Raw genomic sequence first — 72,089 nt, 5'->3', positions numbered from 1 at the left:
GTCAGCTCACCATCCGAAATCCAGGATTATATGGAGAATGAATTTGTGAGTTACACTCCTGGTAATTACCTGAGCTGGAGATCGTTGGATTACTCCATAAATGGACATGTGCTGGTTGAGGACATTAGTACATTAAATTCATGGAATTAGAGACAGTGTGCACAATAGGGCCGCACAATTATCGTAATCGCAATATGAATCTACACAACTATCTAATCTCAAAATCTACAAATAATCATCTTAGTCTCACAGTTCGTTTAGTCACATTTCTGACTTTTTTATTCATTTCGTTCTCCTTGACTGTGCCACTTCTAAATACTGATTGGTGAGCTTCACAGTCAGTCGGGGGTGCTTTGCTTCTTGTGCCCCGGGCATGCTCACTATCAGGAGATTAGAGAGACATATTGCGATATTGAATCAATTCATTGACATTGACAAATATCATAGAAAATCGCTTTCACAATATCTGTCAGACAAATTGCAATTAGATATTTTCCCCACATCGTGCAGCCCTAGTGTAGTTCACGCTGAGCAGCTGCTTCATGTTTCTCAGCATCAGTCTGTGGCTTAGTGCTCTATTTCTTTTATTTTAGTGGCCTACACTGTTCTCTTAAGTTGTTTCGTTTGTTTCTCAAATCTCATTATTCTCATATATAGTCAACAGGCAGGCACTACACTGTAAACTCAAACAGTCAAACTAACTCATAATATTTCAGTAACAGTAACTGTAAGCACTTATTTAACATACATTTTAACACACATTTAACTGCATCTATCCATCTGCCCATGACAAAGTTCACTACACAATACTTGTCACAACAATGCATCAGTATTTTAGAGCAGACTATACTGCAACATCCTGATAAAAATGTTGGATTATGTCAATGATCTTGCCAAATGATCATGTGAGCAAATTACTTCATCCTGTTGGCTGAAATCTGTAATTTATGTTGTGTGTGTTTAACAGATCTTGCAGAATTGTGTTTTAAATACAGTCATAGTTGTTGGGCATTCCAAGACACTGCTATACAACAACTATGCCAATAAAGCTCATTCGAATTGAACTGAATTGAATGGAATGGAATTGAGAAAGGCTGAGAGTGCAAATAGACAGAGTATCTTATTCACAACAATCAACAACTAGCTGTTTCAAAGTGAAGACAACACAGCGTTCATTTTTATGCCACATTGCCTTTTGGCATGATAATACGTGAGGTGATGTAGTGTGATCTTGGGCTCCCCTCGCCTCCTCTCCCCTCTGGACTCTCCTCGTCACCTGAGGCAGTGCTGCCGCTCCCATCACGCGCACCTCACACCATGCGTCAGGCGCCACGTTCCAGAGGAGGCACCACAATTGTGCCAATAAAGAGGAATAACATTACTGCAAATTGCTTTTCACTTCCTTTTTGTGGGGGAAAATTGTTCTGCCAGTCTGGCCTTTCACCATTCACCATATCCACATGGCGGTCATTGTAAACTGAAACGAGGCACACAAACCACAGGATTGGTGTTCTGTGCATTCGCCAGTAGGTGGCAAAAATACACAAATTAAATAGTCAGTGAATCTCATAGCTTCCCCTTTTTAAACTGTCGCAGGGACAAAAAAGTCTGAAATGCAGACGTTTTCCTGAACCTTTTGTCCTCTGCCTTCGAGTGGAAATTGTGATCTCCAGTAGCCTATGCGAAAGCGGCACACTTTGATTGTTGCCACCCCAGAGCTAACTTGGTAACTAACTTATTGGCAAGTTCTCTGGGGTAGCAAAAGTGAGGAAAGTGTGCCACCTTCACGTACCGGAGATCTCAAGATACCGAATCTCCTTATATGGTCAAAGATGTTTTTTGTTTTTTTTGTAGGCGTATGTCAGAGGTGGACGCCACGTGAACAAGGCAAATTGTTGTTGATGTTACCACAAATTGTTGTTGATGTTACCACAACCATGTGACCCTACAGACCCTATCTACTGTTATCACTTCCCACTTTTGCTGTTAGATCTCCCATGATAATTGTACATTGCTGGGGAAGATGACATGTTGTAGCTGGTCGTACCACTCAGCTTTGTCCTCTTTTTCTGCATCATTGTACTTCTGAGCCCTATCAGTCACGTACTGTAGGCTATGGGTTCCCACTCCATGAGGGATCTACTGTAGTTGCACCAAGTCCTAATTGGATCGAGGACGAGCGCCTGTCTAGTACAGTCTACACTGAATCCATTAAATCTGTCTCTTTCTGTTTCTGCTCTGCTATTTAGAATGAGAACAAAAGGTTGTGGAGGGAACATCATTTACTCAGTGAGAGGACCTTATCTCCATTGGCAGCACCATCATCCCCAGAAATCAACCCCACCGGTGTTGTATCATCCACAAATGTATATATATTTTAACAGAGTTAGTGTGTGACATGCAGTCATTTGTGTACAGCGAATATAAAACTCATCCCTGGGGGGCACTAGTGGTGATGTGCTTGACCTTGATCTTGATATTGATTTTGACCTTGATCTTGATATTGATTTTGACCAGTTATGTTCTCTGCCTTAAAGCAACACTTCACCGTTTTACGAGTTACACGAGTAGTCACACGACCAAGTATGGTGAGACAAAATAAAACGTTGTGCATTTCTAAGCAGGTAAGAGGGATAACTATATTGTGGGGCGGAATAACATTGGGAGCACTTAGACTCAGCGCAGTAATATCCTCACTCAAAGTGAAACTGAAAGTGCAAGAGTGAGGATATTAATGCGCCACACAATATAGTTATCCCTCTTACCTGCTTAGAAATGCACCACGTTTTATTTTGTCTCACCATACTTGGTCGTGTGACCACAGTAATTTCCCACATATAAGCCGCATTGTGTATAAGCCGCAGGACAGTGTTTTATGCAAGTTAAAAGAAACAAAAGCATATTAACACCATATTAACTGCCCCCATGTATTAACCTCATAGCTGAAGAAATTTAGCAAAATCAATGTATAAGCCGCGTAGTCAGGAAATTACGGTACTCGCGTAACTGTATTTTAATAGGGAAAACATGGAAGTGTTTGGTTGCTTCTAACTTCATCTCTGTTTGGATCCTAATGAATGCATTGGGCTAGCTAAGTGCTATCACCGTAGCGCCACGCAACAGAGCCAGTGAGTGAACGCATTGAAACGTAGGTATCAACTCGTCTTAGTTAAGTTAAGGGAATAACATCGCTCAAATATTTTCATCATTACAGATGTTAGGGCTGCAGGTCTGTAATCATTCAGGCAACTAATGTGTTTCTTGGACACAGCAATTATGACAGTGGACTTAAATCATGCAGGGACTCAAAGACCAGTTCAATATGTCTGTGACAACTGAGGCCAGTTCATCTGCACACTACTTAATAGTAGTGGAGGATACAAGGTCAGGACCTGCAGCTTTCCTGCAGTTCTGCTTTTGTAATAGGGGCCTAACCCATCCTCCTCACAAAAGGAAGGCTTGATGCTTATCGGATGTGTGATGGCGCCGACATAGTTCCCATCAAAGCAAAAGCAAGACGCATTGAGACGGTCAGGCAGCGTTGGATGGGCACTGACCACTGAAGCCTGTGGTTCATGCTGGTGTCGTTGGCCATGTGACCCAGGCCCTCCCATAACTCTCTGCTATCATTCGCCTCATCTCCAGCCTGCATGCAGTCAGCTTTGGCATTGTGTTTGTTTGGTTTATCTCTCTGCTAAGCCATGGCTTGTTATTACTTTACACAATCACAGACTTACTGTGTAGGCACACCCACATTTTCAGACATGATTCTTTAAAAATAGACCAGTCTGTATTGTCTGTATACAGTCCTTGCACAAATTGTTTGAAGCACTCAAAAACACATTTTAACATTTTTGACATCATGTTGCTTATATTTTTGCTAGATATATTTTTTAATTTTTGTTTTTATATGAAATACTGTACCATGGCTCTTTGGTATAATTTATTTGATGATGTAGTGAATTATGTATTGCTGTTTTTTTTTTTTTTTTGGGGGGGGGGCATTTTATCGTCAAGTACCAGAAATTTCACCAACGTATTTGGTGTGTATCCACTGCTGCTGACTTCCCCAGCAGTTGATGGGACACTTACAGTGAAAATCAGCCCCATAGCAGAATTCCAATTGGAGCCATATTAACTTAAGCACAAACAGATAATTGACCATGCAAGACATAGGCACACACCAAAAATGTCCTTTGTAGAATGAAGTCTGATACAACTCTGACTAAATAGGCTACATAACACCTCAACTCTTCTTGATTAAACCTCATGACAAAGCCTGGTTGGTACTGTGTACAACACTGACATCTCACTTACATCCGTAGGCCTCAGTTGTTTTTCAATCTCAAAGCTGTATCAGAGAGGGTTAAAGCGGAGTATCTTTGGATGTATCAGAGAGGGTTAAAGCAGAGGATCTTTGTATCCTGTTTTCTCGTTTCCCTCAATCCTATTCCATAAAAGAAGACTGTTTCTCTGAAACAGCCCATCAGTCGCTCAACCAATAAAAGTGAAAGAATCTCACACAATGTCCAGCTGGTGGAAGCTGTCGTGTTGGTTTCACTCTTACAACTGGCACTGTGACAGTGTGGAGAGGAAGTGCATGTTAATAAAAATGGCCATTGGCCACAGAAAACAGCAGCGCTCTTTGTTTCTGAGGGCTGGACCTATAGGTTTCTATTCTTGCTGCCTCGAGAACTTTTGTTCTGTCTCAATATCTAATGACTTTTTCCCTCTCCTCTCAGGGTGGCCACCGGTGAATGCAGGTTATTGTGACTTGCAGCAACAGAACATTTAAACTACAGGGCTACTAAGAATAGGATGTAACCCACGTCTACCTCATGCATTAAGTGAAATAAGGTTTTGCTATTAACTTACAAAGAATTTCCTTGTTAGTTTTTTGGCCTTTGCACAAAATCTTCAAGAGTGGAATGTGCATTTTGCATCTTTGCTGCTCTCGAGCGTGCCATGAACGAAGTTCAACCATGTTGACCTTTGACTGCGGCATGCTGTAAATCATAAACATTTTGCCTTGAGCACAAGCACAGTAAAACTCTTTGGGACATTACCTCAACCGAGAGCAACTAGCAGTGAGTGCGGTGCATGTCGCTAGTAATGTGAAGTCCCCTTAACTGGCTGAGGTTCAAAAGTGATGGTGGTGACATACTGGTGGAAGGCCATTGAAACAATGCTGGCCTACAGCTTGTGTGTCAAGACATGGCTCCCACTGTGCTGTGACCTGTATTATGAGCTCAAGCACCCTGTGCTGCTGGCCAAGTGCAGAATGAGAGCGTCCCTTTCACCAACCGGCCACAAGATCTGACTGATGCTCTGTAGTGACTGCTGTTGGCACACACACAGTAATTGTGTCCGTACTTCCCACTCAGTTTCCGTATCTCAATTGGAAATGAGTCGTTTGTGTCCTCCAATGTTTGCTCTGTATTGTTCATTGAATACACAAACATCCACTGAGATACCTCCAAACTCTATAGAAATGTGTGAATGTCTGTGCTGATGTCTCGATTGTGGGGAATCTTCGGCTCCCCTGCGGAAATGCCAGCGTTCCAGCCAGGACAACCTGGACCAGGACGGACCCGCTGAGGTGAACTCTGTTGAGGTGAGCAGGGTCATGTTCCACACACACCACTCCAAGCACTTCATTTTCTGCCCCTTATTTCATCAGATACATCCATAGGGATGGATCTACACACACACACACACACACACACACACACACACACCGTTCCAAGCACTTCATTTTCTGCCCCTTATTTCATCAGATACATCCATAGGGATGGATCTACACACACACACACACACACACACACACACCGTTCCAAGCACATAATTTTCTGCCCATTATTTCATTAGGTCCATCCATACACACACACACACACACACACACACACACACACACACACACACACACACACACACACACACACACACACACACACACACACACACACACACACACACACACACACACACACACACACACACACACCATATACATAAACTGACGTTCAAATGTTTAGAGTGGTTTAGAAATGTGCTTGTTTTCATCATTAATGTTGTAAATGAATGTTGTAGAAAGAAATGGCTAATATTTAATGCAATACATAAATATACTGGTACCCATTATCAGCAACCATTCATCCAATGTTCAAAAAGCACATTCTGTTTACTAACCTGATATCATTTTAAAAGGCTAACTGAGAAAACATTGGGGAATCCTTTTGCAACATAAGCACAGAATGTCTAAAACTGCTGCCCTGATTAGAGAAGCAATGCAACTGATCTCAGCTGGTAATCTGTCTATAATGGAGTGGAATGGAAATGTCTAAACGAGCTGGTACAACAGCAGTGTATGTACACAGACTCTAAGTCCAGATAAAACAGAAAACCCAACACATGAAATAAAGACTGCATACAAAGACATACAGTACATATACTTTTAAATGACTATCCACAGTGATTAAAACACACAGAGATGTTTATTACAATTCAATTCAAGATGGCCATTGCAATGTTATTCTAATGTTGTTCCTTGTCAGCACATGAATCTGTATCTGAGTCATAATCATAATGCTCCTATAGCACAGCATGACAGGAGCATCAACAAATCTAATGACTATTCTCCCTGGCAATGACACAGTGAATGCAATTGATCGATAAAGTTCAGGTTTTGATGATGCGGTTGCCACATTTGATTTGTGAAAATCCGGGATATTGGTCTCTTATTGCCCTGATGCACTCTGTGACTAACCTGACTTTCGCCAGATCCTTTAGTTCGCTGTCTGCTTCACACAAGGATCTGGGACTTCTCGATAGGAGATGTATTTCTGAAGGCGGGTCCTTGTAAAACATCCTCGCATGTGATTCGATAAACCACTTGCCTGTTATCTTGAATGACGTGCTAGGCTTCTTCAAGCTCTTGCCAAACCCGGTCGGAAGAAGAGTAAAAACATCCTTGCCACCAATAAATGTCTTCAAAACTATTCTCTGTTAATCTTTTAAAGAATGAATACTCGATAGATTCGACAAAACGGTTGAAATAGCAGAATCATTGTCAGCACAAGACTCCTCGCTGCGTGCCGCCATTGTTATTTGAATCAAACACTCGCTTCGGCGCTCCTGATTGGTTGCTTATTTTTTGATCACTGGCCCAGGGGTTTGGATTGCCCTCGCGTCCAGACCCTTGTGTGGAGCTCAGCGAAACGCCTCTGGTGGAGCATGGCGGAACTACAAGGGTCTGGCGAGAGTCAGGCTACTCTGTGACTCACTTCCACTCACTTTGGACTCCTTTTCAACACCATCCTGTCTGAATTCCTAAATCAGAAGCTCACTCAGCCTGCCTACCTGTCAGTGGATCATCAGTTTTCTGTTTGTCAGGCAGCAGCTTGTTAGACTGGGGAGTACCATATAAAAACCCGGTCCATCAGTAGAGATGCCCCACAGGGGTGTGTCCTTTCCCCGCTGCTCTTCTCCCTCTACACTAATGACTGCACCTCAGAGTCCATCTGTAAAACCGCTGAAGTTTGCGGATGACACCACCGTCATTGGTTTGATCCAGGATGGTGATGAGTCTGCTTACAGACAGGAAGTGTAGCAGCTGGTCCAGTGGTGCGGTCAGAAGCACCTGGAGCTTAACCCCAAGAAGACCGTGCAGATGGCAGTGGACTTTGGGAAAAGTCCCCCACCACTCCCCCCTCTGGCCATTTAGAACGACACAGTCCAATGTGGATTCCTTTAGGTTCCTGGCAGGGGCGTTTCTAGACTGTAAGGACAACCTGGGCTTAGCCCCTAGTGTCAATGCGCGCGCGCAGCGCGCGCCGAAAATTTTTTGAAGGGGGACATTAAGGGGTGCGCGAAATGAAGAAGGCAATGGAGGATTTACAGTAGCCTATTACAGTAAAATATAATGTTATACTCCTACATTGTATCTTTTACAAGGAACACAAGATAGCCTATAGGAAGAGCACTATTGAGAGAAAAATTAGGCTTATCTGACTATAGCTGTTACAACTACCCATAAGCTTACACTATCCAGAGACACACTACAGTGTACTACCAGTGGATGACAAGGAGTCTGAGTAGATATAACATAGCCTATTGTAGGTCTAAATCAAAACATACAATTTTCCTTTTCGAAGTTGAACTTTTAAGCCTAGCCTACTCATCTGCTCCTCTCAGAATGTGTGTAGACAAACACATAGCCTAGTCCTACCAACGATTCATATCAAGCATCTGCCATGGCTATATGACAAACAGGGGTCTGAATACAACTTCTGATATGAAAAATAAATTATTTTGAAGTGGGGGAAATGGGGATGTATGAAAAAATGCAGAAATTTGATGTGATTTCAAAAAAGGATTTCTCGTGATTACCGCTAATTATACAGATACATTCTACACGCCATTGGAATCAGTATGTGTAACCGGTGGATTTTGCTCTCTGCGTTGTGATTGGTTGAGCATAGATGATAAAAGAACGTGACGCCAACACACAGCTGTTTCGTTCAGAAGCGGGCGGTTTACTGCAAAACAGTCACAAACAGCGTACAGCTGGGGTTCAGGTTCCTTCCCAACTCCTCTTCCCAGGGTAACAGAAAACAGGGCAGGTAACCCAACATATACATATTACAATTAGAATGCCCAATAAAACCCCAACAAATATATGTCAAGTTCCTTAAACAATTCGCTAGGAATTCAGGCTTAATTCGACACAAAACACTGCCTAGCTTCCCATTCTAACAGTGAGCTAGTTAGCTAGCTAGCTAGCGGGAGCTAGCATAACGGACAAAATAGCTAACTCGTTCACAGTTTTAACATCAAAACACATCAAATTAATCCACAACAATGACACACCTGCAAAACAGTCACAAACAGCGTACAGCTGGGGTTCAGGTTCCTTCCCAACTCCTACAAAAAGCAATAAACGAAAAAGCTAAGTAATAGCGATTCATGCTAACTAGCCGTTAACAGTCTGTGGGTAATACAGTATTACAGTAGCTAGTTAGCTACAGGGCTGTAATGCAGTAATAACAAGCTAGTTAGCCACAGGCTTATGTTACACATGTGGCTCTATTACAATACAAAATACATTAAAATAGTGAAAGTCACCACTTCAATACATGAAGGGAAATGTACCCAAAGAAATAATATGCAATATTATAGTTTCAAAAGTGGTGGATGACAATATAGAAAGGGGATAGAGATTAGATTTAGAAGAATGAATTAGACATGAAGCATACCTCTTCCCAGGGTAACAGAAAACAGGGAAGAGGTGAAGGGGGCAGGGACATAAAAATATGGAAAAAGGAAATATTAGAGGGGGATAGGGATAGGGGGCAGGAAGCTGAATAGCACCCAGAAGAAGAAGAAGAAGACTATGTACATATTCGGTGTGTCAAAATAAAACCATCTTTGTGTAATTATAACCAATAGAGGAATACAATTGTACTCTGTTACACTCACCCCCCTAGAATTATACAAAGATAAAAAAACAATTTCAAACACAACAGCACCCATCAATTCCCTCCAACAGCCATTACAAATACCAGCGTGGCAGCTACCTAGAAAGGTCAGGCGTGAACCGGGGTGATCAGGACCCGGGACACTAACTGGGTACGCGAGGTGCCATACACACCTCAGCAGTAAGGCTATAACTAAGCACAGTCTATGACGGGTGAGCAATAACTCTGTAATGTCACACAGAAAGAACAGTTCACACACTTAGAGAAAAAGGCTCCACAACCCATGGATGACAGCAAAAAGCTGAAAGACAACTAAATACCAACCCACATGTGCCTACTACACGTGAATGACATGGCCTAAGGCCTCATCCCCACCTAGGATAGTCTGTAACTGAGTCATAGACTCTATCAGTCTACACACAGGTCTAATAACTCTACCAAACCTAGATATGGGAGGGGGAGGTAAGGGGTCAGTGTAGTCAGTATCAGTGTTGTGAGGGGGGTTGGGCGGGGCAATGGGCGTGACATGTACCGCAACATCACCAGGGCCCACCACATCACCAGTAAAGGCATCCAAGGCGCCATCAGGAGACACATCTGAATTGGGGGATCCCAGGCCATCCACATCAGATCCAAGAACGTCATCCTGCACTGCAGACTGCTCAGCAACCCATGAGGAAGTACGGTCTGCAACGGGGCCATCCTGGCATGACAGATCAGTGGCAGTAGGGGGTAGGGCATCATCAGAGGAGAGGTCTGACAAATGAGCTTCGGACAGGGACGCACTCACACTGACACATTCGGCTGCCTCGCTTGGAGTGACTTCAGAAGTTACACTGAGTGGCAGAAAGTTCACTGGCAACAGGAGGTTTCTGTGCAGCACTCTTCGTTTACCATCACTGCCCTCAACTCTGTAGATGTGGAGACTGGGCTTTGAGGCTATCACAGTGTACACATCCGGTTCCCATTTGTCAGCGAGCTTGCGCTTCCCTCTGCAACCTTTGTTGGCAACAAGGACACGGTCACCGATGGAAAGTGCCAAACCTTTGACTCTCCTGTCGTACTGCTCAGCCTGATGTCTCTGTTCGAGCCTGGAGTTCCTCTGAGCAGTTTGCATGGCGGACTGGAGATCGCTGGCCAGAGCCTTCACATAAGAACCATAGTCTGCAATCTTCTCGTCACAGCTCACGTTCCTGAACATCAGGTCGACAGGCAGCCTCGGGACCCTGCCAAACATCAAATAAAACGGTGCGAACCCAGTCGTCTCATGGACTGTGCAATTATACACAAATGTCATGGTTTGAATCAACTGGGGCCACTTCTGTTTGGACTGTGGAGGCAAGGACCGCAGCATGTTTCCCAGCGTCCGGTTAAACCTCTCTGTACCACCGTTGCCCATCGGATGGTAGGGAGAGGTGTGAGACTTCAGCACGCCAGCCAGCTCCATAAGCTCCGCGATCAACTCACTCTCAAACGAAGCTCCCTGGTCTGAGTGCAAGCGGATGGGAAAGCCATACACACAGAAATAGTTGTCCCAGAGCTTCTTCGCCACCCGCCTAGCCGTCTGGTCTTGACAGGGGAACGCGTGGGCCAGCTTAGTGAAGTGGTCAGTGACGACCAAGACGTCCACGGACTTGTTGTTCTTATCCTCTGCAGACCAGAAATCAATGCAGACGAGCTCCAGAGCAGCAGATGTTTTGATGCTCTGCAGGGGAGCTCTGGCTGCTGGCTCAGGGGTTTTGCTGAGGACACATCTCACACAGTTTCTGACATGACTCCTAACGTCCTTCTCCATGTCGTACCAGAAAAACCTCTGACGAGCAAGGGAGAGTGTTCGAGGTTGACCTTGATGACCAGCCAAGTCATGCACGCCAGCCAATGCATCAGCTTTCAGAGAGTCTGGCACAACGTACTGAAACCTCCTTGTGTTGGTGAGGGGGTCTTTGGAAACTCGGTAGAGAATTCCATCTCTAAGCTGGAACTTTTCCCATTGACGCAGCATTTTCAAGGCCAGATGATTCTCTTGAGCACGTTCACGCCTTGACGGTCTCAGTTTCCGGTCAACGTAGAAAATCACTCTGGAAACGGCCACATCCTGTAGCTGGCGGGCTTTCAGCTCTTCCGTCGACCATGTATGGAGTGTGTCCTGACCACAATTCCCCAGGCTTGTCAGGTGGTCACCAAGGGAAATGGCTCGCTGCTGAGCCCCATGTTCCCAAGCATCCTGCGTATCCAAGGCAGCTGACACATCATCACCTGACATGGAAAGAGGCTGATCGACACTGAGGGAAGAGTCAGTCATGGTCTGAGGATTACAGGTGAGGCGGAACATGTCCTGAACACAGCCGTTGTCCACTTCAGAAGCTCGTTGCAGCAGACCCAAGTAGGACTCAGACAAGAGCCGTTGGCTGACAAGCTTCACAAAGGGGTCACGACTCAGCGCATCAGCAACCACGTTCTTTGTCCCAGGGACATGTCTGATGTCAAAAGTGTATGGCGCCAGCTTTGAGACCCACCGCTGCTCACATGCATCTAACTTGGGCTTTGTCAGAATGTACGTGAGAGGGTTGTTGTCTGTCCAGACGGTGAAGGTGTGACCTTTGAGCCAGTGACTAAACTTATCACACACAGCCCACTTCAAAGCCAAAAACTCAAGCCGATGTGCTGGATAGTTGGCCTGGCTCCGACTAAGAGACTTGCTGGCGAACGCTATAGGCCTGGCTCTGTCCTCACCCTCTGGAACCTGAGACAAAACGGCCCCCAAGCCATCAAGGGAAGCGTCAGTGCACAGGATGAACGGTTGGCTGAAGTTCGGATGGGCTAGAACTACACTAGTCATCAGTGCCCCCTTGAGGTCCTCAAAAGCTTTAACACAGGCTGGAGTCCAATCACCCGGAGTCAGCTCACGGTAAGTACCAGGCCTCTGGAGCTTCCGGTCATGCCTACCCCTACGTTTCTGTCCAGCAGTCAGGGCAAACAGTGGTTTAGCGATAGAGGAACAGCCAGGGATGAAATGTTGGTAATACATCACCATTCCCAGGAAGGAGCGAACTCTCTTCTGGGAAGGCGTGCACCCATCCGCCATCATGAGATCCTGTGTGGTGAAGCTTGAGATGACGTCAACCTTCTCTTGATCGACAGACACACCACCCACATTCACAACATGCCCTAAGAACCTAACAGACTTGCGCAAAAAGTGGCACTTCTTCTGGGAGAGCTTCAGATTGTGTGCCCTCAACCTGGTGAATGTAACCTCAAGACGCCACAGGGCCTCAGCCTCAGATGGAGCAAAGACTAAGAGATCGTCCAAGTAGCATAAAAGGGTAGAAAAGTTGAGGTCACCAAAAATGCTCATCATCATGCGCATGAATGAAGCTGGACTGTTACACAGACCTTGGGGGAGTCTATTATACTCATACAAGCCAAGTGGTGTTGTAAAGGCTGTGTACTTCTTGTCAGACTCATGGAGGGGAATGTTATAAAACCCAGATGTCAAATCCATGGTGCTGAACAGTGCATTCCCACCAAGGGCAGCGAGACAGTCTGACTGGTGTGGCAAGGGATGTGCATCCTTCACAGTTTTGGCATTAAGCCAGCGAAAGTCTGTGCATAACCTGAGATCTCCGTTCTTCTTCCAGACCATCACTAAAGGCGAAGCATATTCACTGATGGACTTTCTGATGATATTCTTCTCCTCCATGTCACTCAGGACTTCTCTCAGCTTGTGATAGTGAGCAGGTGGAATACGGCGGTAAGGAAGCCGGAACGGGCGATCATCAGTGAGGTGGATGCGGTGTACAAAATCTCTCGCCTCCCCACAGTCAAGCTTGTCCTTGGAAAAGACGTCGTGAAACCTGGTAAGTAGCTCAGCCAGCCTGGACTTCCACTCATCCGACACCTCACACGCGTCAATGTCGACATCTCCAAGGCCACAGGCATCTAGACACTGCTTTGGAGAGTGTAGCGGCGGTGGCGTGTTTGTCTGAGTATGGACAGCACTGTTACAGGTGATACCCTGAGTCAAAGGCAGATCTTCCACAGCCAGGCACGGCGACACATCAGCTAGCTTTGTGTTGCGGCGCAGTCTTACAGGAGACTCAGTCGGATTCAGAACTCTCATGGGAATCCAGTGGTCTCCCCACATCGGTGTGATAACTTTCCCCACTAGAATGTTCCTAGGACCAGAACGAGCTGCGGTGGGCTCCACTATCACTGTGCTACCAGGTGACACATTAACATGGCTCGGTAACTTGCCCCACACCAGGTACTCTTGCTTGGGCAACAGAGTGATGGCTCGCCTCAGCTTAACCGTGCCAATTGGACCCACTGACTCTGGACCTGCCCAGCGTGAAACACAACAAGTGAGGAGCTCCAGAACCCGCTCACACTCAGGGCTGGAGCTAGCAGAGGTGACCACGTCCCAGTACTTCTTCTCAGACTTCAGACGATTGAGGAGGGGCTTTAAGACGTTGGTTCCAATGATAAACTCATCACGCTGGCCAGATATCACAAAAGTAGGCACCAGAAACTTGGATCCAGAAACCTCAATCTCCAGCTCATATATGCACTTAGGGCGTGTGGATAAACCGCCACATCCAATAAGAACAATGTTACTGGGGACTGGCTGTGGACACGGTAGAACGCCTGATGCTTTCAGTCTCATTTCACCCTCTTCGCTCAGCGAACATGACATGGAGCCCGAATCCAGCATGCCCTCCAACGAAACAAGGCCACTGACTACAACTGGGGTGTAGAACAAGTCACTCGCACCCCCGACCCGCTGGGAATTGAGATAGATAGCCGTAGTATTGGCTGGCAAGAGAGTGCAACTATTTACATACACAGATTCAAAGTCATTATCACCGAGGGTTTCGGCAGAAGAGCCCATGGTACCCCTCGCACTACATGGGCTATCTAGTTTAACTGTGTGGCCGGGGCATGGCCAGCACCAACCTGAGTCTGGCGTGCTGTAGGACATCCACTCTTGACGTGCCCAGGCTTCAGACAGTGATGGCAAAGCCGGTCCATTTTGCAGTGGCTGAATGTGGAGTGCTGCAGTGTGCCACATACTCTGCATGGCAGGCGTGCCTCGCTGTGGCGAACCTGGCTCCGCTGAGTTGGCATTGGGCGTGGGGACACAGAGGCAGTGCACACTGAAAGTACTTTGTCCAACATGCTCACCACATGAGACAGGCTTGGTTCAGCTGCTGGGGAGCTGGGTGGCTGTGCAGACTCAGGCGTGACGGGGCTGCAGGACTGGAACATCCAAGGGGCCATAGCCGAGAGTTGTGATTCGCTATGCTGGACAGTGGACTGAACTAGCGGACGCACAACGTCTGTGGACACTGGTAAAGGAGGCTGACGACCCACTCCCCCACTTCTCTTCAATTCACACTGACGCGCATCCAACCTCTCTTGGATCTCTGACGGCGTCCACTGCTCAGCTGGCTTGAATGTGAGAGAAACAGCAAGTTTGGGGTCTGGACAGTGAGATACGAACATAGCCACTACCTCTGCTCCAGTATCTCCTACAGCCTTCTGCTGCTGACGCAGACACTCCTCTGCCACACCAATAGCCTTATTGAGACGAATCCAATACTCCATAGCAGACTCACTGCGGCGTGGAACAGTGTTGTAAAAGTCTCTCATCGGCATGTTGGAATACGTCAGCTCACTAAAGTTCCTCTTTAGGATTTCAAACACGACAGATAAGCTGCCACTGGAGGCCAGTCCAGAACTGCACCTAAGGGAGACCCTCACCATATCCCTGGCCTTGCCTAGGAGACGACTCATGACAAAGTCAACCTTCTCACGCTCTGTGCGGTCCAAGTGACAGAGATGGCTCATCACCACATCCTCCCACTCATCAACAGAAAACTTGTCTGTGTGGTCACCTCTGAAAAAGGGAGGGAGTTTGGAGTCCGACTGCACAGTCACACTAACCTTAGAAGCATCTGCCGCTGCCAGGGGTGATGAAGAGTGGCTGGTGTGTGGCTGACTACTGGCCTGATGCAGTGTGTGCATACTGGCAGTGATGTTATCACTGATCTGCCTAGCTAAATCAGACATGATAATGCCCAGTGTATCTGCACTAATCACTTGTGTGTTGGGCATAGGGGCTGCACATGTAAGAGGTGATGATGCAGGGGCTGCATGTGCTGCTAGTGTAGATGTAGGGGCTGCCTGTGCTGCTAGTGTAAACATAGGGGCTGCATGTGCTGCTGGAATGGTTTGACTTGTGCGGGGCATGTAGACAGTATCTCTCAGAGGGGTGGAAGTAGCCACTGGGCCTCTAACCAAGTCATCTAGGCCCACACTACTAACTGACCTCCCCCCACCAACACTGTGTACCCCCAAAGGGCAAACTCTCCCAAAACCACCTGGACACAGCCTGTTTCTAAGCATACATGGATCATCCACTGAGTCCCTATCTGGGCTATTATTTCGTCCCGCCATCTTACAGCAATAACAGACTTAAAATTAAATGCAATAATAATGCTAGCCCAGAACCAGAAGTGAAAAACCAGACAGTAACTATCCTGGCTCAGTAGCTTATAAACTACACACTGCTGAGCTTATAGTTTTAAACTTAAAATGTCACTAGAATTAAATATACAGACCCAAAATGACCAATATTATTTAGTCACATTGACAGCAATAACATTAAATGAGAAAAATAAACATATACATTAATACAGAGGCTCTAGTCACCACTCTGCATAACAGAAGATATCCTATGCACTTTACTGAGTACCTCTCTTTCACACACACATAAGACGGCACCCTGCGTGAAGATGGAGGAGGAGGGGGGCGCAGTTATCCCGGCGATCAAGCAGGCGTTGATCTAGCTGTCACGGAGTCACGGCACCAAGTGTAACCGGTGGATTTTGCTCTCTGCGTTGTGATTGGTTGAGCATAGATGATAAAAGAACGTGACGCCAACACACAGCTGTTTCGTTCAGAAGCGGGCGGTTTACTGCAAAACAGTCACAAACAGCGTACAGCTGGGGTTCAGGTTCCTTCCCAACTCCTCTTCCCAGGGTAACAGAAAACAGGGCAGGTAACCCAACATATACATATTACAATTAGAATGCCCAATAAAACCCCAACAAATATATGTCAAGTTCCTTAAACAATTCGCTAGGAATTCAGGCTTAATTCGACACAAAACACTGCCTAGCTTCCCATTCTAACAGTGAGCTAGTTAGCTAGCTAGCTAGCGGGAGCTAGCATAACGGACAAAATAGCTAACTCGTTCACAGTTTTAACATCAAAACACATCAAATTAATCCACAACAATGACACACCTGCAAAACAGTCACAAACAGCGTACAGCTGGGGTTCAGGTTCCTTCCCAACTCCTACAAAAAGCAATAAACGAAAAAGCTAAGTAATAGCGATTCATGCTAACTAGCCGTTAACAGTCTGTGGGTAATACAGTATTACAGTAGCTAGTTAGCTACAGGGCTGTAATGCAGTAATAACAAGCTAGTTAGCCACAGGCTTATGTTACACATGTGGCTCTATTACAATACAAAATACATTAAAATAGTGAAAGTCACCACTTCAATACATGAAGGGAAATGTACCCAAAGAAATAATATGCAATATTATAGTTTCAAAAGTGGTGGATGACAATATAGAAAGGGGATAGAGATTAGATTTAGAAGAATGAATTAGACATGAAGCATACCTCTTCCCAGGGTAACAGAAAACAGGGAAGAGGTGAAGGGGGCAGGGACATAAAAATATGGAAAAAGGAAATATTAGAGGGGGATAGGGATAGGGGGCAGGAAGCTGAATAGCACCCAGAAGAAGAAGAAGAAGACTATGTACATATTCGGTGTGTCAAAATAAAACCATCTTTGTGTAATTATAACCAATAGAGGAATACAATTGTACTCTGTTACATATGATCTCCTGTTTATTTTGATATGCAGTTTGCCATAGGGCAGTAACGAAATCATGAGATATTTCACAGAGAAGAATGGGTATGACGCAGAACTGCATGTGACATTCATTTTTGTATGTACAGTAACTGTAATTTTCAACGCTAAGTATCTCGCGAACCGTTCATCATAGAAACTAGTGGCTAGTGCCACTGTAAAGGCCAGGTTACGTAGTTTCATATGATATGCCTGTTATTTCTATGCGAAAATATCTCGCAGCAATATGACTGAAAAGAATGGGTGCGGCCGCGGCCGCATCTCTCGGAGAAGGCAGAGAGGCCGGCGGCCCGATGGTAATAATTTTCTCGCGGCCCGGTAGCCTAGACCTACCCATAGATTGAGAAACAAACACTGGGCTAGCCCATGTAGAAACGTGAAGTTGTATTGTGATGCCAATCGATAGCTTGCTTAGCCTACTACTGGTGGTGCTCAACATTTAGCACCAGGCAAATGCTGGTTGATTTTGAAACTGGCTGATAGATTCAAGCATTACAAAAATTTACCCCGGGCTCGGCTCAAATTACCCCGGGCTGAAGCCCCGGTAAAATCGGCTGGTGACGCCACTGGTTCCTGGGATCAACCATCTTACACAGGACCTATAGTCAGAGGCGGACATTCCTAGTTCCAAAGAGTAAAAATCCTGCCATATATTCTTTCTGTGCACTTAACACAGTTGATATGACTAATGATCTGATCTACCTGGCAGCTAATAAGATGAGCTGGTTTACTAAATGGTTGCATCAAATACTTGGCAGGACTTTATCTCTGAACCTGGGATGTCCGCCTCTGAAAATGGTCTCCCCATTGACACTAAAGGCCCAGCAGAGGTTGTACTTCCTAAGATAGCAAAGGAAGTTTAATCTGCCTAAGGAGCCGCTCACCACTTTCTACTCAGCGATCATTCAGTCTGTCATCTGCACCTCCATCACTGTCTGGTTTGGGTCAGCCAGAGGATTATTGGAGCTGACCTTCCTTCCATCCAGGACCTTTACCAGTCCAGGGTCAGGAAAAGGGCAGCAAAAATCTCTACAGACCCCTCACATCCTGGTGACAAATTGTTCACCTTCCCTATAGGAGATGATACAGGGCACTGTTTCCAAACAGGTCAAGAGCCTTGGTGTGAGTGCAGAAGTCCTAGTCAATGTGTATGTGACTTCCCACTTTGACTACTGTAATTCAATATTGTCTGAAATCCCAAATAAGCTACAGTACTCCACCGGCTCCAACTCATGCAGAATTCTGCAGCGAGGATTATAACATGCTCCAAATCCACCAACCATATAACACCATTGCTTATGCAGCTGCATTGGCTTCCAGTTGCCTACAGAATCAATTTCAAGGTCCTGCTCCTGGCATACAAGTCCCTACACAACACTGCCCCTATCACTGACCTCCTGGAAGTGTACACTCCTGCCCGCCCTCTGAAATCCTCCTCAGCAGGTCTGCTACGTGTCCCTGATGATGTGAACCTCAGCACCCTGGGAGAGAGGGCTTTCAGCTACATTGCATCCAAGCTGTGATAGTCACTGCCAGACTACATCAGACACTCTTTTACAACCTTGTAAAGTGACCTTGGGTGTCATGACAGGCGCTTTAAATAAAATGTATTATTATTATTATTATTATTATTATTATTACTGTTTTATTAAAACCAGACAACACAAAGACAGCTTCTTCTCCCAAGCTGTCACTCTGTTGAACACTCAGAAATAGCACCCACCCTTACAACAAACAAGTCAATCAACCTGTTCTGCTCATCTACCTCATATCATGCTCTTCAATATTAATAATAATGTTATTATTAATACATTATCATTGCACTGAACTGCCTTGCACTATATTTATTTAATCTTAATCCTCAGTCTATACTGATACTGTAATATTTCCACCCTCTTGCAATTGTATATTGCATCCTGTGTCTTGCCTGTGACTGTTGGGGTGTCCATGACCATGGCGACCTTGACAGGGACAACAGGGCTGCACCCCCCCTCCGGACAATTGCATTACCCTATCCCACTCATAGCATCTATTTATTTGTAAATGTACATACTGTATTCTTGTACTTTACTGCCCTTATTCTATTCTTACTGTTTTTTATGTTATTGTTGAGTGAGCAAAGTTTAACCCAGAGTCAAATTCCTTGTTTGTTTACGCAAAGGCCAATACATCTGATTCTTTCCCTGCTGTTGTCCCTTTCTACATTACAGAGCAAGGAGGTTAGACAGGCGTGTGTTTACTGTACAAGGTGGGTCTGGGGTCATAGATGTGGTTGTGCGGCAGTTGCTAGGTAATAAAGTAAACCATCTGCTGTCTGTCAACAAAAAGCATGACTTTTATGTCTGTGTACACAGGATTTGATGTCCGATTAACACAATCAAGAAGAGAACCGAATAGCCATTTAATTTGAAAGCAGAAATTATTATAATCAGAAGTTCATTTTCAACAAAACCGGGACAATATTATGTAAAATATATAGAAATTAAATATAATATATGCAGGAAAGTCACTCAAAAAATAGAACAATCCTGGATAAATCCGGGACGTGTGACAACTTAAGTGATGCTAGATAATAATTTACAAAGAACTGTCTTGTTACAGTGTTATACAAGAGTGCAATGTGGGCGTTCATATTGTCAATATTTCTATTCATTTCATCTGAATAGATTGAGCAAGCTAGATTTTTCAGAAAGACACATGATTGTGAAAAAGTGATGATGATGATATTTTGTGCACAGATATGGAATTGTTACAGAATCGGACTTCCTCTTCCCTCAGAGGAGCCGAGCTGAGGGAGGAGACAGCCCCGCGGGGGGCAAGCCCAGCCTCACCCTGGGTCACCACTGAGTGCCATTCCACTGGTTACAGAAATGCCTCTGTTTTCTGTTTTATTTGCTCTGTTGTTTTTGTAATGTGTAGAAAAAGAAGCAGCAAAATGGACCATGATGAAAGTAAATCTTTCATAAATGCTCAAAAATAGACTGCTTGAAAATGTTTGCTGAAACAATGAATATACTGCAGTGTCTGTGTGTTGGACTCATGTTGTCAATGTCAGTGTGTGTGAATGTGTGATGTACTTGTGTTTATCATGTTGCGTGTTAGCAAGTGTAGTCTTTCTTTGGTTCTCCCTGTGTGATGTACAGTATGTGGCCCTTTTTTGTATTGTGTGTGTGGTAATTAAGGCACATACAGTAAAAGCATGCACAAAAGTTGCAAGAGTAAGGGGATAGAGTAGGAGATGGAGACAAATTGACAAGCGTGATTTATTTTTCGTGAAATATGTACAGTACAGGACTGAGCAGCGGTCATATTATGTACCGCTATGCAGTACATGTAGTTATTGTAGAAATACACTATATTGGCAAAAGTATTTTGCTCACCTGTCTTGACTCACATATACATAGACTGGCTCTCAGTCTCCGCTCTAATTCATCCTAAGGTTTTCTATTGGGTTGAGGTCAGGACCCTGTCTTTATGGACCTTGCTTTGTGCACTGGTGCACAGTCATGTTGGAACAGCACGAAGAGGCCATCTCCGAGCTGGGCTTGGTCCCTTAGTTCCAGCGAAAGGAACTCTGAATGCTTCAGCATTAACCAAGAGATTTTGGACAATTCCATGCTCCCAACTTTGTGGGAACAATTTGGGGATGCTTCCTCCCGGTTCCAACACCTATAATTTTCAGGCCAATTATGGCAGGATTCGGGATTTGGGACAAGTGTTTGGATTTCAGGATGTCTGGAATTTTTCGGGATGTCTGGTGTGGTCACCCTATATACACACAATAATCATGGTGTATACCAATGTAGGGACAGGAAATACTATTTCAAAACTTCTATGAAGTAGCCTAGATCTGGTAATCATAGGCTAAAATAAATGAATCAGCGTCCCAAGTCAATGTTTGAAATCATTGAACTGACAACAAACAGGCTTTGCAACAGTGGAATCAACTGTAGGCTAATCAACACGGTTAAAACAGTATTTATTGCCTAGATCTGACCGGATCAGACGGCGCTCAGGTAAATCCGGTTGTAGCCTTCATGCACGAATTCACACGCCGTCTAGAAACAGCGAATGGAACGAATATGACGGGTAATTCCAGAGACGCGTCTCTCAGAGTATGATTGGTCCGCCCCTGACTCATATCGAAACCGAAAGTGTGAATCTAATTCAGCTACCGACAGAAGGCAGTTCAAACTGCAGACTGAAGAGCTTTTAGAAGGTAGGTGATCACTATTTGTACTTGTCCATTTGTCAAACGGAGTTTGCTGTAGCCAGAGCCTAAAGATGGTGCATTTAGCTAATGTTTTGCGCTTAAGGAAAGGAGCTCAGCTGGATATGTTTATTAGCGTTTGATCATACCAATGGGCTGGTCGACTTTGAAGCCGTTTAAGACAACATTATGTCGTTAACACAGCCTGCCTACAGTACCTGCGTTAACTGTCCGTTTTTATTTCCTGGTCCATGGTCCTTGTGGAGATGATCGATTTCGTCCAAAGCGATAGGCTTACAACACAATACAGTTATCCGCGAAGGGTCAGGATGGGGATTTATTTAAATGAATAGCTTACTTTTTTCATTGTCTCGCAATGCTTTCATTCCCTCGCAATAATTTCGCTTACCCTCGCAATAATCTAAAGTTCGTGTTCGCTCATTTACCTATGGACATCGAGTTGGCTATCCTACGGCTATACGGGTCTACTTTGAAAATAGGTCTACTTTGAAACCGACTGTATCTTAACCATAGTAAATTATTAGGCTATTAGGCATAGTAAATTATTAGTAGTAGGCTATCCATTCCAAATCTTTTTAAATCTCATTATCTCCCAACCCACTGTGGCACAGGAGGCGAAATATTGTTAGATTATAATGTTGAAGTTCCACATTGGTTGTTGTACTTTTTCTGAGGTGTAGGCTAGGCTTTTGCCCTAGTCTAGACTTCCTTTTAGTTAAGATAATTTGGGCAGGTATGCTATTATATTGTCACAATGCTGCTAATTTGCTTTTAGAGGTGCAGTAAAGTCAAATGTTTGAAATGAAACAGAAATGAAATGTGTGTGAGTGTTAATAGGATTATTTAGTTGTTCATTTATTTTAAGAATATTTGCAGCTGCTTTGGATGATATGGTCATTGTTTGGCATGCTTGACATAATTTGACCCTTGGGCCAAACTGTCCTGGGACCCCTCTTCTAGATGATCCAATACACATCCTGATTCAGGAAATTGCTGTAAGAACTATTTTATTCCATCAGCTATTAGTAAATAATAGCAGTTTTATGACTTATTATTTATTTACCATATTTATTGGATTTACATGCTGCACACTTAATGCACTTAATGCACACTTTGACTTGCAACTGCTGTAGATGTTTGTGTTGCCGTTGACTATAGGGAAATGAAGTAAAGTAGGATATGTAGGATTGGATTGATGTAAAGTAGGCCTACATGTATGATTTATGTTGTGTGTGATGTTGAGTTATATCTTAAGTTATGTGATGCAGAGGCTGGGGCCCAAGACGAATTTGGGGACAATAAAGTGTACTCTCACCTTAACCTTTAACAATCCTAAAACTATCACTGGAATAAAGACTAGGATATTAGGTAAATCATTCCACCAACCTCACAGACAAAAACAATCTTGACTGTGATCTCTCAGGATACACTCAGTGAAAATTTTCCAGCAGTGGTGCTGTTACTCATAGGACTAACCCTCCTCCCCCCAACAAAAAAATACATTCTTGAAGAATTACTCCTTGAATGATGAATGATGAATTTTGGATTTTGTCGAAAGAAATTGACAGATTGAGAGTTACAGATATACTGTAACCTCCAACACATTCAAGGCATCTGCTGTGAAAAAAGATGGCATTTACATGATTGTTGTAGTACTTGAATTGGTCACATTATAGACAGGATTATGTCTACTGTATGTCTTTCAACCTTTTCATTTACCTTATTATTAATTATTACTTACATTATTACTAGAAATTGAAATGAAACAAAAGTGAAATTGCACAACACAGAAAATTATTACTTATCTTTCATGTCATTATGCTGTATTGGCGCTGTACAAGTCGAATTGAGTGCCTGTCACTTTAAGGCCGTGACGGCCTGTGAGGCTTCCTTGAGTTTTAAGGAACTTAGTGGTATTGCGCATTGTGTATTGTGCATAGTGGATGACATTCATCATGTTTTCCATGTCATTTCTTAAAATGGATGCTCAAAAGATGAACAACTTGAAGAAAATCTATCTTGGATTAAAGGAGATATTATTGTTCTGATCATTTCTATGATTTTGGTGAGCTTTACAGTAATGACAAGGAACTATCTCCAGATTGCGTATCCTATTACTCTAATTCTATAAAACTCAACAGTAGGCTAGACCTTAATTTCCCAGCCTAGGTATGTTAGCAACGCAGGGTTTGAGAGCATTGCCTAGAACAACAAACAAACAAAACAAAACAAAAACAAATTATAGGAGTGGTGTTGCGCCGCTGCGGATAATACATAGTAGGGAAACACTGTCCACCATTCCATTTTCACTTGAATCTGAAATACATCTGTTGTCGATGCAACTTTAGTGTGTCTGGTGCATTCATCCACGTGGCCCTCACACTAAATTCACACTTAGTGGGCTTCACCATGTTTGTGAATGTTGCTTATTGCACACTCGACTTCCACTACTAGACTGTCAGTGGTGCAATATGGAAAGCGAAATACAAGTTTAAGTGGTCTTGCTTTCTTTGGTAGCATCAGATTACCTGCCCACTCAGCGAAGAGGGATGCATTCTAGTTTCGAAATCGAAAGTGACTGTGCTAGGGGAGCGCTGTGGCGCAGCAGGCTACAGCGCTCATACCAAATATGGGTCCGAGTGCCCACGGGGACCCAGGTTCGAGTCCGGCTTGCGGTCATTTCCCAGTCCCACCCCATCTCTCTCTCCCACTTACTTCCTGTCTCACCCTTCACTGTCCTATGCAAAAAAAGCCCCAAAAAATATTTTATACTTTAAAAAAAGAAAGTGACTGTGCTGCCCACTCAGCAAAGAGGGATGCATTCTAGTTTCGAAATCGAAAGTGACTGTGCTAAACAGCAACCGCAACGCCTGCAAACATCAAACATTGCAGTCAATATTGTTTCCTGACTGCCAGTGCTGTTGATTATCAGTTGTACAGTTTAGGCGAAGGTTAGGCTGGACCAGTGATTTCAAAGTCTACGCCTGTCGTGATGTGAGTGTTGGACAGATTTTAGGCTCTATTCACTTCGTCACTAAATAAATGAACTCAATGCTACTATAGTAGAATAACATTACTTTTGTTTTTTATTATTGCACATTTGCATATACAATTTGCGTACACGGCTGCATGTGCGTGTACATGAGCATGGAGGGGAGGAGGACTAGAGAATGGAGCACTGCCAGTGATGGGGAAATGGAGTTAAATTAGCGTTACAAGAGTTGTCCCACACATTACTACTCAGGAAGGATGGCTCATGCAGAAATGAAACTTCTGGAATGTGCTCGGAGTGGGAGGGGAGTGGGACAAAAGACTTTTGCACTACCAACCAAATTCATTGACTACCCGATCATTACTAAGAGAGGCAACAGGATAGTGTTGATGACAGAATGTGAATAAGGCCAATGAAGATTGGATGAGATTGGATTTGAAATTAACAATAGGCTGTTAGGCTGCAAAAATAATTTCCCCCAAACCTACATGATGTCAAATGTAACTTGATATGGATCTGCCTGCATTATGGGAGATAGAGAACACTTTGCATATGGTCGTAAAAAAACAAAAGGGAAGTGAAATATTGCTCACTAATTAACATATCTGATCTTGACACCAGTGATTGCATGATGAAGTATACCTATATATATAGTAGAGCTTTGTAATATCATGTTGCTTCAGAAATATATTTTTGCATTTTTAAATACAAAATAGTTTGTACCATTTATTTTATGATGTTGTTATGTAGTGATTACTGTATTTTGCATTTCATTTTGTGTCCATGTTGGCTAATAGGCTATGCCATTTCTGTTCACAAAAAGCTTAGGCTCTACTCCCCCTCCACAGTGTCAAAGTTTAATATCATAATATCACAGTGTCCCTTATCAGAGGGAATCAACACTTGGCATTGTAGCAGGACATTGTGTGCCATTCGTGTGTGTGCACTTTCACTTTTGTTAGTTGAGGGACTAGAGTGTTTCAGAGAAACGACCCCCTTTAATGGAATAGGATTGAGGGAGAATAGCATGCAGGATATGCCAGTGCACTGAGATTTGTTTGAGTGGCTGAATTTCCCTGTATTTTGTACAAGTGAAAAGAATACTTGAAGCATACAGATGTAAGTGAGATTTCAGTGTTGTACTGCACACTGAGCCAACCAGGCTTCATGTCATGGGTTTTAAGCCAGAAGAGTTGAGGTGTTATCTAGCCAGAATCAGACTGTATCAGACTTCAGTCTACAAGGGAAATGTTTCAGTGTGTGCCAGATCATGTCTCGCATGGTCCACCTCTTATTTCATCATCTACGTCTTTATCTGTTTGTCCGTAGGTTAACATGGCTTCAGTGATTTGCATTCTGCTAGTATCAGTTATCACTGCAACGGTCCCATCAGCTGCTGGTGAGTTTTAAAGACAAAATTAATATGGTCATAGTCATAACAAGTCACCAGCAGTGGTTACAAACCAAAAATGTTGGTCTTGTTGACAATACAAATTTCTTTTGTGTTTCATTTCTGGCTCTTTTTTCTTCCCATCTCAGATTTTGTGACTATGAAGTGTCAGAGCAGCACTGGTCACTCTGGCCAGTCCTCAACGCTGGGGTGTGTGGTGAAAGCACTGCAGGAGGGACTGGACATAAAGATAATGAAGGTGTTCTGGAAGAAAGATGGTAACATTTTGCTGAAATTGGATGGTGACAATCGAACAGGGGATGAACGATTTCAGTTGGCAGACATCAACTGGAGGAACAGCTATGATGTATCTTTACTTGTGAAAGATACGAAAATCTCAGATGCGGGTGACTATTCATGCACTGTGGTCACTAACAGGGGAATTCTTAAAGGGACGGCTGGATTCGATGTCAAAGGTAAGCCTTTTTTCTTTTGACACCTGTAAGAGTAAAGCATTTGTAATTTCATACTTACATACGCTGACCTTTTATGCAACACTATTTTAATCTGGCTGGTGAATATGGCTACTGCAGTTCTGTCTGTATTTGACATAAAACCCCAGTACCCCCTGGGGAGAAGTCCGAGATTCTCTTTGTTTCTGAAGGCTGGACCTGGCTATGGCCCCTACTTCCTCATTTGGTCTCTGTTTGTGTTAGTTTAGGACTTGGCAGTCTCTGAATGCAGGAAATTGAGGGCCAGGCTGCTCATGTTGGTTGAATACTTTGCAAGAGTAAACTCTAAAATGTGTTAAGAATTTAGAGAAATCAACTATGTTTATATACTATCTATATCTATCTATCTATCTATTTATCTATCTATCTATCTATCTATATCTATATAGAATATAGAATATACAATACACAATACAATACAATACATCATTTAAGATATGTACTGGAAAATCATTGACACAACGTTTATTCACAATACAGTGTGAAAGGGAGGGGACACACTGTAGGCTGTTTGTCTGGCTGGAAGGTCACGTAGTGTTGAAACACGTCAGAGGGGATTGACCTGGATAAACACCTGGGAGGGCGGTCACCAAATTACAGGTGGCGGCTGTTCTAAAGACAAAACCACAGTGCAGTTGTTCCATGATCACATTAGTATAGTTATCAAAAGATGACGGGATATGTTTGTACAAACTAAGGAGGAGAGTTGTATTGTTCTGTGTTTTGCACATTCAGCGGAGTGGCCCTGAGAAAATGTAGGTCATCACGATCAAAATTAGAAGGCGGGAGTGGAGAATGGATAGATGTATGAGTTTGTCACCCACACTCTACAAAGGATTCTTTGTGATCGAATTTTGCCTTTAGAAATTGACATTTCAATTTGACCGTTGAAAATAAAGGTCATTTACTACTAACGGTCATAACTCAAATGTCAAGGATAGAACATGCCAGTGGTGACCGCACATGTTTGGCCTAAAGGCCCTCAGTCTGTAATTTCCCCAGGGAAGTCCCAAACCCTTCTGACATACGCTTTCCAATAGAGAGTTTTGTTCCACAAATTCTATAGAACAAATAAAAACACTTAAGTCTCATTTATTCACAGCAAAGTACTCTGAGCCGGACTTGACATTCAAGCCTGACAAGGACATAAAAGATGACGACTCGGTGGAAATTACCTGCGTTGCATCTGGTGGCTACCCCAGAGGTGCTGTCCACTGGTTTGATAATTTGAATTCGAATTGGACCCGGAGTGCAAGAACCACGGTCACCCAGATGGAAGACAAGAGCTTCAGACTGCAAAGCACGTTTATCACAAAGAACCCCTCACATGGACCTTACACATGTGTTGTGTATAACAGTGAATGGAAGAAAGAGGGCAATAACACATTCTCTTTCGGTGAGTAAGACCGTCATGATTCTCAAAAACCTTTCCTTGTACACAACGTAGGAGGTTGAGAAACCAGGTCTACAAGGAGAGTGCTCAGGTGAATGCATGTTTAGGCCCTTGGATTCTCCTCTAACTTTATATCAACAAAGTCATTAAAGTAGGACTTTGTCCTGCAGTTATCACTGTAGATCAGTTTTATAAGAATCTTATGGCCTTCGCAGACTACACATTTTCAGGTGATTTTGCCACTTTGTGTCATGGCCAATTTCCAGTGTCGTGTCCGAATACAAAGTCAGGAACGATGCCCGAAGGAGGAAGCGTCTTGTAATGTGACATATTCAATGACCCACGATTTATTGTCTGCGGCATTCCACAACGTTACGGCCAAAAGTCTAGCATGTCAGAATTTTGTGAGAATCTCCTACAACCCCCGTGTTGACGCTGACAATGTGACGACACGCAACGAGAAGGCTGCGATAGATAGAATTTGCCCAGTCTTACGACCAAGACGCGGCAAGATGTTGTGATTCTCTAGTCTGACATGGTCAATTGTAAAAGGTCATTGTGGAAGACAAAAGGCGCAGGCCTTTAGAGAGACTCAGCCTGATGTCACCATAGTTAAAATTCTGCTCAGAATTAGGATCTGGAATTGAAGCTTTGGGGTGTAATATATCAGTTTAACAACAAGTGTGTAATGCAATGCCCTTATGCAGTGTGTGTATTGAAGGAGTCGAATCATCTCTCTCATTCAGTTTTTTTGTGTTTATATAGACAATCACAATACTAGCAGATCGACAGATGGTGGTCAGACCAAGAACATAGCAGCTGGCGTGGTGGTCATTGGATCTCTTATCGTTGGCCTGTTAGTGACATTGCTGTTATGTAGAAGACGCTCTCGACGTGAGTATATCTCAGCTGTGACCTACACCTCACTAACCTCATCAAACATTCCTCATAGGGGTCCTGTGAGCAGTGACTTAAAATCCACAGGCCGAACATGAAATGTATTCTGCTCAATTCAGTTTATACCTGAGCTACCAAGGAGATGTGTCAGTCTGTGTTGGGAAGCAGACCTGAACAAATAAACACATCTGTCACAGACACAGAGATTATTAGGTGTCACTCTGAGTGAGATTTAAGGTAGTAAAACCTGTGTGTCAAGTATGTCACACCTGATGCAACGCAGAACTTTGTATGAGAAACTGTTCTGTTTACTTTGGCCATCGGCCAGCTGGCTCAGCCTGGTGGGGAATTACACCTTAGAACTATTCAAGGTGCTGAAACACGTGACTGACTGAAAACCCAGAATGGAAGATTTGCTTTTGCCCACACTCACATGAATGTAAAATTACTTGTACAACCTGTTTGACACTAACAATATGTCAACAAGACAAGATTTAATGTTGTTGACAGTAGAAGAATACTGTTCAGTATTTTCATATTTTTATATTTTTACCATTTAATCAACAGGTGCCCTTCGAAGGCCCTCTACCCAACCAATGCTGAGTATGTGTCTTAGGTCATGTTCTTGTCATGGGGTTTTGCTTCCTTCCTTTGGGTCTGAGCTAGACTTACCCTTCCTATTCCTAACATTGGTTGTTCACTAATCTCTACAGTAGTTAAAAAGGAATCCAGTGTAGAGGAATCACACTAACCGACCTTTGCTCACGTCCAGCATTTTTCCATTCAGTCATTACTGGCATAGTACAGTATGTGGGAATTTGGATTGGGCATCGTTCCAAGTGAAAGCTGTTGCGTGAGAGCAAAGGCATTTTAACATGAGGAACAAAGCAGTGGGGGAAAGTACACACTTCCTCCTCCTGATTTTCAGAAGTCAGTATCAGCCAGAGTGAAACATCTTTTATATGTGACCAAAACCAGGCCACCATCCGGTGATCTTGTGGGGACATGTCTGGAGAGAACTGAGCCTTTCTACCTCCTTTCTCACTTCCAGCTGACTGCACACTCCTTGCTCTGCTGAATGCACTCTGGGTAGATGGGAATAGAGCCAAGAAGGTGCTGAGAATGATAAGCGGCTTAAACAGCCATGTTCTTTTGTTGTTTCAGGTCCTGAACAGCATGAAGACTATGATGTCGAAGCCGAAGCTGAAGCCGAAGGTACAGTAGTCGGAGTAAAAACACAAGATGAGATGCAAATGAGGATCGGTGCATCCATGTTTGCATTTCACCTCCCATATGCATGAGAGTGTTTATATCTATTTTATCTTCCGTTAATGCAACCTTTCCAAAGGTGCCTTAATCAGCCATCAGTTTCTAGTACCACTCATTCAGACATTTAAGGTGTAGAGCATCCTAACTCAAAGAACACTTTTCAATTGGCTGGCATTGCTGTGCTCACATTGCACATTCTGACTGTTCACACTGCAAGACCGCAGAAAACCTGACCTGCCAGAAATTCAACCCTATTGGCTCAGAGCTGGGACACTGGGACTGTAGCGTCTTCTAATCAGAACAATATGAGTGCCTGCTCAAACTGCATGACAAATGAGGACGATGGGATTTTACCGTGAAACATTTCAGTGTGTGCCGGGATTTGATGATAGTCACGGTGTCGACACAAACACCACTAATGAGAGTATGACCATCTGATCTTGTGTTCAAGTCTTTTTTGTGTTTGTCTTTCCAGAACTCCACCCATGCAGCCCACCATCGCACAGCTCACCACCAACGTATGAAGAGGCACTTAAAGAGGACTCCAGGAGTCATTAACATCCTAATAAGAGACTAAAATGGCAGTTCAAACAGGAACAGTGGGAGCAGATACCTGCCTTGTCTCTACCACATTTGTGGTAAAGAATGTGGACAAGAGTTGAATAGTTGTACACTCTGGGCTATGTGCAGTATGCAGCTACCACGTGCCTTAGTGGTGGTGGTTCTACTGTAAGTAGATTGTTTGTCCAACTACTACTACTACTAGCCTACTTCATTGAAATGAGCTTTTAGATGTCCTGTCAGCTTTTCATACTTGTGTAATAGAACTTAACATGAACCATCTGTATGTTTTGGCAGCAGAGTAGAAATCACAGGAGTTTACTTGGGGAATAGGGAGGCCTCGAATCTTGCGTCCACTGGGTTCAAAACACTTTAGGCACATGGCTTGATTCAGACAGATGGCCTCTGGAATGGACTCCATTTCCTGTCTTACGTCACTAGTACTGCTTAGATCATGGGAGGCTTTTTCTACTGCCTTGCCTTGTTTTTTCTGTCATTGTGTATAGCTGTACAATGTACATACAAAGTTTTTATAACAAATTGTGGAATTTTATGAAATTCATGGGTTTCATCAGGTCCCTTTCCACAGTGTATAAAATAAAGCACTTGGATTATGAATGCAGACTCTGGAAAGGGACCTGATGAAACCCATAAAAACTGAAAGACCACAGCCTTCTGAACTCGAGCCAATGCCATCTTATTTTTATGCTTTTATGACAAAATGCACTATCAGATTTTTCTATCTTTTTTCAGTTTTTCTTTTGTTTTTAAAATAAAAATGTTCTGTATTGTGATTAAGTTTACTCACCTGCTTTATGTGTGAACAGATGAAAAGGTCATTTTCAACACCTGAAAATTAAAAGCCATGAACTCAGGATGACATCTAAAATCTAACCCTGAAGGAGGTTTGGGTTTTGCTGCACAATTGTTGGAAATCCATGTTTATATAAGCCTTTGGAATGCATGCTGACCAGCCTGTGGGAAACCTTTGATTATTTTTAGATGGAAAGCTCATCAGAACCAGATTTAATTTCCGTTTCATTTGTTCTTTGCTTATTTAATCAGGCATTTGTATAATTCCTTATGCAAAAACTGTTTAACTTTCGAGCTGGTCAACTTCTGACCAGGTCTGACAGGTTTAATAGCTCAATCTGTGCCCCAACCAAATAACAAGGTTGTTTTGGGAGTTGAGAGACAGAGATAAGGCAATATTGAGATGTTTAAGATTACTGTAGAAACGGAGGATGAATTGGAAAACTCCACTGGAAGAATTTGAGGATAAAGAAATTGGCCCTTTCAAAGTGTTCAAAGATGTCATCTGGTGACCTAGAGGCGGCTGATAATCATTTCATTCATGTATGAATTCAATGACATTTCCTTCTCATTTGAAATGGTGCTTGATAAGTAATTAAAAAAAAAGAAAAGAAATAACATATAACCCCGACTTATCCAATTGCACATCAACTATCTGGCATGATGTTTTCACCTCAAAACACCAACTTTCGTGTGGTAAAATTGGTGACGTCGTTGCTGGAGAATGATGTTCTTGCCTGCCAGCCATTTTACTTGTGACATCACGCGCAAAGTATAAGTTGTGGAATGAAGACCGTTTACTGCTGTTTGCCCCTGGGGCAAGGTGGTTATACTGACCCAGATACAAAACTGATAATATGACCTTGTATCTTTTCAGTCTGTGTTTCCAGGACACCATATTGGGAGATCACAGTTATCTTTTCTAATTTATGTACTTATGTTGTGTTTCATTATACTCTTGGGAGGACATGAGGCAAGCTTAACACACGGAGGGGTGTGTCTTTACTCAATGGTGCAAAATGAAACACAGTATTTAGATGTCATGTTTTATGAAGGGTGGCACAAACGAAAACAAGAGAGCAGCAAAATCAGCAAAGCAAGAGTTTTAGTCATTGGCTGGGTGAACCAATTTGGATTTCGCCCTGCAGCTCAGGCTGGAAACCTGCACATCTGTCTCTCCTGCTTCCAGTCCACGTTGAGTGGGTCCAATCAGAAACTGGCTTATCCACCAGGCGTATACCTGGATCGTTGGTCTGATTGGTTGGAGGACTATCCAAGCACACAAAGTTATTTGATCTAAACACATTAATCACAACATTTGCTGATACAAAATCCGTTTAACACACCTAGGCTTCCGTCAATATTCAGATTTATTCGAGACATGTACTGTTGGCTATACACCTTAAACAGCGAGATTCTGACCGCCAGGAAAGCCCTGTGATGTGACCCACTCAGCAACACCAGCTCAACCCAGAGCCGTAGAGAGAGAGAGCTCTGGCTGAACCGTATGGAGAGACTGACCAGAGCACCCGCCACAGAGTCGTCAAGGCCAACGGCGAGCACACTGGGCTGACATGGACACAGCTGGGGAGGGGAGCCCAGGACTGCCCAGTGCTGTTGTCAATGGCCTCCGCCCCATGAGCGTAAGTAAGTCGTGGTTTGGTTGTCTGGCAGAAGCATGTTTCAGTACACACCACTATGGCAAATGACCGAGTTGATGTACAGTAATTTGGCCTTTGCACATGGAATCTCACCTTGCCGTGACATTAAGTGTGATTTAAAATATTTTTGCAAGGGACTAAACAAGATCTGAATCTGATTATGACTGGTTTACAGTATGTGGAACTCCCCTAGTCTACCTGTGCCAATCTACCTGCATGGAACAGCCCACATTCATTGGTTTATGGATTTATACACCCACACAATAGTTTCTCTGCTGAGATCACATGCCTGCTGACCTCTAAACCACGCCACAGTAACATTTCGCTTTTTCAATTCCACAATCTAGAGGCTGTGGAAAAACAGGCTACGTGCTGCGGTTGTGTCCACTTTAAAGAAAACAAACAAGAGGCAGACATGTTCATGCTCATCACAATGGGGCTTAACTCACTCCTATACTGTCGAAACATGTCTCTCTTGGTATACACTAATAATTCAACATTTATTTTTCATCATATGTTCAGTATAGGGAATCTGATTAATCATTAAACTGTATATATCTCCTGGGATCTCAGAGCAGGGAGGAATGTACTGTAAACACAATGCAAAAACTGTAATATGTACTGTAAACACTGTAATATAATATAAGTAGATATCAGATACAGATATCAGCAGTTCCAAATAACCTTTGCCCTACTCCTTTCATAAAGGCAAAGGGTATCAAGTTCTCTTACGTAACTCTTGGCTTCAGAGATAAAAACTGGAGAAGGATAAGGAAGTAGACAGAGATTGAAATGGGGTATATCATGATCTGTTGGATCTGAAGAAAATATTTTATGTAGCCTAGTCTTTGTAGTAAAATAACTTATTGTCAACAAGAGCTAATAACCAAGTTTTTTAACAGTAACTCTGCTCTTAAGTCATTGCTCTGCCAGTTCCCCTCATATGACACACCACATGATCATATATGCCCTGCTCTCAGTAACAGCATGACTAGGCATATCCTGCTCTCAGTATGAATGGCACGACCACAGGCATACCTGCTCTCAGTATGAACAGTAAGATTACAGACATAGCTGCTCTCAGGAGCAGCAACAGACATACAGTATGAACAGCATGATTACATACCTTACAGACATACCCTGCTCTCAATGAACAGCACGATTACAGACATACCCTGCTCTCAGTAACAGCACGATTACAGACATACCCTGCTCTCAGTAACAGCACGATTACAGACATACCCTGCTCTCAGTAGCAGCACGATTACAGACATACCCTGCTCTCAATGAACAGCACGATTACAGACATACCCTGCTCTCAGTATGAACAGATGGCAATCTCTGCATGCATGTCTCATGAAAAGAATCCTATACGGGGAACGGGTGGGCCTCATATATCAAGTTTCACAAAAACATGTGCAGATTTATGTTCCCAACACATGTGATTAGTTATAGGCCTACACAGTCATTTTAAACCTTGTGAGAAGGAACCAACAAGAATGAGGAAAACAAATGTGTCAAATTTCAGATGTGTTGCCATGAGCTGCAGGGTGCCATGCCAACACCAGTACTGAGCTGCTCATATGCTGGTATATCTTGGATCATCCATGACATACCTGTTGTGCATTTAACATTGTTATCACAGAGAGAATAGCATGAGGGTAGATGGATTCACAGGTCAATATGATTACAAAATCAGGAAGACTAATGAAAGATCTACCAGCAAAACCACACCATTAATAAACAAAAACGCAGACGGCTCCTGAGATGAAGGCATTTGATATCATACTGTGTTACGCGACTCTTGACTTCAGAAATTTAAGTAGATTGGAAATGAAAAAAGACATGCTTGTGTTACAGTACATCTGTTGGGGACATCTCATTTGAATTTTCTGCACCATAACCAACAGTTCCGTTTCTGTCTCTCCAGTCTCCTGTGAAACTATATGTGCTAAGTCATGTAATTAATATCTTCCTCTGATAGCCTAAATGAAGTATTCTGGTATACTGTGTTGTATCTAAAAATACACTATATTGCCAAAAGTATTGGGTCACCTGCCTTGACTCGCATACAAACATAAGTGACATCTCATTCTGTAATCTATAATTGGTGTACTGTATTTGTCAGGTCACACACTGATGTTGGACGAGGAGACTACTGGCTCTCAGTGTCTGCTCTCATTCATCCCAAAGGTGTTCTTCTGGGTTGAGGTCAGGACTCTGTGTATCAGTCAAGTTCATCCACACCAAACTCTGAATGGTCGGCCTACATTGATGTCACTCCACTGACTAAAGATTTCAGAGCAGCCGCCAAGCATTCTAGAATCTTTTTCCTTTTTAAAAAAATGAACAAATGGACATTAAAAAACAAAGTAGGCCAGTGCTGTGTGAAAATATATTGTATTGTATTTTGGACATACATTTTTTTCATACAAAATACATTTTTAACTGCAACAACATTCTCTGATATTCCTTGACTTTGACCCAAAAATGACTTCCCATGTCCCATGTTCCCATAAAATTCCATGATATTCCAGAAATTCCATTAACCGTGGAAACTATGTAATTGCATTGTATTGTCCGCCGTTCATCTGAAAGTAAGTCCCAACAGGTCCCTGATACAGAGCTTATTATGTCTACTTAACAAAAAGGGTAAAGAATCTTCATACAATGTGTCTTTTTGAATCAGATTTGTTACGGTGAAAATTGATGAAAAGGGGAATTCCTATATCCCTAATTTAAATGGCATAAAAATGAAACGGACAATGATGCTTTTCATTCATGCAGTTGCATTATGGAGTTTCAGTTCAAAAGTGAAAGTCTTATTAACAGAATACCTAAATTCCTAAATCCCTAATTTAAATGGCATAAAAATTAAACGAACAATGATGCTTTTCATTCATGCAGTTGCATTATGGAGTTTCAGTTCAAAAGTGAAAGTCTTATTAACAGAATACCATCCAACTGTTTCTTCTCTGGTTCTTGCGCAATTTGGAGCTGCACTTTTTTGTTTGTTTTATTTAGTAATAATAGTAATGATAATAATAATAATAATAATAATAATAATAATAATAATAATAATAATAATAATAATAATAATGTAAGTAATAAAAAAAACATTCAAACAATCTGGTGCTTGACCTTAGTTTCTAGGGAAGAGTTTTCCTTTACCGGGCCTAGGCTTGGGCTAAACCTGAAACTTAAACCCTATAAGACAAGCCCTGCTCAGAGCCGTGTAAATCCTTTCAAGGAATTAACATGTGTTCTGCTGTTTTACTGATATGACATCTAGCTGTTCCTAGAAGCTTTCCGATTTTAATGCTCAAAATGAATGCTGATACATTGAAAAAGGTTCTAGCCCTGCTGCTTACACATCACAATGAATGCGGTTATGAGGTAACTTCGGGTGACTACACATGTGAGGATGTTGTCTTTATGGATGAATTTATGGATGACAGGTGGTTACATGGCCCATGGTAAACACAGCAGGAACTCTAGCCTTGGTATCTGTAGCCTAAGCCAAAGTCCCTGGATTAACCTTTCTGGGCTAATGGCCAACAGTATTAAAGAGGCTAATGAGTGCTTACCAGCAGGAAATAATAATAATAATACAAACTCTGCAGTAAGAAAGCATGCCATTTTATACCAATAGCCTAAGGAACACCACAGACAGTGGCATTGGATGTCAGTCCAAATCGTTACATACTGTAACTCTTGGCTGTAGACCTAAGAGAAGTATTCAACAGCCAAACACCAAAACACAGAACTGTGGAGCACTGCACACAAAGAAAGAGAAGTAGATTTATTTGCAATTGGAACAAGGGTCAATCACATCAACAGGAAAACAGTCTTGCTTAGACTGTGTTTCTTAGGGAGTCTATAGTCTCTTATCATATATGCTCATGACTGAATAGTATGTAGTATGGGACAGGAAATACCCACTTTTATAGAGATGCACTGGTCGAGGGCCAACACTGTCACAAGAGCTGAACTGTCAGCATTCCTGCCGCCTGCAGAATTTCAACACCGAAACACAGAACCGCAGAGCACTACACAAAGAATAGCGTGAGATACTGCTCAGTGCTCAATGCTGCATAACTTTCTGACAACTGGATGTCAAGTATAAAAAGTAACTAGGATATGAATTAGGATATAGTTTTAAATCTATTTGTTTTAATTCATTTTTAGTAAGCAACCTATTTAGCCTTTAGAAATTGGCTATATTGCAGAAAAAAATGTTTACAATACAAACACTGGTAAAGCTTCCTGTTACTCTCTACTGGCTCCCTAGTGGCCAGAATTAAATTCAAATCTCTTAGTTTAGCTTATAGGACACTGACTGGATCTGCTCCCTCCTATTTGAATTCAATGATCAAGGTTTATATTCCCAACTGCCCACTACGGTCTTCTGACGAGTGTGTGTTGTGTCGACCAGCTATAAACACTGGGGCAAATTCAGGATTTTTCTCATCAGTGGTTCCATGTTGGAGGATTGGGTTGCCCAGTGCTCTTCATTATCTGAGTAATCTGAAGGCATATTTATTCGCTCTCCTCTGCACACACACACACACACACACACACACACACACACACACACACACACACACACACACATAAACGTTCTTATGATTAAGGTTTGTATAGTGTTGTTTTGTTACCATTAGGTCATTGATTAAATTGACATTGTTTTTATTATTGCTTATTATTCCATAGTTATTGTTATTATATAATTGATCGAATGACTTTATTGTTTAATTACTATTCTCCTGTTTAGTCATTGTTTTATTTTTCATTGGCTTTGCTTATATTGACACTATTTATTGTTTAAGTAGCTATTCTCTTTAGTCGACACTATAGTCTGTTTTGTTTGTATGTCGCTTTGGACAAAAGCGTCACCATAACTGTACTGTAAGGCCTATGTGTAACCTTTTAAAACAGTGAGATGGTGATGATTTCCAGAAGGTTTAAGCAGGCTGCTATAGAGGGTCAAATTCAAATTGGCTATAGGCCTATAGCCTACAATGGCTTGCAAATGTATTCAACCCCCTATTTTCTTTATGCATAATCATTGTAGAGGGTCTCTCAAAAACGGGTGATGTTGATGTTTTCTTCATGTTGTGCTTTACTACCATCTACTGGATATTAAGATGCTTTGAATAATAATAATGTTTGAAGTTTTCGTCTGGTCTTCATATATCAGGCCCTTCTGAAAAGACTTATAATTAAATGGAGAATTTATAACTGCATGGTCATTCCACAATAAACAAAGAATGCTTTTGCACATTCATTCCTGCATTTCATAAACAAAAACAGCCTAGTCAACAGCCAGCTAGTCAGGTAGAACTTTGTGGAATTTGGGCATAAGTGTGACATAAGGTACTAATGCAATTTTTTTGCATAAATTGATAGTTTAGGGGGTGTCCTTTCAGAATCTGATGGGTGCCGCTCCGGCACCCTTGAGCATTTTCTTTAAAATGACATCATCTGCCACACCCCTTTTTTATCATAGAAAGTCGTCTGAATATACATTAACATATAAACCCATCATGTATGGTATCAAATTAAAGCTCTTCTCATGCAGGAATCAGCTTTGACCATCAAAAAGATGAAAAAAAATAGTTCAGGTCCCTTCAGAGAACAAAATACCATTTGCAAAGTGACCTTTAAAGTCAGATTACGTTCCTTTTTGCCGCATAATAGCTAACTCTAAATCATGTCATATTTTGGTATTAAATTGAATAAATGATGGAACTGCCATTTAGCCTAATACAGTGATTCTTAACCACAGGGCCGCGGCCCAGACTTACGGTGATTCTTAACCAGAGGGCCGCAATAAATTTTCAGTGTTGCACCTGTTGGCCGCAAGGGCTACGGTACTGGGTAGATTATCAAATGAAGACATCAGAGATATGTAATGCATGAGACTTAATTCCATTCACCAGAGATGGAAAAGTCCAGCTTCAGAAAGTAAAAGTCCTACCACATATCTGTGCCAACCACTCACTCAAACCAGCTGATTCTATTTAACACAACTCTTCAGCCAGGTCAAGCAGCTAATTGATGAGATCACCTGTTAAGTGCCAATACATGATTGGACTTTTACTTTCTGAAGCTGGAGTTTTCCACCTCTGCCATTCACCTTGTGGGTATATCCGTATCGAGGATATGTACTGCAAATGCTGCTAGCTACGTTAGCACATTGTCGTTATACCTATGCACTCACAAGAATCCTTACAAAACTGCTGGGATTCTGACACTACACATTTCACTAAAGGGGAGACTTGCCCAACGTGTTAGAATGAATGGATGGCCAGAAGTTCATCGCCAGAAAGCTACCATTAAGTGAATCCAGCCATGTCTAAAAACAAATACCGTTAACGTAACGTAATGAAATTGCACTTGTGAAATGTCTACCAATAAATACAAAAACGTGCGCTTTTTGGATGTGAATGATGAATATTAAATGGGCCCCGGGCATTATATGTCATCCAGATGGGTGTCTCTCAGTATGAAGATGCACCGCCACTAAAGAGTGGTTCCAAAACACTCAACATCTGCTTCAAGACAACCAAGGACCGGCATGTTCAGTCCATAGGCTCCACCCAATGGGTGGACTTTAGCTGTTCCTCCCCAAAGTGTTCTCTAAAGTGAGACTCTTTGATGGTGGTGACCTCAAACCCAGTGTCCCAAAGGCAGCTTGTCTTCACTCCAGAGATCATCAGGTCAACCGTCCAGCAGTGACCAAGTGCATTTTGTTTCAGGAACTGGTCGACTTCAGTGTCAACACAGTCTGCCAGCCCACTCCTGATCATTGATTAACCAGGGGGCCTCGGTTTGCTCTCTGGTGGAGTATTCTGTGCACTGTCTGCCTCTCCTGGAGCATGTCTTTGCCGGGTGACTTGGCCATGACTGTTGACTGGTGTGACCGGACTCTCCACATGTGTAGCAGATGTACTGCCCTTCCTGGTCTCTTAATGGCTCTCTATTTGGGTCACAAGGTGGTCGTCTGCTTCAGGGATCCATTGCAAAGGTGATGAGCAGTGTGCAAATAAAAATTCAACTTTCAGTGGAGGATACTGATGACAGCGAGGGAGAAATGTCTGATTGAATGAATGTTCTTTGGAGGAGACATTTGATGTTTGTGATGTGTACAAGGCCAGCCTGGCAACATGTTCTTGATATAGTTGCTTTCAGAAATCTGTGATAAAGTACTACTTTGTTGTCTGTTTGATTAATTGGTGAGGGTTGATACAATTTGTTGCTCAGCCTACCATTTCAGAGGTGTGACCGTACCAGATTTTACAGTTATTATGTTCTCTGGAGGGATAATTTTTAGCATTTTTTAAATTGACATCATTGATTTGTGTTTGAGAAGAGCTTTCATTTGATACCATACATGATGGGTTTTATACAGTAATGTGAGTCTAGTTCTTTTTTTATGGTCAACAAAATTATTATGTCATTAAAAACTTTTTTTTTTTCATCTTTTTGATGGTCAAAGCTGATTCCTGCATGAGAAGAGCTTTAATTTGATACCATACATGATGGGTTTATATGTTAATGTATATTTAGACGACTTTCTATGATCAAAAAGGGGTGTGGCAGATGATGTAATTTTAAGGAAAATGCTCAAGGGTGCCGGAGCGGCACCCGTCAGATTCTGAGTCTACACCCCCTAAACTATCAGATTATGCAAAAATATTGCATTAGTACCTTATGTCACACCTATCCTGGGGTTCTACCTGACTATAGGCTAGATCTAAGCTTCTATTAAATTCTCTGGTTGTTCAGCGCTCCCTAGGGGCAATGATGGGCAATGACGGACAAGCACTACATAACGGACTTCTTTCCAGACACATAAATCCACATTTAATTTACAGAAAACTTTACAGACATCCTGGCGATAATCAATGACCCCAGGCTTATACGTCATAAGCATTTTTTTCTATTGCCATGGTTACGGTTGTAGAATGTTTGATAGAACAATAGTTGTAGAATGTTTGATAGAACAATCAAAGTAGGCTAGAAAGAACGACTCAGAATGAAATCACCACTTCAGCGAGTCTATTTTCACGAACGGCAATACAAGTATTTTCTCAAAGCATTTTTTAATATTCGCACTTTATATCAGCCAGCCAGTTTGTCTGGCTACCAAATACAAACAGGCTATGGAAAACACATCTGAGGTAGGCCTAAATCGAATAATTGTCACCTATCATGTAGGTCTGTTTACTTCGTAAAAGGTTGTCGAAGTATAGGCTACTTGAGAGTTTATCAATGCTCAGTTTTACTGTCTCAAACCCGTAGCATAGGCTAGGCTACATCAGAGAATAGCCTATGTGACAAAGATATTTTTCCCCCTGTAGTGTTTACCATATTGTTTCTGCACCAAGAAGACACCTAGCTTCTGTCTTGACAGGGCAGCTTTCGAAGAAAAAGTAAGTTGGTGTTGTTTTGCTTGGCTATTCATCAGGCGTCAATGCTCTTTCAATATTTTAATTCGAAACATTATGTTGAAAACTCATTGATGGTTTCATGTCTTCATCACTGTCCAACAGAAAACACTCCTGGTGCTGTTTTCGACACTTCAGAAGCAGGGCTCAGTGAGCTCCTGTGTGACAATGGAAGATGTGATGGACTGTTTTTTCCGACTAGATAGGACATCCATCAAGCGGTGGTTAGTAATCCATCAGGTCTTCAGGATTAGATAAACATTTGAATTAAAACCAAAGTTAGGGAGATGATATCTTTCTGCTCTTTGTATAGGTTATCTGGGATGAAGCAAGCAGGAGCTGATCGAGCCTATCTGGTAAGCTACAAAACATGTAGGCTAATGATGAATTCATTGTGAAAGTAAGCAAGGCTATCTATCACAAGTAGCCTAGGTAAACTGCATGTCCTGAGTGTATTCATCATTAATTGTCAGTAACAGTGAATCCAGTCAGAGAGATCGATTCAATTGATGTTTCAACTGGCTATGAATTCTTATGCAAATCAAGGTATCATTTGTTTTAAATGTGTGTTGCTGTTTAAGGTTTGGGAGGTAACTGCTCATCTCAGGATGCAAGACATTGAGCTTGAGGTGAAGAGAGAGCTGCTAGCCAGACATTTGTCTGGTGTCACTCATGAGGCCGGTGAGCTGAAGGACCTTGGACAGCGTATCTCCTCAGCTCTGTCTGATCCGTGAGTTATGGATGAATGACTGAATGCTTCAATTTAGAAATACTACGCATAGTTTGTTCAGCTGTTTTGTGTATCATTGATCACTGTTAATAAATCTAATTGTATTCTTCTCCAACAGCAAGTCATCTGTCGGCGCAGTTGAGGACATTCAGAAAAGCCCAGATGACTTCAAAATACCCCTCATCAAAAGGATCGTCAGGGACCTTGAGCTGGAGCTTCAACACCATCAGTGCCCTCGTCTGCACTCCCGGTTGGAGATAGTAGCAGACGTCGTCACCAGTCTTCTGTTCATCATGAAAATGGACCTCAGAGGCACTCCCTACAATGGGCCCTCCATGGACCTGACAAAACTGGCCGTGGCTATTGTCCGCCCGGTGCTCATGCGCTTATCCGCTCACTTGATGAGCACAAACACGCACGCCCGTTACTCTCGTCCTGCTGCCACAAGGATGACCCGCTCCATCCATCAGGAACTCCTCAAGTCCTCGTACACCCCAGATGACATGAAGCAGTTCCTGAGCACACGGAATGGGACTCTTATGGCTGCCATCACTGAGCATGTGTCAGTGGAAGTTGGCCAGCTTTTTCAGCCCTTGTGTCAGCCTTCTCAGCCACCTGCTGAATTTGTGACCTCAGTTCCTTCACCTGCAGTGCGACCACCGCCTGGATTCTCTGCTGCAGCTGTCTCACCTGCAGTGCGACCACCTCCTGGATTCTTCCTCCCAGGTAATCCACATGCAGTACGGACGCCTCCTGGATTTCCCACTCCAGCTGTCTCATCTGCAGTGCCATCACCTCCTGGGCTTTCTCAGCGTGGTGCAACACCTGCAGTGAAGCCGGCCTCTGGGTTCACTGTACCTGGTGCAACACCTGCAGTGCGACCACCTCCTGGGTTCACTGTACCAGGTGCAACACCTGCAGTGCGACCACCTCCTGGGTTCACTGTACCAGGTGCAACACCTGCAGTGCGACCACCTCCTGGGTTCACTGTACCAGGTGCAACACCTGCAGTGCGACCTCCCCCTGGGTTCACTGTACCTGGTGCAACACCTGCAGTGCGACCTCCCCCTGGGTTTACTGTACCTGGTGCAACACCTGTAGTGCGACCTCCCCCTGGGTTTACTGTACCAGGTGCAACACCTGCAGTGCAACCACCTCCTGGGTTCGTTGTACCTGCAGTGAAGCCACTCCCTGGTTTTGTCCTCCCAGATTCTTTGCCTGCAGTGCAACCACCTCCTTGGCTTTCTCAACTGCAGTACGAACAGCTCCTGGCATTTCTGTCCCAGATGCTTCACCTGCAGTGTGACCAGCTCCTGGGGTTTCTGTCCCAGATGTTCCATCAGCAGGGCTTTCAGTTTGATGCCACGTCTGCAGTGAGACCACCTCTTGGAAGTTCTACCCAAAACGCCTCAACAGCAGTGCAGCCACCTCCTGGGCTTTGTCAGCCTAATGGTATACGTGCAGTTTGGCCACCTCCTCCTGGATTCTCTACAGCAGCAGCCTCATCTGCACTGCAAGCACCTCAAGTCTGTTCCATCTTAGACTGTTCAGCTTCAGTGCGAACACCTGCTGGGTTTCCCATCCCAGGTAATCCACCTGCAGTGCGAACACCTGCTGGGTTTTCTTACCCAGATGGATCACGGTCAGTGAGACCACCTCCTCATCTCTCTCCGCTGACGCTGAGTCCGCCTGCTGAGGTTTCCGTCTCTGACGTCTCAGATGGTCTGCAGCCCCCCTCACGTCCTCTTCCTGAGTGTGAAGCACGCTCACAAGCTCCAGGAGGGGAAGTGGTAGATGAGGCTGAAGCCTGTGACAGAGTCAGCCACATTGTAAGTTCTAATTACAGAAGATCTTTGGCATTTTCATGCAGTACTGTTGCACTGTTACAGTAGATTTGTCTTTCTTAAGCAATTAAGAAGTTTAATGTTATTTTTTGCTCTTAGTGTGACCACAACAAATCACAGACAGTCACATCTAATGATCCAAAGGATGTGCAGAAAGAAGCACATCCACTATCTGGTAAGCTGTTGACATTACGACACAATTTTACCCTACCTTCTATGTGGAGATCAGTGATTTAACCTTTCTACCTTTTTTTCCAGAGAGAGTCAAGACCAGCAGAAAAAGGGGGCTGAAAGGTTTTCTTCAAAAAATAAAGAAGGCTTTGACATGCTGTGCAACCACCAGTGATGCAGAGGCACAGGAGATGGAACTCTCCAGAAACCACTAAAGATATTCAGAATATCATCATTGAATGTTCATCAGTTATGATGATCATCATCATTATCATCATTAAAGATGAAACTTCAGTCATGTGTCCGTGTCTGGGCTGTATACTCCGGGTGTGTGCTCATATCACATTATGAATATTCATTACACCCTTTACATATACATGTAAATATGGAGCATACAAAATTGCAAATCTGAAACATTACATTTTGAATAGAAGAAGTTAGAAACAGCCAAATGACACTTTTTATACACTTTATGATATGTTGTATTACCCATACAAGCAAATATTTAAGATCATAATGTGCTATGAATGGAATAGAACTGTTCTGAGGTAACTTTCATTTTCTGAAGATGTGATGACTTGAAGAGACGGTTGCGGAAGTTTCTCTTACCTTGCTGTGTGGCCCTCCTTTGTACACTCAATACAATGCTCAGCCAAAGCAACAGTTACAATGTCACAATACGATAGCAGGACCCCAGTACAAGACTCTTCCAGGCAGAAGAGGGCTTTCAGACATTTTTGAAGATGGAGAGGGATGTCCCTAGTAGGAACTGGTAGTGCGTTCCACCAACGAGGAACGACAGATGAGAAAAGTTTGGATTGGCCTGAGCATGCTGGTGGAAGAGGAACAGAAATACACAGACTAATTAACAGAAAGACAAAGGACTGGATGAAACCAGCAAGACATTAACGGGGAAGAGATGCGAGCAGAAATGGAGGGAGACTAACGAGACAGGAAATGCAGACCATACAGGACAGACAGGTATAAACAGAGTGCATGATACAGAATATATACAGAATGGCCACCAGGGTGCCACAAAGTGCACTCAATCCCTGCAGGATCCTGCTGTTGGTCTGCTTCTGGGTCTGCTTCCTCACATGTACCACAGCGTATTATAAAACCGTCTGTTTGCTTTTTAAAACTAGTTCAAACTGCTGAAGTGTGATCTACAAGTGTATCGTACATATTTTGGGATGAGAAATTGACATTGATAAATAATAAGTGTCTTCCCTTGTGTGTGTCTCTCTCTCTAAAGGTTTGAGTGCAGACAAAGTCGAACGGAGACGGGTTGGGGAGCACATTGAAATAGCGTGTTCCACTCGTCTACAAAATCAAGGTGGGATGTACATTTATCACACCTATCACCAAACCCGGGAGGTGTTCTATCTCAATCCAGGGATGAAGTGTGAAGGGGTCAGTTTCCCATACTGTATTTGGATTAAGAGACCTGTACAAGTGTCTGGCTGAATCACATGTGGACTAATGTTGTGCACTGAACTCAGGGCTGGAGAAGGAGTGTCCCACTACTGCACCAGTGACTGAGGCCAGTGAGGAGCCCATCCAGATGTCCACACTGCTGGTGGTGTCGGCCATCACGGCCTGCTCCCTGTTTCTGCTCGTCCTCATCATCCTGCTCATCTGTGTGACCACCATGACCTCATCACACACAGCCCACACAATCACACAAACTCACACACACACACACACACACACACACACACACACACACACACACACACACACCAGCACCATGACTTCATCACTTATCATCATTTATTCAATGTTCAGATTTGATCTTTTTGAGTTTATGCAAATCAGTGCATATTTAATGACATCATGCCTAGTCATTTGCATATTCAAACATTAAATTACAGAAAACTTGCTGTAGCGACTAGGCCCTAAGCAGTCGCTGAGAGGCTAAGGGATGGGTGTAGCTGCTTGTATGACGCGCCGTGCAAAAGAATATCCGCTGAGTTCCAGGATGCGTTTGACCGGTTTATTGAAAAAGGTAATCCAACAACTTAATCATAACGTGCTCAAAGTAAAGTATGTTCTCAGCAGTCCAACGAAAAAGAGCAAAACAGTGGTAAAAGCAAAAACAGCGATAAGCGGCGGTCAACAAAAAATACGGCCTCCCAGTAGCTCACCCTCTCACTGTGTCTAGCTACTTCCTCCCGTGCACCTGTTGATAAACTAATTAGATGTCACCGCCCCCAATTACCGTGTCATGAAAATAAACCACAAAAGACTAACAAAATACAAAACCCAATTAACCCAAATATAAACCATGAAATTATATTACTTACTAATATCCACCAATAATCAAAATGTATATAATTATAATAATAAACCCAATCATGGCTCCTACACTTGCAATACATTTATCTTTCATATTGATCTATGTAATCAACTGGTGAAGTTTCATAGTGATATCTGCTTATTGTTATTTATTTATTTATTTATTTATTTACCCTATTCACCTGTAGTATGTCCGCCTTATATTCAACACATTGGACAAGAAAGGCTTAATATACAAAATTGCCCAAGGGATATCACTGGGCACCCTCCTAAATCTTAAAGAGGTTCCCCTAATAGATTTTGCAAAAAAGATCTAATTAAAAAATGAGTAAACATCAAACCGCTAAGGACACCAATTGTCTTTGTGATTGAAGAATGTATCGTAAATAAATAAATGTTCTTCTTCCTTAAATGCAGGGGGCATACGTATTTGACCCCTATGTTAAATTCCCATAGGAGCAGGAGAAGTTTTTATTTGTTTTTATTTTTAAAGGCCAGCTATTTCATGGAGCCAGGGTATTATGCATCCTGATAAAGTCCCCTTGGCCTTTGGAATTAAAATAGCCCCACATCATCACATAGCCTACCCCTCACCATAGCTAGAGATTGGCATGGTGTTTTTAGCCTATTAGCCTATTTGATTTGCATTGAGCTCAATGAGCATAGCACAGCCTATTCTAACCTGCAGCCGATTGCTTAGGTAGTTTGGTGAACATAGCAAATTTGAAAAAAGCTATGGTTGGTGTTTTCGTCTGGTTTTCATACTGTATATCAGGCCCTTCTGAAAAGACTAATAATTAAATGGAGTGCAATTTATAACTGCATGGTCATTCCAATAAACAAATTATGCTTTTGCACATTCATTTCTGCATTTCAAAACAGCCTAGTCAACAGCCAGCTGAAACGTAGGCTAGATCTAAGCTTCTATTAAATTCTCTGGTTGTTCAGCGCTCCCTAGGGGCAATGATGGGCAATGACGGACAAGCACTACATAACGGACTTCTTTCCAGACACATAAATCCACATTTAATTTACAGAAAACTTTACAGACATCCTGGCGATAATCAATGACCTCAGGCTTATACGTCATAAGCATTTTTTTCATATTGCCATGGTTACGGTTGTAGAATGTTTGATAGAACAATAGTTGTAGAATGTTTGATAGAACAATCAAAGTAGGCTAGAAAGAACGACTCAGAAATCACCACTTCAGCGAGTCTATTTTCACGAACGGCAATACAAGTATTTTCTCAAAGCATTTTTTAATATCCGCACATTATATCAGCCAGCCAGTTTGTCTGGCTACCATACAAACAGGCTATGGAAAACAGATCTGAGGTATTCCTAAATCGAATAATAGTGTCACCTATCATGTAGGTCTGTTTACTTCGTAAAAGGTTGTCGAAGTATAGTAAAGAGTTTATCAATGCTCAGTTTTATTGTCTAAAACCCGTAGCATAGGCTAGGCTACATCAAAGAATATGTGACAAAGATATTTTTTCCCCTGTAGTGTTTACCATATTGTTTGTGCACCAAGAAGACACCTGGCTTCTGTCTTGACAGGGCAGCTTTCGAAGAAAAAGTGAGAGTTGGTGTTGTTTTGCTGGGCTATTCATCAGGCGTCATACTAATGTTCTTTCAGCATTTTAATTCGAAACATTATGTTGAAAACTCATTGATGGTTTCATGTCTTCATCACTGTCCAACAGAAAACACTCCTGGTGCTGTTTTCGACACTTCAGAAGCAGGGCTCAGTGAGCTCCTATGTGACTATGGAAGATGTGATGGACTGTTTTTTCCGACTAGACAGGACATCCATCAAGCGGTGGTTAGTAGGCCTAATCCATCAGGTCTTCACGATTAGATAAACATTTGAATTAAAACCAAAATTAGGGAGATTATAATGTAATCTCCCTAATTTTGGTTTTAATTAAAATATTTGATATTAGATAAGATATAAGATATTATCTTTCTGCTCTTTGTATAGGTTATCTGGGATGAAACAAGCAGGAGCTGATCGAGCCTATCTGGTAAGCTACAAAACATGTAGGCTAATGATGAATTCATTGTGAAAGTAAGCAAGGCTATCTATATGTAGCCTAGGTAAACTGGATGTCCTGAGTGTATTCATCATTAATTGTCAGTAACAGTGAATCCAGTCAGAGAGATCGATTCAATTGATGTTTCTACTGGCTATGAATTCTTATGCAAATCAAGGTATCATTTGTTTTAAATGTGTGTTGCTGTTTAAGGTTTGGGAGGTAACTGCTCATCTCAGGATGCAAGACATTGAGCTTGAGGTGAAGAGAGAGCTGCTAGCCAGACATTTGTCTGGTGTCACTCATGAGGTCGGTGAGCTGAAGGACCTTGGACAGCGTATCTCCTCAGCTCTGTCTGATCCGTGAGTTATGGATGAATGACTGAATGCTTCAATTTAGAAATACTACGCATAGTTTGTTCAGCTGTTTTGTGTATCATTGATCACTGTTAATAAATCTAATTGTATTCTTCTCCAACAGCAAGTCATCTGTCGGCGCAGTTGAGGACATTCAGAAAAGCCCAGATGACTTCAAAATACCCCTCATCAAAAGGATCGTCAGGGACCTTGAGCTGGAGCTTCAACACCATCAGTGCCCTCGTCTGCACTCCCGGTTGGAGATAGTGGCAGACGTCGTCACCAGTCTTCTGTTCATCATGAAAACGGACCTCAGAGGCACTCCCTACAATGGGCCCTCCATGGACCTGACAAAACTGGCCGTGGCTATCGTCCGCCCGGTGCTCATGCGCTTATCCGCTCACTTGATGAGCACAAACACGCACGCCCGTTACTCTCGTCCTGCTGCCACAAGGATGACCCGCTCCATCCATCAGGAACTCCTCAAGTCCTCGTACACCCCAGATGACATGAAGCAGTTCCTGAGCACACGGAATGGGACTCTTATGGCTGCCATCACTGAGCATGTGTCAGTGGAAGTTGGCCAGCTTTTTCAGCCCTTGTGTCAGCCTTCTCAGCCACCTGCTGAATTTGTGACCTCAGTTCCTTCACCTGGACCGCCTCCTGGATTTCCCACTCCAGTTGTCTCATCTGCAGTGCCATCACCTCCTGGGCTTTCTCAGTGTGGTGCAACACCTGCAGTGAAGCCGGCCTCTGGGTTCACTGCACCTGGTGCAACACCTGCAATGCGACCTCCCCCTGGGTTCACTGTACCTGGTGCAACACCTGCAGTGCGACCACCTCCTGGGTTTGTTGTACCAGGTGCAACACCTGCAATGCGACCTCCCCCTGGGTTCACTGTACCTGGTGCAACACCTGCAGTGCGACCACCTTCTGGGTTTGTTGTACCAGGTGCAACACCTGCAGTGCGACCAGCTCCTGGGTTCGCTGTACCTGGTGCAACACCTGCAGTGCGACCACCTCCTGGGTTCACTGTACCTGGTGCAACACCTGCAGTGCGACCACCTCCTGGGTTCGCTGTACCTGGTGCAACACCTGCAGTGCGACCAGCTCCTGGGTTCGCTGTACCTGGTGCAACACCTGCAGTGCGACCACCTCCTGGGTTCGTTGTACCTGCAGTGAAGCCACTCCCTGGTTTTGTCCTCCCAGATTCTTTGGCTGCAGTGCAACCACCTCCTTGGCTTTCTCAACTGCAGTACGAACAGCTCCTGGCGTTTCTGTCCCAGATGCTTCACCTGCAGTGTGACCAGCTCCTGGGGTTTCTGTCCCAGATGTTCCATCAGCAGGGCGTTCAGTTTGATGACACGTCTGCAGTGAGACCACCTCTTGGTAGTTCTACCCCAAACGCCTCCACAGCAGTGCAGCCACCTCCTGGGCTTTGTCAGCCTAATGGTATACGTGCAGTTTGGCCACCTCCTCCTGGATTCTCTACAGCAGCAGCCTCATCTGCACTGCAAGCACCTCAAGTCTGTTCCATCTTAGACTGTACAACTGCAGTGCGAACACCTGCTGGGTTTCCCATCCCAGGTAATCCACCTGCAGTGCGAACACCTGCTGGGTTTTCTAACCCAGATGGATCACGGTCAGTGAGACCACCTCCTCATCTCTCTCCGCTGACGCTGAGTCCGCCTGCTGAGGTTTCCGTCTCTGACGTCTCAGATGGTCTGCAGCCCCCCTCACGTCCTCTTCCTGAGTGTGAAGCACGCTCACAAGCTCCAGGAGGGGAAGTGGTAGATGAGGCTGAAGCCTGTGACAGAGTCAGCCACATTGTAAGTTCTAATTACAGAAGATCTTTGGCATTTTCATCTAGTACTGTTGCACTGTTACAGTAGTTTTGTCTTTCTTAAGCAATTAAGAAGCTTAATGTTATTTTTTGCTCTTAGTGTGACCACAACAAATCACAGACAGTCACATCTAATGATCCAAAGGATGTGCAGAAAGAAGCACATCCACTATCTGGTAAGCTGTTGACATTACGACACAATTTTACCCTACCTTCTATGTGGAGATCAGTGATTTAACCTTTCTATCTTTTTTTCCAGAGAGAGTCAAGACCAGCAGAAAAAGGGGGCTGAAAGGTTTTCTTCAAAAAATAAAGAAGGCTTTGACATGTTGTGCAACCACCAGTGATACAGAGGCACAGGAGATGGAGCTCTCCAGAAACCACTAAAGATATTCAGAATATCATCATTGAATGTTCATCAGTTATGATGATCATCATCATTAAAGATGAAACTTCAGTCTATTGTGTCCGTGTCTGGACTGTATACTCCGGGTGTGTGCTCATATCACATCATGAATATTCATTACACCCTTTACATATACATGTAAATATGGAGCATACAAAATTGCAAATCTGAAAAAGAAGTTAGAAACAGCCAAATGACACTTTTTATACACTTTATGAGATGTTGTATTACCCATACAAGCAAATATTTAAGATCATAATGTGCTATAATGGAATAGAACTGTTCTGAGGTAACTTTCATTTCCTGAAGATGTGATGACTTGAAGAGACGGTTGCTGAAGTTTCTCTTACCTTGCTGTGTGGCCCTCCTTTGTACACTCAATTCAATGCTCAGCCAAAGCAACAGTTACAATGTCACAATACAATAGCAGGACCTCAGTACAAGACTCTTCCAGGCAGAAGAGGGCTTTCAGACATTTGTGAAGATGGAGAGGGATGTCCCTAGTAGGAACTGGTAGTGCGTTCCACCAACGAGGAACGACAGATGAGAAAAGTTTGGATTGGCCTGAGCATACTGGTGGAAGAGGAACAGAAATACACAGACTAATTAACAGAAAGACAAAGGACTGGATGAAACCAGCAAGACATTAACGGGGAAGAGATGCGAGCAGAAATGGATGGAGACTAACGAGACAGGAAATGCAGACCATACAGGACAGACAGGAAACAGAGTGCATGATACAGAATATATATCAGAATGGCCACAAAGTGCACTCAATCCCTGCAGGATCCTGATGTTGGTCTGCTTCCTCACATGTACCACAGCGTATTATAAAACCGTCTGTTTGCTTTTTAAAACTAGTTCAAACTGCTGAAGTGTGATCTACAAGTGTATCGTACATATTTTGGGATGATAAATTGACATTGATAAATAATAAGTGTCTTCCCTTGTGTCTCTCTCTCTAAAGGTTTGAGTGCAGACAAAGTCGAACGGAGACGGGTTGGGGAGCACATTGAAATAGCATGTTCCACTCGTCTACAAAATCAAGGTGGGATGTACCTTTATCACACCTATCACCAAACCCCGGAGGTGTTCTATCTCACTCCAGGGATGAAGTGTCACAAGGGGTCAGTTTCCCATACTGTATTTGGATTAAAAGACCTGTCCAAGTGTCTGGCTGAATCACATGTGAACTAATGTTGTGCACTGAACTCAGGGCTGAGGAGTGTCCCACTACTGCACCAGTGACTGAGGCCAGTGAGGAGCCCATCCAGATGTCCACACTGCTGCTGGTGTCGGCCATCACGGCCTGCTCCCTGTTTCTGCTCGTCCTCATCATCCTGCTCATCTGTGTGAGCACCATGACCTCATCACACACAGCCCACACAATCACACACAGCCCACACAATCACACACACACACACACACACACACACACACACACACACACACACACACACACACACACACACACACACCAGCACCATGACTTCATCACTTATCATCATTTATCCAATGTTCAGATTTGATCTTTTTGAGTTTATGCAAATCAGTGCATATTTAATGACATCATGCCTAGTAATTTGCATATTCAAACATGAAATTACAGAAAACTTGCAAAACATGTATCTTTCATATTGATCTATGTAATCAACTGGTGAAGTTTCATAGTGATATCTGCTTTTTTTTTTTTTTTTTTTTACCCTATTCACCTGTAGTAATGTATGTCCGCCTTATATTCAACACATTGGACAAGAAAGGCTTAATATACAAAATTGCCCAAGGGATATCACTGGGCACCCTCCTAAATCTTAAAGAGGTTCCCCTAATAGATTTTGAAAAAAAAAAAAAAAAAAGATCTAATTAAAAAATGAGTAAACATCAAACCGCTAAGGACACCAATTTTCTTTGTGATTGAAGAATGTATCGTAAATAAATAAATGTTCTTCTTCCTTAAATGCAGGGGGCGTACGTATTTGACCCCTATGTTAAATTCCCATAGGAGCAGGAGAATTTTTTATTTGTTTTTATCTTTAAAGGCCAGCTATTTCATGGAGCCAGGGTATTATGCCTCCTGATAGTCCCCTTGGCCTTTGGAATTAAAATAGCCCCACCACATCATCACATAGCCTACCCCTCACCATAGCTAGAGATTGGCATGGTGTTTTTAGCCTATTAGCCTGTTTGATTTGCATTGAGCTCAATGAGCATAGCACAGCCTATTCTAACCTGCAGCCGATTGCTTGGGTAGTTTGGTGAACATAGCAAATTTGAAAAAAGCTATGGTTGGTGTTTTCGTCTGGTCTTCATATATCAGGCCCTTCTGAAAAGACTAATAATTAAATGGAGTGCAATTTATAACTGCATGGTCATTCCAATAAACAAAATATGCTTTTGCACATTCATTTCTGCATTTCAAAACAGCCTAGTCAACAGCCAGCTGAAACGTAGGCTAGATCTAAGCTTCTATTAAATTCTCTGGTTGTTCAGCGCTCCCTAGGGGCAATGATGGGCAATGACGGACAAGCACTACATAACGGACTTCTTTCCAGACACATAAATCCACATTTAATTTACAGAAAACTTTACAGACATCCTGGCGATAATCAATGACCTCAGGCTTATACGTCATAAGCATTTTTTTTCATATTGCCATGGTTACGGTTGTAGAATGTTTGATGGAACAATAGTTGTAGAATGTTTGATAGAAGAACAATCAAAGTAGGCTAGAAAGAACGACTCAGAAATCACCACTTCAGTGAGTCTATTTTCACGAACGGTGTTATACGGTAGCCTAACTGGCTTCCCGTGTCAACTTGCTTCCTTGATGACGTTCCACGATTGATGACGTTTCTTCGACAGATGTGGCACCTTGATTTGTCAACTTTCTGATATAAACGGGAGACGAACGAATACAAACATGCATGACATCTTTAAATGTCAAAATTGGTTGTAGTAGGCTACGTGCACTGGATCATGAATATGCCATCGAAAAATTATTACCTAAATAAAGTCATAACTCCACGTGAGATTCTAACCAGCAACAAACTAGGCGGCAAAATTGTCGGTCTTTCACTCATCTAGTCACGCCACGAACCATCTGTAGAATAGCTGTGACATAGGGCTCTTGAATTCCTCCATTTATATTATGATGGTTAACACGCCTGATCATGTTATCTTGCTACCGAGTTATCTTGCTACCGTTGCCCAAGCCATTTCGTAGGCCTTCTAAGTTGGTTATCATGGTTAAGTTTTACAAACGTTTCACTAACTTCTAGGCTATCCCCCCAGCAAAATCACGTTGAAAAGTCGTTGAAAAGACGTCTTGTCAAGTCGTCGAAACAACGGCCCAGTTTGGTTTAAAAGTGAAAGGTTAGATGACGTCTTTTCATGGTCGTTGAAAAGACGTCTATGGAAAGACGCCTTTTCAACGTTTAAATTTGGTTGAAACCACGTCTTGTTTAGGTGCTGCCATGGACCTATTTTCAACCAGAATTTTGCTGTTATATATTAATTTATAAGCCTATATTATCCTATTATAGGCTTTTAAATAATGTGCATTAAGCACTTACTAACTTTACCATTACCCATACTATTGCTGTTAAAATAAGCCTATATTATCCTATTATAGGCTTTTAAAATGTGCATTAAGCATTTTCATTTACCAACTTAACCATCTAGATGATAAATACATAATCTAATAGGCCTACATTACAATAGCAAGCTAGGCGTAAACAAACAGTCAAACAAACGTTATCCATTTCATTGTAATTTTATTTAATTCTTGAAGTCTCCGCCACCGGACCGTCCAGGTGCATCATGTTTAAGATGATCTGCCTCAGCTCTCCCGATGTCACGGTCAGCCTTGTTGCTCCATTTTTCACCGCAGCTGAAATGACAGGAAACATTTTCATTAACAGTGTTTCCCATACATTGAGTAATCTGTGGCGGGCCGCCACGAAATAATGTTCTATGTTGTACGATTGAAATTATTTTTAAATCATGTTATCAATTGAATCACTTTCATTGAGCTGCGCGCACGCAGCTTTTTCTTTGCCCGAATGAAACCACTGCCTCTGCATGTGCATTTAACAAAACATTAACGATTGTTGAAGGATTGTTGTTGCCACATACGGCGAGCTAAACTGCTATTAATTCTGCTTAACATGCGGCGCAAATGTGTTCAAAACGGCGGCATTCAAGTGAACTTTTGCTAACGTCTCACAACGTAGCCCACATTAGGGAGACTAAACTAAGTTATGCATTCGAGCCGTATCTCTAAGCGTTAGAATAGTGTAACGAAGAGACTCTTGTGTGGTCTCAACCGCTGACCGGCCCGCTGACCGGCCCGCTGGCCGGTGAAGTACCCGATCCAACGCTGCCTCCACAGCAGCTTACGAGGAAAACCCCCTGACTGGGAAGCGACAATCAGTCCTCACTCCTACATCCCCGGCCTTAGCTAGCGTCTCCTAACCCTCTCTGGCTTCACCGCGGGCAGCCCTGAACACGCAGGTGTTCGCACACGCAGTCGTCTTAAAACGGCTACATCAAGTCAAACCAGACCGACATAAAAAAAAACACACCTCCAAAGTGTAGTTTTAGGTTGTTTTGGATAGAAGCGTCTGCTGATTGACTAAATTACCAAATGCGGGGGGGAAGGAAAATGTATAGCACACTAAAGCATAGGGAAATATAAATGAATTGTTATTATTACTGGCTTGACTATATGACTGTTTGTTTTCACATGCAGGGATCCTCGGATGTAAATATCCAACGTGCTGTGGCACTCCGTGGCCTTCCTTTCTACCTCCATGAAGATGATGGCACTTTTATAAAGACATGGGATGTAAGTAAGCATGTTGTCTATTATTGACATGACCGTTAAAGGTAATGGCTATCTAGGTCTATACATGCTATATCTTCCTATTTCAGGACAGTCTGGCTACCCATATCTAAAGAAAGTATGATGTTATAATAGATGCATTGTATAATGTTTATTAAGATTAAAGAATGCTTTGGTTTCAGAAGCTGTAACTATCAAAGAAAGGTAATCCTACTGCATTTTGAATTATTATTACTGGCTTGACTACATGACTTCTTACATGCAGGGATCCTCGGATGTAAATATCCCACACACTGTGGCACTCAGTGGCCTTCCTTTCTACCTCCATGAAGATGATGGCACTTTTATAAAGACATGGGATGTAAGTAAGTTGTCTATTATTGACATGACTGTTAAAGGGGTAGTTTTTGGACATAGGACCTCATTTCCAAGTTAGCCAATGTGAATCAGAACAATGAGAAAATTGGGTACAGCATAGAGCAAATACTGGTCCAGCAGCTTAAACTAAACTGAATTGAAGCTAAAGCCAAATGCCTGGTAGGTTATCAATAGCTGCCGAGCCACTATTTAGTCTCTGTTGCATCAAATTTTGTCATTTTTATTCTTATGGACAGATGTGATCTCGAAGAACAGGGCTATGGGTCGAGCAACACTGGAGTTACATTTCAAGCTTTTGTTTTTTTCACCAGGAAACTCCAGAGACGTTACTTAGTAATATTTCAAGTAATTATTTCAATAATGCAACTGCCCTGGAAAAGTTTGAGGAGAAAATGTTAAACTTAATAGTGCAATAGACATAGTAGCCCTTAACTTGTAATCCCTATTAGATATTAAATTAACACACAGTTGTTCTTTGTTAATTTTTTCAGGTCTCTCAATCGGAGTTCAAGATGAGGAAACCCAGCCCGATTTGTCGCCGATTGGATCTTGCTCTGCAGGCTGGAATCCTGCACATTTATCTCTTCTGCTTCCGTTCCACTTTTGCTGGAACCAATCGCATCCTGGCTTATCCATCAGACGCACCAGGATCGTGGTCTGATTGGTTGAAGGACTATCCAAGCGTACAGAGACATTTGAACTATGCAAATTCATCACGCCTCTTGTCCAGTAGAAATACAGCGCAGACTCCCCAGACAAATGTTCAATCTCAAAAGACTGAGCTTGGTGATAGCCAAGCTACGAACTCCAATGTTTTTGTAATGTATTCATTAATTGTTCCCTGAACATATTCAATGATTTGTTGATGGTTGACGTTATTGTCCAATGTTTTTTTATAATTATTATTTTAATACTATCATCTCCTACCATCGTCTATCTCATTTCTCAAATTAGAGGTGGATAAACTGTGTTTATTTGAATTTAGCCTCACTACAGCCTTGATCTGAACTCCAATCTGTACTTGTTTTCATGGTTTACATTAAAAGATTAAGTCGAATTTCAGTGGCCTATGTTCTTCCAAGTCCTAAAGTTGAAACTAATCAAAATGAGCAAGTTTGTTCAACTTTCTGATAATTTAAACTTTTAAGTTACGTTTAATTAAAATAATTGGTTGATGCTAAATTAAATATTTTATGTTGATATTAATGAATCCAAGTAAGCTGAGCTTAATTTTATTAATTACTGCAAACTCAACGAGTGGATGTTTCTTCAACTTAAAAAAGACTTGTTGAACACTCTCAAAATTCGCTAGTGGAGACTAATTTAAAAAGTTACGTTTCTTTGACTTAGCAAAACCAAGTTACCATTACTTAAATTTTTTTGTGTAATCTGTTTCACCAAATTTTTTGAGTTCAACTAACTTGTCGGGTTTTACAGGGAGACGCCTTAATGTGTTTGATTCCACAAGCTTTAAGAAAAACTTCAAAAAGATTTGCCACAAATTGTCTGCCATTATCAGTCACGACCTCTAGAGGGTATCCAAAGCATGCAAAGATTTTCATCAGTTCACCGATGACAGTTTGTGATGATATGTCTGACAAAACTACCGCTTCAGGATAAGACGTATAGTAATCAATGACAGTCATTATGTACTGGGTGCCTATCGGACCAACGAGATCTATACCTAACTTTGTCCAAGGCTTTGGAGGTAACTCAAGCGGTTGGAGTGGCTGATCTTCATGTAGTGGTTGATTCAGAACGCAAGCATTGCAATTCCTGATCATCCTCTCTATATCAATGTCCATATTTGGCCAATAGAATTTGTGTCTCAAAAATTGTTTTGTTCTCACTACACCTTGATGTGTTTCATGTGCTATGTTCATTGCTTGTTTTGTTTTACCTTTCGGCAGCACAATCCTGTGCGCCCTCAGGATCAATCCGTTGTGTGTTGATAACTCGTCTGAGCATCTTCTATAAGGTTGCATTTCCTCAGTCACCTGTGTCGGCCACTGTCCCGTTTCTATGATTGAAATGAGTCGTTGTAGTAGGTCATCCTCTTGTGTGTCTTTTCTGATGTCATCGAGTGTCATGGCTGGTACTTCACTTGTGATGACGGAAAGTACTCTGTCCATATATGTGTCAACATATTCATTGTCTTCTGTTACAGACAAAGGCAGTCTTGAGAGAGAATCCGCTACATTACACTTTCCTGCTATATGTTCAATTGTGTATTCAAAAGGGTGCAGTCTCATCCCAAGTCTCTGAATTCGTGGTGGTAACATTGTTGCTTTTTCTGGATTAAACATATAAATCAAAGGTTTGTGATCTGTCTGTAAAGTAAACTTGCTTCCCCATAAGTATGTTCGAAAGTGTTCTACAGCCCAGACGCATCCTAGAGCCTCCCGTTCTATTTGTGAATAGCGTCTCTCTGTGGCGGTCAGTGAGCGGCTAGCATAAGCAACCGGTTTGTTTTGACCATTTGACTGTTTCTGAAGCAGTACAGCTCCTAATCCTATTGGACTAGCATCAGAGATCACAGTAGTTGGTGCATCTAGCTTGAAGTAGGCTAAGCATGGTTGCCTTACCATTGCCCTTTTCATGTCAGAAAATGACTTTTCAGTCTCTTTTGTCCATTGCCATTCTTGACCTTTTCTTGTCAGTCTCCTAAGTGGCTCTGATAGGTTGGCATAGTTTGGAATGAACTTCATCAAAAATCCACATGTGCCTAAGAATGAACGGAGTTGTGCAACATTCTCAGGTCTGGGTGCTTTGCTTATGGCCTCTACTTTCTTTGGATCCGGTTTTATTCCTTCTCCTGAAATGACATGTCCTAGTATTTCAATCTGTTTCAATCCCAGCACACATTTGTCCTTGTTAAGTGTCAACTCAATTTGCCAAAAACCTTTCCTAGCATCAAGTTTTGCGTATACTTTAGATCCTTGAACTGCTTGCAAAATACTGTTAACAGTTGGTACGGGATGCCTTTCTCGAATGACAGCCTTGTTTGCCTCTCTGAGGTCTACGCATAGCCTCATCTCTGCTGTGTCTTTCTTTGGTGTGAGCAGTAAATTTGACACCCATTCAGATCCTTCATTAACTTCTTCTATGATATCCTGCTCAAGCATTTTGTCTAATTCCTGATTCACAGCTTCTTTCATGTGATATGGAATTTGTCTCAGTTTCTGTGCTACGGGTGGTACTGATGTATCCACAGTTACTTTGTGTGTGTAGCCATTCACTTTTCCTAGTCCTTTAAAAAGTCCTTCATATTCTTTGAGCAGATTCTGAAATCTCTCTGCTGAATGTTCTATTGCTTTGACTGTTTCTTTCCTGTTCAATATTTTCAGTGAGAAGCTAGACATCCTTCCTAACAATGCTTCTACATTGCCTCTGATCACATAGACTTCATCCTTTATTTTACTGTCCTTCCAGCGAAGACCTGCTTCAAAGAAACCAATGCATGGTAAAGGTGTTTTCTGTCCATATGCATAAAACTTCTTCGTTGTTGGTTTCAGCTTTGTGTTTCTTTTGAACAGTCTATTGTAAAGACCATCTCCTATGAAGTTTCTGCTACTTCCTGTGTCAATTATCATTTTCACTTTTTGATCATTAATCTGGATTGTCTCTTTGCCTTCAGGATTTATTGAATAAACAAATTCATCTGAGACATCTGATGTCTGCTCATTCACTACTCTAACAGGGTTTTCTGATTTCCCTTGCTGTGTGTCAGTTTTGCTTTTACTGCTTTCTTTTTCTCCTCGTCGACTGACGAGCACAAACGAACAGGAAAGACAGGGGGACAGATAAAGCAGATGAATGTGGAGTTAGAACAGCTAAATGCCTGTACTGCAAGAAGATTGGTCATTATGCCAGAGTTTGTAGAAAGAAGAACAGCTTTCTTATTTCTACAAACTCTGGCATAATGACCAATCTTCTTGCAGTACAGGCATTTAGCTGTTCTAACTCCACATTCATCTGCTTTATCTGTCCCCCTGTCTTTCCTGTTCGTTTGTGCTCGTCAGTCGACTTATCGCGACTTCACCACAAGATGGCGCCCAGCGGAGAGATTCTATGAAGGTACGGCTTGAATAAACAGTCTTTTTAAATAAACTTCCTGTGCACTTCCAAAGTTCTAAGTATCTCGTTTTAAATGTCAGGACCCTCAGAAGTCTACCAATGCAGTGTGGAGTTACTTGGAACCTTTTTAATGGTTTAAAAAGGTCCTGCGTTATAAAATCGCGATCTCGATTCGCCCCTGTGTGCGATTTAATTTTTCATTGATTTCGATTCACATTTAATTTAATGAGTCATTTAATTCATGCAGCACAAACGCTAATTTCTTCTGTGAGCTTTAAACTTTTAAAACGCTCCCAAGCGCTGCTCTTCCTTCCCGGTGTACCATGGTATCTTGTGATCAGTTCAGATTGTGATATTTGCATAAAATCACTGAATATTCAACAAGAACCCTCCCTGCTTGTTAAAAGCGCTCTGCTCTGCCTCTGCCCCTCGAGTGCTGGAGATTCACATTTTCAGGAAGCTGCAGTGAGCGAGATAATTGGGAATAAAGATCTTGCCAAAAACATGCCGACATCACCGATTCATGCAGGTGTGCTTAAGCATAATCCACACAAGATGCTCTAGAAAAAGGGATTGTTCAAGTAAAACAACAAGGTTTTGTTGGGTTTCGAACATGAGTCTCGCGTGGGCAAAATGGTCCAGCAGCTGTATCATTAGGTGCGTTTGCGATGAACTGCGGCTGACTTAGGCTGACTTAGGCTGGCTTCATACGTCAACGAGAGCTGCAGGGTCTTAGCAGGAGGGGCAACTAGCACACGCAGCTCATCCCGGACAGTCTGACTGAGCTTACGTACCTGAAGTTACTCGCGAGAGACCTGGCTGGAGACCTCGCGGTAGATATCGCGGGATTTTGAATTAAATACAGTAAAACTTTTATTCTTGCTCATTAAAATGAGCATGGTGACTGACGAAATAAATTGATATGGTGTGTTTAAATAAACCACTGTTGTCATACAGTTAACAGGCCTGCATTGCAGCACATTAATTAAATATCAAGTGTTTTCCGTGTGTATATCTTTAACCAACAGCATAAAATAGCAGAGTATCCTCACGTTTTCAGTAGGCTAGCCTACCGCTGTTCCAGAAATCACAAATAAGAAGGTATCCGTTCGATTTCTGTTCATTTTAGCAGATTCTAACGTAAGGAGCAAAGATTCTAGAACAGAGCAAGATAGATCACAGGGATAAGCTCCAGCGTCATCCCAGACGTTGGTTTTAGTGCAGTTGAACTGATCCGTCTTGGTCCGCTCTAGTGTCTTGGGTAAGGAGGCAGAACGAGACACCTGTCATACTTGTCATGGGGAGATTCTTCCAAACGGCCCTATCACAACTTTGAACTGACGTCATTGGGGTGGGTTTTGGCCAGCGCAGTTGCTTAAAAACGAACTGCGCTGAACTGCGCTGGCTGAGCTAAGACGCAGTCTCCCGAGATCTTGTAAGGACATGTGACATGATGTCACGGGGGTAACTCCCACCGCGACTGCAAGAAGTCGGACATGGGGTATTTCTCAAAGTCAAGAGCTCGTCCTTGATAGAATGCTTTCTCTAAAGTCGAGTGCTACAGAGACAAGGCTACACACCTTCCCAGTACCCCCTCCAGCCGTCAAGATCACATGCAATGGAACAGCCTAACGAGTGTGGAAGTGCACGTCAACTGTGCACGGTTCCGGCTGCGCGCTTAATTAGAACCGTGGAAATTGTGCTGCTACAACTGCAGCTGCACTTTCCTCTAAATAAACTTTTTGGAGTAGCCTACAGTATTTCCACATTCGACTTGGTCTTCACATATCACAATCCGGAGTTCATAATTATGTTAGTGTCAATGGAAAGTTATACCTGTAATTGGCAACAGCAACGGTAATGTTAAACTTCTACAAAGTTCGTATTGGGCGAAATTCTGAGATAAATTAATAACAAGTCTATCACAACTTGTTCATGCACATTGACATGCATTTATGATGAATATGCACAATAACTTGATAAATGCCTGAGCAAATATACGATGGCATTAACAAAACACTTGATAAATCATATTTAGCCTACATTAACACGCACTGCTTCTTTGCATCTACTTTCCATCTCCCTCTCTCTCTCTTTTTTTTAAACCGCACCGTCCGAAAAGTTCTAATTGTTCATACGCAAAGGATTGTGGGTTATTTCTTCACTCCGAGGATCCATCGATGCATCCTCCAAAATTCTCCGAAATTCTCAGAACGAAGGACTCAGTACTTGCTAGAATTTGAAAGCATCCCTGACTTTGGAACAGTGCTTGACGAGATTTGATGACGTAACGTCCTTGAAAAAGTGGCTTGGAAGGAGCAATCCTTGACTTTGAGAAGCACCCAACATTTCTAACCAGTTTGCATTTCGTCTGTCCCAGTATGCACTCTGTTTAACCCAGCATGCATCACATCAAGTCAGATCTGCGCAGATTTTCGTCAAGTCAAACGCACCTAGTACCACTGCACTACGGTAAGCACTGAGCAACTGTGAGCTAGCGTAGCTTTATTATACTGAAATCATGACGTCCACGTTAAGTGGGATGGCTCATGACATGAGCAAACACAGGAATGCAAGCCTTAAAATAGGCTACAGATTTATGTCATAGGCTACAGTAACAACAAACGGGCATGACCTCATTCCAGACGTTGTTCATTTTCAGGGACAGAAACACGTTATCTAATGCAAAAAACATGAAGATCACTGGGCCTCGAACTGCTCATTAAAACGTCAAGATTTGTAACTGTACGTCCTTACTCAATTGCGCCACAAATCTGCTGAAATGAAGTTAGGATATTTAATACATGGTCTTCCCAATAAATGAATAGCTATATGTTATGTTGTGACAATGTTTGTCAGCCGATCAATATTTAAGCCTACGTTCATTAGCAATAGGCCTACATCTGAAGAATGTTTTGCAACAGGCTAGGAGCAGCATAGCCTTTTAAAAATCTGTTCGAGATAAGCATGTGACATTCTGTGAGATGATTCACAATTTAACAATGAAATGATCACATTTTTGCCTTACAGTGGGCATTTGATGTCAATTTGACATCAATATGACATCGAACATTGATGTCAAAATTACGTCACGAAATAGGTCTAGAATGAAAGTCATATTGACGTCAATGTACTGATGTCAATTTGATGTCAAGATTTTGACCTCTGCTGATGTCATTTTGATGTTATTTTGATGTCATGTTTTGTCGGGATTTGATGTCAATTCAACATTTATTTGATGTCAAGATGTCATGATGTTGATGCATACGAACACAATGTTTTAATGCTATTTTGCTATCATTCAATATCAAGCATCGCTGTCAATTCAACATAAATCCGAAATCAAACATTAATGACAAAAGTATGAACATTTATTGACAAATTTTGATATAATTTCATTGTCAAGAATCACTCAGGACAGGATGCAGGCATGCAAACTGGTCAGGGGTGAAAAAGGTGAGACTCTTCTCCGACCCCCCCCCCCCCGAAAAAAAAAAACATGGAAACAAATCTTCCAAAGTGTGAGGGACCCGCTTTCTTTCTTTCTTACTATCTCTCTCTTTCTCTGTGCTTATGTACTTATTATGTATTTATTACACATTTCTGATGATTTCATAGGCCTAATGGACACTTAAACTATCAGAATAAGGAAAAGTCTGAATATTTCTTGGACCAAACCAGGTAATCAATAATCTTGCTTGAGAGACACACTATTTCAAACTAATATTAGGCCTATATAAAATAGGGTAGGCTTTAATTTTTCAAATTGTTTTAAAACGTTTTAATATGCAGCCTAGGCTACTACATATTGTGTTTTCTAGGCTATATTGTGCTAGTGTGTTTAACAAACCAATAAAGTTATGTGAACTGTCTTCATATTACATGTCAAACTGTAGGCTACCTGTAGGCGCAGACTAGGCTACTGATCAGGGTCCTCCTGTAACTCGACAATCAAATGTAAATTTAATTTACGCATGGCTTACGAACTCGTAATGATCCGGGTGTTAATGAAAATTGTTGCAAGTCACACACATAACTCAAACGGTTACGTGCGTTACGTGTGGTCTGAAGCAGTCGCAACTTTTTTTGGCTACGTTACTATAGCGAATCATTTGAGTTGCATATCTTTTGCGTAGGCTTTGCGTAAGGTCTATGCGCAGTGTGCTTCGCGTAACAGGGCCCACTTTTCTAAAAGACAGCATTATCATGTCAATCAACTACGTCTCTGGACAAAACGAACCAGCCCAGTTTATGAGCATTTAATTCAACTGTCACATTAGCCTTTGATATAGCCTACTGATAAAGTCTGCCTATTTGCTTCACCTTTTGCCGATCTAGATGGTTCAAACTGCACGCATTCTTCATCAAAATAACTCGTTATGTCTACATGTTTAAGTTTTGTCTAATTTCGCTAAACTTTCATCATTAGAAGAAAACAACCTATGCTATGTTGCTACTCTAATCTCAGCGTCTTCTTTCTAATAGAAGTTGAACGTTTTAACTAGCCCACCTGTGAAATCCCTCGGCATCTCTTCTCGCCAGAATCACTATATTCCACCTGACATCTCAGACGCATCTATCTGCGCTCACAACAGAGGCTATACTTGGCGTGCGCATTCTGTTCGCGTTGCGTCTTTGTCAACAATTCGCTTCCTCTAATGTTTATTAAACGCATAGGGGCTACATGCACGCATCCCTTGCTGATCAGACACGTTTTAAATGCGGCTCTAGAAACACCTCAAGATGCGTTAGCGTCTGCGCATGATTTCTAAACTCAGTTGTAATTTCAATTCACCTTGAGCCCCCCCCCCCCCCCCCCCCTAAATATTTTCTCATCAGATCTGCACGAACCATGTAAGTCACCTATTTTTGATTCAAAACGGCGAATTTCGCCGAAAGGTGAGGAGTTTGCATGCCTGAGGATGAGAAAGCGTAGACCCCCAAACCAGACTGGAGCCACTTGTGAATAACCTGTAACACAGATACATAAATGTACATTTCATTAGAGAGCTTTTGAGGTAGCGGGTAGGTTTTATTACAGCAGACAAAGGCATTTAAGCATGTTGACATTTACCTTCACTTCGTCCTGAACTAGTAACACCAGTTACAGAGGCATATGGTTATTTTTATTATTAATGTTTAGACCAAAAGTCAAATAAATCAAATGTAAAACTGTATAGCTTACTTCACTTGGGTGGCAGGACAGGATGAGAAAGCGTAGACCCCCAAACCAGACTGGAGCCACTTGTGAATAACCTGTAACGCAGATACATAAAACATTTCATTAGAGAGCTTTTGAGGTAGAGGGTAGGTTTTATTACAGCAGGCAAAGGCATTTAAGCATGTTGACATTTACCTTCACTTCGTCCTGAACTAGTAACACCAGTTACAGAGGCATATGGTTATTTTTATTATTAATGTTTAGACCAAAAGTCAAATAAATCAAATGTAACTGTATAGCTTACTTCACTTGGGTGGCAGGACAGGATGAGAAAGCGTAGACCCCCAAACCAGACTGGAGCCACTTGTGAATAACCTGTAACGCAGATACATAAATGTACATTTCATTAGAGAGCTTTTGAGGTAGAGGGTAGGTTTTATTACAGCAGACAAAGGCATTTAAGCATGTTGACATTTACCTTCACTTCGTCCTGAACTAGTAACACCAGTTACAGAGGCATATGGTTATTACAGTGCATGAAAATGCACTGTACTGTTCTTCCAAAACTTCTTCTTCTTATTACAGTGCATGAAAATGCACTGTACTGTTCTTCCAAGGCTTCTTCTTCTTCTTATTATTCCGCTGATCAAATTCATTTTTTCTATTCAGCTTGAACCGTTTAACTTAGAAACTTCATTCAAACGTCGCAACGTAGGTCTTAAATAGGGGAAGGCTGCTAAGTATTTTTCAACTTTGTAACTTTTATACTTTTTAAACTATAAATTAAAAACTATTACAAATTTCCCCATAGACTTAACATTGGCCTCTATGACATCACAATCGGATCATTAAGCAATTAGAATCTTATGCCAGGTGGCCAGCCCCACCTGCAGCAGCTCTCTCTCTCTCTCAGGCTACATACACTGGCTCTCTTAAGACTAGACAGTTAAATTGATTACACCTGTATCTGTATCCACTACTCTCAGTAGAGAGCTGTGTCTCTCCAGTCTACAAGAATATAAGGCACATTCCATCCAACTTTCTATCCATTCATCTTCTTCAGACCATTCACTCATCCACCCATTAAACTGTCTATCAACATCTATTAAACAATCTGCCTATCAACATCCATTAAACTCTCTGTCTATCAACATTAATTAGACTATCTACATTCAACTTTTAAATGATTTACTCTGTCTCAGGCTTTAAGCACACTCTCTCTTAAGACTAGCCAGTTAAATTGATTACACCTGTATCAACTACTCTCAGAGAGCTGTATCAGTGTCTCTCTTAACAAGAATATAAGGCACATTCCATCCAACCTTCTATCCATTCATCTTCTTCAGACCATTCACTCATCCACCCATTAAACTGTCAATCAATATCTATTAAACAATCTGCCTATCAACATCCATTAAACATTCTGTCTATCAACATTAATTAGACTATCTACATACAACTTTCAAAGTATTTACTGTGGGTGCCTCTCAAGCAGCGTTTATATGTCCTACCTCGCTCCTCGATCCTCAATGATCTACATAAAGAAAGATAGAAGAAGGGCTAGACTATCCCATTGTTGCCGCTCCATCATTCTTTATGTAGATCAGTGAGGATCGAGGAGCGAGAGAGGACGCGTAAACGCTATATGAGAGGCACCTTCTGTCTCAGGCTTTAAGCATACAATCTCATTTAGACTACAGATTCTGTTTCACTACTTCCTCTGTCCACAACTGTTTCAAAATAAAGGTCCTCACTGCAATAATACACTATTAAATCATTTAACCATTGTAACTACTCAACTATTTAACTGTTCAACCATTCCAACTGTCAGTTATCAACTATGCCTCCAGTCAACTACACGAAACCTCCATGTACCTAGCAATCAACATACCAACCATTAAAATTAAGCGTTTATGACCGTTTCCATAGCAACCAACATGATTATGCTGCAGTAACTTCTTGCTTCCTGATAGTGGCCACCATGGATACCCTAGCAACAAATGTTTCAAAATAAAAGTCCTCACTAGCAAGTTAGCTAGTTAGCATGGTTAGCATAGTTAACATTGTTAGCATAGTTAGCATTTTTAGCATAACTGCAAAAAACATCTAACTAAGTTAGCTAATCAACCTGGTTAGCATTGTTAGCAATTTTAGCATTGTTAGCATTTTTAGCATTATTGCTAGAAATCATTAGTCAAGTTAGCTAATCAACCTGGTTAGCATTGTTAGTTTAAGTTAGCATTGTTACCATAGTTAGCATTGCTAGCATAGTTAGCATTTTTAGCATAACTGCTAGAAATCATTAGCTAAGTTAGCTAATCAACCTGGTTAACACTGTGAGCATAGTTAGCATAGTTAACCTTTTTACCATTACTGCATGAAATCAGTAGCTAAGTTAACCAATCAACCTGGTTATCATTGTTACCATAGTTAACATTTTAACATGAATAGAAATCAGCAAATCAAAATGTTTCAGCTTTAAACTGTCTACCTTCACACTATCAACTCTCTGTAAACTATGCAACCACCATATTTACCCTAGCTACACCTTGGTAACCATATCTACATTATCTATCTATTTTTGCATTTCATGCACTGGTAATTCCTTGGAATTGCATTTCTAGTTATTATTATTCCGCTGATCAAATTCATTTTTTCTATTCAGCTTGAACCTTTTAACTTAGAAACTTCATTCAAACGTCGCAACGTAGGTCTTAAATAGGGGAATGCTGCTAAGTATTTTTCAACTTTGCAACTTTTATACTTTTTAAACTATAAATTAAAAACTATTACAAATTTCCCCATAGACTTAACATTGGCCTCTATGACATCACAATCGGATCATTAAGCAATTAGAATCTTATGCCAGGTGGCCAGCCCCACCTGCAGCAGCTCTCTCTCTCTCTCAGGCTACATACACTGGCTCTCTTAAGACTAGACAGTTAAATTGATTACACCTGTATCTGTATCCACTACTCTCAGTAGAGAGCTGTGTCTCTCCAGTCTACAAGAATATAAGGCACATTCCATCCAACTTTCTATCCATTCATCTTCTTCAGACCATTCACTCATCCACCCATTAAACTGTCTATCAACATCTATTAAACAATCTGCCTATCAACATCCATTAAACTCTCTGTCTATCAACATTAATTAGACTATCTACATTCAACTTTTAAATGATTTACTCTGTCTCAGGCTTTAAGCACACTCTCTCTTAAGACTAGCCAGTTAAATTGATTACACCTGTATCAACTACTCTCAGAGAGCTGTATCAGTGTCTCTCTTAACAAGAATATAAGGCACATTCCATCCAACCTTCTATCCATTCATCTTCTTCAGACCATTCACTCATCCACCCATTAAACTGTCAATCAATATCTATTAAACAATCTGCCTATCAACATCCATTAAACATTCTGTCTATCAACATTAATTAGACTATCTACATACAACTTTCAAAGTATTTACTGTGGGTGCCTCTCAAGCAGCGTTTATATGTCCTACCTCGCTCCTCGATCCTCAATGATCTACATAAAGAAAGATAGAAGAAGGGCTAGACTATCCCATTGTTGCCGCTCCATCATTCTTTATGTAGATCAGTGAGGATCGAGGAGCGAGAGAGGACGCGTAAACGCTATATGAGAGGCACCTTCTGTCTCAGGCTTTAAGCATACAATCTCATTTAGACTACAGATTCTGTTTCACTACTTCCTCTGTCCACAACTGTTTCAAAATAAAGGTCCTCACTGCAATAATACACTATTAAATCATTTAACCATTGTAACTACTCAACTATTTAACTGTTCAACCATTCCAACTGTCAGTTATCAACTATGCCTCCAGTCAACTACACGAAACCTCCATGTACCTAGCAATCAACATACCAACCATTAAAATTAAGCGTTTATGACCGTTTCCATAGCAACCAACATGATTATGCTGCAGTAACTTCTTGCTTCCTGATAGTGGCCACCATGGATACCCTAGCAACAAATGTTTCAAAATAAAAGTCCTCACTAGCAAGTTAGCTAGTTAGCATGGTTAGCATAGTTAACATTGTTAGCATAGTTAGCATTTTTAGCATAACTGCAAAAAACATCTAACTAAGTTAGCTAATCAACCTGGTTAGCATTGTTAGCAATTTTAGCATTGTTAGCATTTTTAGCATTATTGCTAGAAATCATCAGTCAAGTTAGCTAATCAACCTGGTTAGCATTGTTAGTTTAAGTTAGCATTGTTACCATAGTTAGCATTGCTAGCATAGTTAGCATTTTTAGCATAACTGCTAGAAATCATTAGCTAAGTTAGCTAATCAACCTGGTTAACACTGTGAGCATAGTTAGCATAGTTAACCTTTTTACCATTACTGCATGAAATCAGTAGCTAAGTTAACCAATCAACCTGGTTATCATTGTTACCATAGTTAACATTTTAACATGAATAGAAATCAGCAAATCAAAATGTTTCAGCTTTAAACTGTCTACCTTCACACTATCAACTCTCTGTAAACTATGCAACCACCATATTTACCCTAGCTACACCTTGGTAACCATATCTACATTATCTATCTATTTTTGCATTTCATGCACTGGTAATTCCTTGGAATTGCATTTCTAGTTTTTATTATTAATGTTTAGACCAAAAGTCAAATAAATCAAATGTAAAACTGTATAGCTTACTTCACTTGGGTGGCAGGACAGGATGAGAAAGCGTAGACCCCCAAACCAGACTGGAGCCACTTGTGAATAACCTGTAACGCAGATACATAAATGTACATTTCATTAGAGAGCTTTTGAGGTAGAGGGTGGGTTTTATTACAGCAGACAAAGGCATTTAAGCATGTTAACATTTACCTTCACTTCGTCCTGAACTAGTAACACCAGTTACAGAGGCATATGGTTATTTTTTATTATTAATGTTTAGACCAAAAGTCAAATAAATCAAATGTAAAACTGTAAAGCTTACTTTACTTGGATGGCAGAACCCCCAAACCAGACTGGAGCCACTTGTGAATGACCTGCAACACAGATACATAAATATGCATTACGTTTATCATCAGAAAGAAATGGCCAAATATTTATCATAACCAATAATACACCCCATTAAAAAATGCATTATATTCGGATCCACAGAATATGGTGCTGATCATTTTAGCTCCTCTTCCCATATATTCTAAACATTCACAACAAAGTGTCTGGTCTGTGCCAAGGCAAAGCAAGGACATACATGAAGTCAACAACTGCCTCTTCTATTTTGCCTCTTCTCAGTTAAATCTTACTCCAAGGAACGTTCAATGTCATTAAATGAACTCGTAGACGACAGTATTTCTACATGAAAATTTAAAACAAATAGCCTCGTGCCCTTTGTGCATTTATATTTCGTAAAAGTTACAGCTCTAGGAGCTACAGTTCAATCTAAAAAGTCACCAGGAAACACGTCTGGAAACCGGACTTTTTAGATTGAATAGTAGGCCTGTTTTCTGGTTTCTAACGTGTACAAAATATAAGCACGAGTCCCAAAGCTATAGAGCTCCCCAGTCCCGCCCACAGCCTTGTCCGGAAGTAAAAATCCAATACAATTTCTCCATTGACAATTGGAGAATAAGCCATAACATCGTAACCGTCCATGGTAGACTTAAAACCAGCTACGATGTGACTAAGCGATTATACCTGCTCATATAGATGTCAAAAGTTAATGGGGGCATCAACCTTGTTTTGAGAAAACAATGCTTTATTCACGATTTAACGAGAGAGTACTACACTACCCGACACCCTAACGTGTAAAACTGGTGAAAGCAGAGCCTTTGATTGGTAGAGATCGCCGTTGCCATGGCAATGCCAAACAAACTGTACTCAGCTTTTCCCGCGCCTATCGTCCAGCTTCGTCTCGCTGGAACTTCAAAACTTAAAATGGCTGCAGGGCTGATCAGGACCGATGTGTGGTCTTCCGAAAAATAACGGTTTTCTCATCTTGAAGGTTGAATTTACTCAATGGAAACGGTAGGAAGTAATCATCTTCTTTTCTCAGATTAATATGGAACCATGTTAAACTATCTTTAGGCTGCAAATGTTGGAAATGTGTGTACGTTTGCAAAGCATCCTGGGATTTGAGTTCTCTATCTCGGAATTTAAGATATGTACACAGTCTTGTACCTTTCGCTTTTTTTACATTTTCTGTTCATTTTTTCACTCGAAATTATAAGTTATATGCTTATGAGTCACATCGTAGCTGGTTAGCCTAAGGCATGGTCTAAAACTCTTTATATCCGAATTTTTCCAGAAGTCAATGGGAGAAATGAATGAGAATTTTACTTCCGGACAAGCACCTCTCTCGGAGGAGGGGCGGG

The 72,089-nt window shown here is 42.1% G+C and overlaps 2 protein-coding genes and 4 long non-coding RNA genes across 10 annotated transcripts in view; 5 read left to right on the top strand and 1 right to left on the bottom strand.

Annotated features, from left to right (window-relative positions):
* Window positions 1-1,064, top strand: part of LOC134094262 (serum amyloid P-component-like) — a 6,371-nt gene extending 5,307 nt beyond the window's left edge. For both annotated transcript variants that reach the window (XM_062547731.1, XM_062547738.1), the window contains exon 4: window positions 1-1,064. This exon is cut by the window's left edge and continues 470 nt beyond it. In XM_062547731.1, coding sequence (XP_062403715.1) covers window positions 1-150 — 150 coding nt within the window. In that variant the 3' untranslated portion in view covers window positions 151-1,064.
* A 20,510-nt stretch (window positions 1,065-21,574) lies between these two features.
* zgc:174863 (uncharacterized protein LOC100136852 homolog) lies at window positions 21,575-31,461 on the top strand. Of its 4 annotated transcripts, none has more exons than XM_062547694.1 (8): window positions 21,577-21,641; window positions 25,975-26,044; window positions 26,185-26,511; window positions 27,650-27,943; window positions 28,706-28,834; window positions 29,405-29,440; window positions 30,002-30,052; window positions 30,582-31,461. In XM_062547694.1, exons 2-8 carry the CDS (start codon window positions 25,981-25,983, stop codon window positions 30,662-30,664), a joined length of 984 nt encoding a protein of 327 aa, XP_062403678.1. In that variant the 5' UTR covers window positions 21,577-21,641; window positions 25,975-25,980; the 3' UTR covers window positions 30,665-31,461. The 4 variants fall into 4 exon arrangements, with proteins under 4 accessions (XP_062403703.1, XP_062403678.1, XP_062403687.1 ...); XM_062547703.1 differs by lacking the exon at window positions 21,577-21,641 and adding an exon at window positions 22,453-22,648; XM_062547711.1 differs by lacking the exon at window positions 21,577-21,641 and adding an exon at window positions 24,675-25,764.
* A 10,451-nt stretch (window positions 31,462-41,912) lies between these two features.
* LOC134079991 (uncharacterized) lies at window positions 41,913-42,499 on the top strand. Its single transcript, XR_009939150.1, has 3 exons — window positions 41,913-41,950; window positions 42,176-42,324; window positions 42,443-42,499. It is a non-coding gene; the product is annotated as an uncharacterized LOC134079991 (long non-coding RNA).
* Window positions 42,500-43,703: 1,204 nt separating this feature from the next.
* Window positions 43,704-44,520, top strand: LOC134079986 (uncharacterized). The gene is made up of 3 exons (XR_009939149.1): window positions 43,704-44,153; window positions 44,268-44,343; window positions 44,427-44,520. It is a non-coding gene; the product is annotated as an uncharacterized LOC134079986 (long non-coding RNA).
* A 10,514-nt stretch (window positions 44,521-55,034) lies between these two features.
* Window positions 55,035-55,778, bottom strand: LOC134079980 (uncharacterized). The gene is made up of 2 exons (XR_009939148.1): window positions 55,323-55,778; window positions 55,035-55,170 (listed from the first exon to the last, which is right to left on the bottom strand). It is a non-coding gene; the product is annotated as an uncharacterized LOC134079980 (long non-coding RNA).
* Window positions 55,779-56,028: 250 nt separating this feature from the next.
* LOC134079973 (uncharacterized) lies at window positions 56,029-57,559 on the top strand. The gene is made up of 3 exons (XR_009939146.1): window positions 56,029-56,127; window positions 56,390-56,485; window positions 56,994-57,559. It is a non-coding gene; the product is annotated as an uncharacterized LOC134079973 (long non-coding RNA).
* Window positions 57,560-72,089: the final 14,530 nt, after the last annotated feature.

The sequence above is a fragment of the Sardina pilchardus genome, chromosome 1 (assembly GCF_963854185.1).
Source record: "Sardina pilchardus chromosome 1, fSarPil1.1, whole genome shotgun sequence".
In the NCBI taxonomy this organism is placed as follows: domain Eukaryota; kingdom Metazoa; phylum Chordata; class Actinopteri; order Clupeiformes; family Clupeidae; genus Sardina; species Sardina pilchardus.
This window is presented reverse-complemented; position numbering and strand designations above follow the sequence as displayed.

What these genes read in the sequence shown, in the direction of transcription:
- zgc:174863 (XM_062547694.1), top strand. Translation starts at nt 25,981, where the DNA reads ATGGCTTCAGTGATTTGCATTCTGCTAGTATCAGTTATCACTGCAACG. An exon ending in GGCTGGATTCGATGTCAAAG is followed by an intron (nt 26,512 to 27,649) that starts GTAAGCCTTTTT and finishes ATTTATTCACAG; the next exon opens with CAAAGTACTCTGAGCCGGAC. An exon ending in CTCTACCCAACCAATGCTGA is followed by an intron (nt 29,441 to 30,001) that starts GTATGTGTCTTA and finishes TTGTTGTTTCAG; the next exon opens with GTCCTGAACAGCATGAAGAC.